At 33.6% G+C, this 72,089-nt stretch overlaps 1 pseudogene; it reads left to right on the plus strand.

Moving 5' to 3' along the window:
• The first annotated feature begins 39,679 nt into the window (after positions 1–39,679).
• On the plus strand, positions 39,680–48,744 carry LOC127557051 (vigilin-like; annotated as a pseudogene).
• The last annotated feature ends 23,345 nt before the right edge of the window (positions 48,745–72,089 follow it).

Consider the following 72,089-nt stretch of genomic DNA (forward strand, 5'->3'; position numbering starts at 1 on the left):
ACAAGAATGTATCACTATAAATGGAAGATGTTGACACTGGAATGAAAGCAGAACTAAGACATACTCTTCTCCATTTAGCACCCTCCCCAAGCACAAGCTGATACATCACAGATTCAGGAAGAACATTTTCAAAGCATTGATAGTACCTTAGTACAGATAAGTATTAAGTATTAAGTCAACTTTTTTTTTTTTACTTCAATTTAATAAGCATTTAGTACCAATGTCAACTCAAAGTGAGTCAAGGAACACATATTAAGTACTTACTTTGTGCCAGGCATATGCTAAGTTCTGGGGCTACAAATAAAAACAAACAAACAAAAAATCTAGGATTTGATTTCAAGGAAATTGTGTTTAAAGGTGGAAGACAACACACGAAACTAAGTTGAAAAGGAAGGGGGAATTTACCTGCAGAAAAGCATCCTAATCAGTCTGGAAATCAGAGGCAAGACTGAGAGAAGAATTAAGGTTAATCAGTCCAGGGCTTTTCATGAAACTGAAGTTATTGGCAGGTGAGGTGGGCTCTCTAATGAGGAAAAAAAAAAGCTAATTCAGTGAGAGAATGTCAAAGAATGAGAAGAAATCACAGGAGCAAATGAATATTACAATGTAAAGAAGATTTCAGGTGTTGAGAGATATTCCAGGGTAAGACTGAAGCTGAGGAATGACCATGATATTTCCAATGAGAGTAAAGAAAGCACGTTTAATTCAACAAAGTTAATTTTGGAAGGCCTGAGGCCAAGGGGAAGAATTTTTAGGGGAAAGAAGGTAAGAAAGATGAGCTATGGAATTGCCTTCATTTAATATGTCAATTGAAAAAAAGTCTAATCCCACCAACCATCTGCTTCTTTTGACCTTGTGCAACTATTTCCAAAATCCAGTGTATTAAGCTGTTGAACAGGTGTGGTCATTCTGTAAGACACATCTACAAAACTAAGGTAAACCATAAACAGGTGTCTCATAGCAAATTGCAGGATGGAAAATCAGCTGTGTTCACTCAGTCTAAAAAAGAAATCCAGTTCAAGATCTTTTTCTCCAAAACCAGAGAATAGCCAAGAAACCTAATAAACCTTAAAGACAAGGATGCATCAATATAAATGGAAGATATTGACATTGGAATGAAAACAGAACTAAGACATACACTTCTCCACTTAGCACCCTCCCCAAGCACAAGCTGATACATCACAGATTCAGGAAGAACATTTTCAAAGCATTGATAGTACCTTAGTACAGATAAGTATTAATCCACAGTCAGAGATAACAACTCCTCAGTGACTTCTCCACTCTGATTATAAGAGTGAAGGTTAGTAAACTAAACTTCTCCCAAAGACTTTTTTTTTTTTTTTCAATAGACAGTTGGGATCTGAACTTTTTCAGATAACTCTCTACTTTTTATCAGCAGCCCTGCTTAAATTCAACTCAATGGAACATGAAATTCCCTGGCTAGGTACTTTTTTGGGGGGAAGGTACTTTATTTCTAGTGTTTCCTGCTCCTTTTAGTTTCCATTAATTACTAAACTCCTTAAGAGCAAGAATTGGGTTTTTAAAATTTTATTTGTATCCCCATTGTTTAGTATAATGCTTGGCACATATTAGGTGCTTAATAAATGTCTATTGAATTAATATGAATTCAACAGTGTAAGGGTCAGGCTCCAGAAACAAGGTGAGAATGGATCCTCTATATGCCTTATTCATATTATAGTGAAAGATTTTGGTTAAGGTAGTTGTTACAAATGCTTCTGCCCAAATAGGCTGACTTCAACTCCATTTGATATGAGAGTTGGTTTTCACTATTTGAGCAAATGGAATTCAGGGGGCCTTAACCCCAGCAGCTGTATAATTACTAACCATCACTACAAAACTAATTGCATTTCTTTCTTGTTTTCACAAATAAGCAAACTGATCATGCCACAAAGAACATTTTATATAGCTTTAGATGCTTTCTTTTTCAGCATCATAAATGAGATACACACAGCAACCTGTGTAGCCTTTCATAATTTGAGTAAAAGTAGATGTGGTGGATAAGCACCCAGGCTCCATTAAGTCCTTAAATCAAGTAATTTATTCCACATCACTATCATTTTTAACCTATTGAAAAGGGACCCATACTTAATACAAATCGTTCTCCCTTTTCCTGTATGTTTTTAATAGAATGCAAACAGCAAATTAGAACTCAGCTTCTCATTCCCCACCCCCAACTATTAATATTGAATTTCCATTTGAGCAACCAATGCATTTGGCTAAACCATCAGGGTGCTCTACTCCAAGAGCAGGTGGAGGCATATATTTCAAGTTTTATGTTATCTTGTCATGCTGAGGTATCTGAAGGTGCTTTGCAATGACATTAAGCTTAAAAAGTTATTCCTCCTGCAGAGTTAATTAGTTAAAATCATCTAAATGGCAATGGCAACAAACACATTTTAAATTCATAAGTAAACCTGAAACTAATATCAATAGGCATCTAAGAGTTCCATGAAATAGGTAATAGCTCAAAGAAGGTCTGCCTGCAGGGATATATCTCAGCACTGAAGACATAGAGGAATTTGCTTTAGGTGACTTTGAATTAAGAATTGTCTTGGAGAAGGAGTCACTAACTCAGAAGGCTAACTCCCTGTTTTGTATAGTGTGGCAAAAGATTATTAGCCTGATGTGGTAACATGACCTTTAACAAGCCCTACTGGAATAAGCCTTACACCCAGTGATCTAACCTCTGAATAACTGGCAGCTACTATGTTTTGAATCAGTCACAGTCCATTAAATAAATGAGTTAGGCTGTCAGTGAGCAAGATGTCAGGTGTTTTACACATTGTACAAAAATGATCAATACACTTTACTGAATAGATCAAAACTATCCAATGTGAACTCCCTCAGCTTCCTCTTTTCCACTTGAAAATCATTTTGCATTTATACCAATTTGTGTTCCTGTTCTTGTTCTTTCTGAGAAATAAATGCTTGCTAAAATTAACTTCTGTACACATGCTTAAGAATACACACTCTCTATTAAACATACCATCATTTCCTTTATTAAGCAATTAATCCATTTTTTCTTTTGAGTCTTCAATTTTATTACCTTCCTTTCCCTTCTTTGTTCTTTTGCATCCTTTTCTTTTGTGTCCTTCTCTCATTCTTTGTTTCTGTTGTCTCTCAATGTCTTCCTCAGTCTTTCTCTCCTCTCCCAATCTTCTGTACTCTCTTTCTCTCCTCCCCTTCTCTCCTCTATCCTTTTGTTTTTTGGGTTTTCTTGGGCACGTCTTCCATTGCTTTCTCCCTCTCCTCTTCTATTTTCCCTCCCATCTTTAAACTGGGGCCTCGACTCAGTGAATATATTACTGAATTTGGAAATGAAGAGGTTTGGATTCATAACCTACTTTAGTCACATTACTTTTATAATCATTGACAAGCCACAAACTCTCATAGATACAGTCTTCTTATTTGTAAAACAAGGGAAAAGATACTTATAAAAACTGTACAAGGTTATTTTGAGAAACATTTTTAAAGCTTAAAGTACTATATGAATATGATTTTTAAAAATCATCAAAAACATATTCATTTCTATCCTAGTCTTTTAAAAAATGTCTTGACAACCATTACACCTTCAAACTCCTATCTAAAACCAGTGCTTTAAAAGTATTGAAGTAATACATATTCATATAGCACTTTAAGTTTTCCAAATAATTTTTCTCACAAAACTCCAATTATAGTGATTTCTGAGGGTTTTTTTTTTTTTTTAAACAAGTCATTCCATATTTCATCTCTGGGCATTTTCTCTCTATCCCCTATTCCTGTAATGCTACTACTTTTCATTTCCAGCTACTGATTTCTCTTTTATCCTTTTAAGTCTCAACAAAAATTCTTTCTTTTACAAGAAGCTGTTCCCAACCCCCTTTTAATTCTAGGGCTTTCCCTCTGTTAATTATTTCCAATTTATTCTGAATATTGGTTATATGTATTTGTTTTCATATGGTCTCAACTCTGAGATTGTAAGTTCTTTGAGGGCAGGGACTGGTTTATACTTCCGTACTTTGAAAGCAGTAGCTGTATTCAGTCATTTTCAGTTGTGTATGACTCTCTTTGACCCCATTTCATGTTTGCTTGGTGAAATTCTCCAGCTCATTTCATAATGGAGGAAATTAAAGCAAAATGGGTTAAATGGCTTGCTCAGGGTCACACAATTGGGAAGTGCCTGAGGCTAGATTTTAGTTCAGAAAGCTTGGTACTTGACACTTAGCTGCCTCAATACTAGCACATACTAAATACTAAATAAAACATTATTGATTGATTGATTAGCAACTTTAAGTTACCATTTTTGAGGTTTTATAATTTAGGAAATAATTGTGTTAAATAATATTAATACAATAAAAAAGATGCTTCCTTTATTGAGAAATTCACTGGTCACATAATGCTTTAAGGTTATATGACTTTCATATTATTGACCTTTATTGACTGTCTTACCAGTTAATTGTTCAAAAAAATTTTTTTTCAGCATCTTGGTTATTGCACTTAACAATGAGTTCCTGATAGCAAAAAGAAAGAAATTCTACCTTTGGGCAATGTCCCTTGGATTTTAAGAAACTCTTACCTTTAAAATTAAAAAAAAAATGATAATATTTTAATTTATGGTCAAAATTTGAAGGGCAATATAGCTAAAAGATGTTAGTGCTGGGGAAAGTAGGAGGGGAAGAATGACATTCTACTGCAACATTTAAGAATGAGCCAAACAAGGAATAAAAGGAAACAAAATAAATAGAAGTCAATGTTATTGCACAGGTGGTATTCTGATGAAAACCAACGAAGGGTATGGAACTATAGATAAATAGACACAACTGGTGCAAATCTATAATAAAATCAGGATTGCAAATTCAATATGAATTGAGAATGGGAGATATCCCTTAATATATTTTACAGTTCTTTATTACCCTTATCATGTGATAATGTACTTTGTATTGCTCTCTCTTTGTTGTTTCTCTTTGTAGACTATAAATTCCCTGCATCAGGGTATACATATTATCTAAAACTTTATATCTCTACAACAGCACATGAATTCTGTCATCATATCTGTCTTTCAGATATTTTAAAACCACTATGTTGCTTTCATCTCAGATAAGCAACTGATACCACTTTGAAGCCAGAAAGTGAAGAATTAAGAGGTACTTTAATGGAGGGTAAAAGAGAAGAATGTAAAAGGTGCCTTGAAGCTTAACATAAAATATCTATCTGGGCAACTGATCCCATCACTTCCTAAAAAATACAAGGAGAAGAAATGGAAGCAATAGATTGTATGTTCTTGGGTTCAAAGATCACTGCAGATGGTGATTATAGTCACAAGACTGAAAGACACTTACTCCTTAGAACTAAAACTATGGCAAATCTGAAGAGCATACTAAAAAGCAGAGACATCACCTTGCTGACCAAGGTCCACAAAGTAAAGCTACGTCTTTAGCAATGTATGGCTATGAGACTTGAACTATAAGGAAAGCTGAAGGCTGCAGAATCAACAATCTCCTGTTGTGCTGAAAAATAGTCCATTGGACAGCAAAGGGATGAAATCAGTTAGTACTTAGAGAAATTAATTCAGACTATTCACTAAAATGTCAAATACTGAAGCTTAAATATTTGACCACATAATGAGAAAATGGTACTCATTGAAAAAGATCCTGATTTGGGGAAAGATTGAAGGCGAAAAGAAAAGGGAATGACAGAGGATGAGATAAATGTTTTCATTTATTTATGTTCACAGGCATGAACTTGGACAAAATATAACAGCTTTGCATACCCTTTATTTATTCAATGAGTTACAATTAGGGAGCAAAAACTATAGAAAAAGCACAAATCTACTTTGCAGGGGAAATGTACACTTTTTATGAAACAGTACCAATCTAATTATAGTGTAGAGTTTAGCAAGTGTTTAAGGCTCACATGAAGATTACTATATGTTGTTAGCAAAGTAATTTATTAGTAAATGAAAAAAATACAATTCTTTGTATGATATTTGAGGTATTATGTCCAATCCAAAATGAACTTTGCCAATTACTATCTATGTGATCTTGGGAAAGAACCTTCACTTCTCAGTTTCCTCATCTGTAAGTGAGAGAGTTGAACTGACTCAATCCTGAGATTCCTTTCGGTTCTCAAACTTTCTTCCTAATGCAAGTCACTGCACCTTTCTGTAGGTGTGGTCATCTAGCCTCCACTTAAGGGATATTCCCTGGATATGATGGGGTAAACCAATTAATGAATTAATTCCCCATTTAATGGGAAATGTGTCAATTTGCAGCATCCTATTTTACTTTTAGACATCTAATTGTTGGTATGTCTTTTCTTACTCTGAGTCAAAACCTTCCTCTCTACAATATCCACCCCTTGTTTTACAGGTAGTAAATTCATTTTCATATTGTAAAAGGTGCGGGAGAAACAACATACTATCTTTATTGAAATCTGTAGAGATTTATATCATAATCTATTGAGAAAAAAAAGAAAACTTGTTATGTACTCAAGAAAGCCTGAATTTAATTGGTATTTATAACTTCTACTTTTAATTTATTGGTTTAACCTCCCTGAGCCTTAATTTCCAGGAAAATAATAGCAATATCAACTTGATTATTCTCAGAATTGTTGAAAGGTTTAGAGTGAGAAAATGATCCAAAACTCTTTAAATGTGATAGTTATATGCAATGAATGCTAGGAATTACTGATATCTTTTCTCTTATCAGAATTTTCTGATTGTTTTGTTAGAAAGCTATCTCAATCTGGTAGAAATTTTAGGTAGGAATTTTAAAGCTTTTGTTTTAGGATAAAGACTGAACCTGAGATTTACCAGTATAAGTAACTTCTTTAAAGAGGAAGTTCCCTTTACTTATGTAAATCAGTACCTTCTCTTACCACTTAAAGACTTGTGGAGTTGCCTATAGCATAGAGGTTAAAGTATGTGTACATGCTCCTTGCCAGCATCAGTCAGAATTATTACTTGGACTGAGTTTAATTGGCTTTGAGACCAGCACATTCCTTCTTTGTAGTATGTTTAATAAAATAATGAGATTGTCAAATTGATCAATATGGAACAACTGCATAGAACTCTTAATTGTGAGACATTCTACTAGATCAGATCATCATATTGAATTTAGCAAAAAGGTGATTATATTTCAGTAATTCAATGAGTTCATGATCCCATTGCTGTAGGTACCATTTATACCTATATAAGCCATCAATAAGATTCTTGTTTATATTCCCTAAAGGTTCCCCATATAAAAATCTGTAAAATAGGCTAGAGGTCTTCTTCTAGTTTTATTTTTTTTATTCTTTTTAAAAAAAAAAAAATCATGAGTTGGAGGGGATGCGGGAAAACTGGGACACTAATGCATTGTTGGTGGAGTTGTGAATGAATCCAACCATTCTGGAGAGCAATCTGGAATTATGCCCAAAAAACTATCAAATTGTGCATACCCTTTGATCCAGCAGTGTTTCTATTGGGCTTATATCCCAAAGAAATACTAAAGAAGGGAAAGGGACCTGTATGTGCCAAAATGTTTGTAGCAGCCCTATTTGTAGTGGCTAGAAACTGGAAAATGAATGGATGCCCATCAATTGGAGAATGGCTGGGTAAATTGTGGCATATGAATGTTATGGAATATTATTGTTCTGTAAGAAATGACCAGCAGGATGAATACAGAGAGGCTTGGCGAGACTTACATGAACTGATGCTAAGTGAAATGAGCAGAACCAGGAGATCATTATACACTTCGACAACGATATTGTATGAGGATGTATTCTGATGGAAGTGGATTTCTTTGACAAAGAGACCTAACTAAGTTTCAATTGATAAATGATGGACAAAAGCAGCTACACCCAAAGAAAGAACACTGGGAAACGAATGTGAACTATCTGCATTTTTGTTTTTCTTCCCGGGTTATTTATACCTTCTGAATCCAATTCTCCCTATGCAACAAGAGAACTGTTCGGCTCTGCAAACATATATTGTATCTAGGATATACTGCAACATATCCAACATATAAAGGACTGCTTGCCATCTAGGGGAGGGGGTGGAGGGAGGGAGGGAAAAAAATCGGAACAGAAACGAGTGTCAATATAAAGTAATTATTAAATAAAAATTTTTAAAAATAAATAAATAAATAAATAAAAAATTCATGAGTACAAGTACATTAGTTAGGCTCTCCATACCTTGCATTTTCTGTATAACTGACCAGCTACCAGGTTCCTTGTTGGATTGCCTATTTGGAGAATGGTATTACTTATATCATATTACATACATGCATGCATATACATATAACTATATATGCATTATATATTCTTGATGTTCATAGACTATTTTATTCAGATTTTCAATCTTCAGTTTTTCCTATCTTCATACTATGTTTGAAAATCAATCTTCAGTGTTTTTAAAGTAATAAATTATATATTTATAAATGTGTATTTTTCATTTTCTAGCCACATTATTTATTGTCTATGGCTTTATCTTTTAAATAAAATCTAAACTTTCTATAGGCAGTTATTAAATGTTAGTTGAATGAAGCCATGCCATAAAGAATGTGGAAGATAGTTATAGAAATGAATGAAATTCATCATGTCCATATGGTGCTATGTTTTCAGGGCCTTTTTAGGCCTCTCATTTGCAATTCACACATATATGATAAGCTGTACTTTCTTTCTGTATTGCTTTATGTTTAATTATGATCCAGGATGACAGAAATATAAAGGAACTTTAGTAACTTGTAGTAAAAAATACAGAATTAAACACTAGAATCTTAGGACTTAGAATTATACTAATTATAATATAATATGTCTCAGTAATAGGGATGGAAATATTATAGTGAGTCTCTCCTCTCAAGAATTTTATATTTTATCAGGAGAGGTAACCTAAATGAATATTGTATATATATTCATATGTTTAATATGTAACTAAACATATGTACATATATAACAAAATTATAGCTATTAACTTATTGATTTATATTTTCTATCTACCTATCATTACAGGCATGGTATAAATTATTTTCCCTCAGACTTATGATTTCATTGATAAAAGAATTTCCTGTTAACAAAACTTTATAATGCCAATAAAGATTGGCAACTATTATGCAATTTATTGTCTTAGGGAATGGCTTTGTGGAAACTGATGAATTAAATGTCCAAGGGATTCAGTGTATATATTTTCTTCATTCAATTTTATTTTATTTTACATTTTAGAATCTCGCCATCTTCTTCCCCTCACCCAATCACTGAGAAGGTAAAGAAAAAAGAAAGGAAGAATGGAAGGAAGGAAGGAAAGAAGAAAAAAAAGAAAGAAAGAAAAGGAAAGAAAAAAAATAAAGAAAGAAGGGAAGGAGAGAAGGAGGGAAGAAAGGAAGGAAGGAATATATATATATATATATATATAAGTTTTGCCCATTGAACTCATTCCCAATGTGAGTAGGTTTTCAGAACTATGAGCCCTCCTTCCCTCTCCTCATTTGTATAACATGATTACTATTTTTATTTTAACTCTGTCAATCTTTCTTTTCAGCTGTCCTATTGATGTGATTTCCCATGTTAAAAAAAAAAAACATGCACACACACAAAAAAACAAAAATAAAAAACATAAACAATTTGTCCATGTTTAAACAGTGTGTCCCTATTGATTTCTTTAAAATTGATTATCTTTGATGTTGACATTCATATGTTAAATTTTCTGATATTTTGGGGTTTGGTTGATAGAAAGTCCTGAAAATCTGCAAGTTCATTGAAGGTCCATTTTTTCTTATTTGAAATTATAGATAATTTTGCTAGATATGATATTTTTGTAAACAGGCCTAGTTTTTTTTTTTTTTTTTGATTGTCAGTATAGATGATTCCAGTACCTGCAGTTTTTTATTGTAGCTGCTAAGTCTTGTACAATTTGAATTTTAGCTCCAGCACATTTGAATTTTTTTCTTGTTTCTTGCAAATTTTTTTCTTTGACCTGGGGGTTTTGAAATTTGACAAGAATATTCCTGTGTGGAAATAAATTTTCCACAAAGAATATCTTTGAGATGATGATCAGTGGATTTTTTTTTTTTTCTATTTCTACTTTCCCCTCATATTCTATCACTCCAATACAATTTTTCTGGATTATTTCCTGCATTATTGTGTAAAGGTTTGCTTTTGCATCACAACTTTCCAATTATTCTTATATTTTCTTTTCTTGATCTGTTCTCCAGACCTGTCATTTTTCTTATAAGATGTTTGACATTCTATTCTATTTTCTCATTCTTTATAATTTATTTTGTTATATCTTGGACTCTCATAGCTTCACTACTTTCTCCTTGCTCAATTCTAAATTAGAAAGAATTATTTTCATCTTTAAGATTCTGTACCTCTTTTACTAGTTAATTAACTCTTTTTTTTCATAATCTTGTTTTTCTTAGATGATTTTTATTTTTATTTTTCTTTAATTTTTTTCTCAATGTCTCTCATTTGACTTTTAAATTTTTTTTTTGAGTTCTTCTATAAATTCTTTCTGGGCAGAGAGCCATTTCACATCATTCTTTGGGATAGAAGCTTTTTTTGTTGTTTACTAAAGTATCCTCCTCTCAAGATGAACCCCAGTTTTCCCTGTACCCATAATATGTTTTAATTGAGGGATTCTTTGTTCTTTGACATTTTTTTTTAAATGAGAGGTATTAGTGTAAGCATCTTGAATCGTGGGGTGGGGGGATGGTGCCTCAGGCTTCTCTTTAGGTCTCCACTCTGACCAGGAACCCCAAACCAAAAGCTGGAAGTACTCCTGGAAGTACCCAGAGCCAGTAGTGTCTCTGCCAGCTGTTTCTGCACTTACTGGGTTCTGGTTCTTTCTTGCCCAGAGACATGTTTCAGCAGCACCTGGGCCTGGCACTCCCAATCTACTGAAGTACACTTAGTCTTTCCAGTCTCAAACCCTAACTCTGCAAACAGTGAAGAAGGTGAAAGTCTCTATGGTTTTTATTGAGACTCCTGTCATATACGACTAGTCCAAGTGATTCCACTTGATGTTTTTTCCCAGCTAATGCAGAGGTGTTTGCACTTCAATCAGATTAATCCCTAGTCCTGGATCTTTCTTCAGATCGTCTGGGGTTATGCAAGAAGCCCCCTGTTCTGCCCCAAGTCTTCTTGAATTTTCATTATTCTAGGCTCATCCTGATAGGAAAATTTGTTCTATTTTGGAGGGAAATTTGGCGAGCTAGAAATTTATGCACCTACTCTGCCATCTTCTCAGAATCTTTTCAGTTTTGTACGTTTTTTAATCTCACTATTGATAGCTTTGAGAACTGAGACTTTTATCAGAGAAATTTGCAGCAAAGATTTTTTTCCAAGTTTCCAGAGTTGTTTTTTGTTGTTTGTTTGTTTTTGTTTTTGTTTTTGTTTTGGAGGGGGTAATTTTATCTACATTGGTTTTGCTTTTGCAAAAGTTTTTTTTTTTTAATTTTAATGTAAATAGATTCTACATTATATCTCCATTCACCTCTTCATTGTTTGATCATGACTCTCCCCCATTGGTAGATTTGACAAATAATTTCTTGCATGCTCCAGTAATATATTGTATGAGATGTTGGTCTCTTCCCAGTTTCTATGAAATTACTTTTTCGCTTTCTCAGAAGTTTTTGAGAAATAGTGAATTTTTACTTCAATATCTGAGATTTCTGGGTTCATCAGACACTAGGTTATTTTAATCATTTGCTACTGTGTATTATATATTTAATTTATTTCATTGATTCATGACATTTTTTTTATCCAGAACTCAAATGTTTTTATGATTAAACTTTGTAATATGGTTTCTGTTTTGGCACTGCCTGATCATAGTGTGTGATCTTCATAATGGATTATCATTTTGTTGCTAATGTTTTATTTCATTTTTGTATTAATATTTATTAAGAAAATGAGTATATAGTTTCCTCTTTGTTTTGAGCTTTCTGAAGTAATAAGAAATTAGTAGGATTTTTACTTGATTTTTTTCCAAACATATTTTCAAATGTATTTATGTTTAATAGAATTGACATGTAAATCTTTCTGATCATTTTTGTTTGGTTATTTGTTTCCTTTTACACTGGGACACAATTTTTTTGTTCAATTTAATTTCCTAACCCAGGATTATTTAACTCTTCTCTTAACTGATCCATATTCTGAACAATTTATTATTTTTTTGTATGTACATGTGCCTGTATCCATTTTTTAAATTGCCACTTTTGTGGTACAATATGAAGAAAATGCCTCCTAACAATTGCTTTTATTTGATCTTCACTGGTTATGAATTCAATATTTTCATATTTGATATTGAAAATATCAAATATTAGGTTTTCTTCTTTTTAAAAGTAAAATTTTCAAAGTAAAAGTTTAAAAGTAAAGTTTTAAAAGTAAAAGTAAACTATTTATTTATGGCAGGATTTAGAGATATAAATTTTATTATATGTATTGCTTTGAATGCATCCAAAACTTTTTGATATATTGTTTCATTTTTGTCATTATCAGAAATGAAATTATTAAGAGTTTTAAAGATTATTTTCTTTTATTATTTTGTAGAATTAGATTATTTAGTTTCCCACTATTTTAATCTATTCTTCAATTTATTCAATCTATCTAATTTATTAATTTAAATCATTAATTTAATATTAATTAATATTAATTTATTGCCTTGTAATTAGAAAATAGTGTATTTAATATTTCTTCCTTCCTTTGCTTGTGAGGATTTTGTGCCTTAATGGGCAGTTTTTATTAAGATCTGAGGAAAATATCTGAGGAAAAAATGCACCTTTTTATTCCTATTTGATATTTTTGTAGGTGTTTCATATTCATTTCTTTAACTAGTTTTGTATAAATTGCATAAATATATATTCACTGAAATATATCTATCAGGGCTAAGTTGAAGTTTGTCTACTAGTATAGTTTTATTTTGATTTTACATGGTTTTCATATCTTCTTCCTCCTGTATCTCATTTAACTTTTTCTTCAATAGAATTTGAATGGTATGCCATTTGGTACATGTATGTTCCGTATTAATATTAATTCATTGTCTAAGGTACAAGGTACCTAAATATTGGTATGGTTCTGCTGTTTCAGTCATGTTTGGCTTTTTGTAATTCCCCACCTCCTACCATCTTTTGGGAGTTTTCTTAGCAAAGATTGTGAAGTAATTAGCATCATCCTTCTCTAAATCATTTTACAGATGGGGAAACTGAGGCAAACAGGATTAAATAATTTGCTCAGAGGCACACAGTTAATAAGTAACAGCGAATAGATCTTAACTATTCCTGAATTTAAGCTCAGTGTTCTATCCTTTGTGCCACATAGTGGCCAGCAAAATATAGTTTCCTTATCTCTTATAATTAGGTCTAATTTTGTTTTTCTTTTGTCTGAGATCATGATTGTTACCCCTAAGTTTTTTGCTTTAGCTAAAGCAAAACTGATTCTGTTATAGCCACTTATTCTAACTCTGTGTGTGTCTTTCTATTTCAAATTTTATTACTAAAACTTGGATTCTAGTTTCAAATCCATTCTGCTGTTCTCTTCCATTTTATAAAAATATTCAGCCCATTCATTTCAACAGTGTTGTTTGCTAAATGTCTATTTCCCTATATCTTATTCTCTTATACTTTGACCTTTACATCTATGCTATTCTATTATACAACACTTTTCTTTTATAGCTCTTCCTCCTTACTTGCTCTCTCACAGTTCATCCCTTTTTTCTCATCCTTCCTTTCTTTAAGATCATTTTAATATAAAACGTTCTTACCCATTCCCATCACTAGTAGCTCTAGTGTTGATAAAATTTTAAGGCTTATGTGTAATATTCTCTCTAAAATGTAATGTTCTCTTGTTGGGGTTTTCTTGGGATCTCAGGAGGTAGCATCCATTGCAGTTCAGTAATCACCACATGAGTAGCCAGGAGTTAAAGTCCACATCCTTTATTGTCTCTTTCAAAGTCTTGTCTCCTTTCCTAGATCCTGGTTAACTTTGTTATAGTCCAGTTCCTTTATTATATACTTCCTGGGTCTGGGCAGCTTTCTGGAGAGTCTTATAGTCTGGCCTTGGTTCTGAGAGCTTGACCTCCCACCTGCCTTCTCTGGCTTCTGAATCTCCCCAACTGACTCCTGGCTGAGGCTCCGAGAGCTTCTAGTGTGCTTGTCCTTTGTGGCCCTGAGAGCTTCTCCTTTTATGTCTGACACTGAGTATACCAATTATATCACTAGGAAACCATTATTTGTTGTAGGATTAAATCAATGCTAAACTAGTTTTAACTATTGTCTCCTCAGTTCCACTTAGTACCTTGTTTCAAGTTCTGGCCCATAACATCTCCTTGTAGGATTAAATCTATCATACTACAGCATGCTAAATTAGATAACTATTGTCTCTATCAATTCTACTGACTTAATACCTTGTAAGAATCCTTTGTTTCAAGGTCAGAGTTCTGGCCCATAACACATGTATGTGTGTGTGTGTGTATATATATATATATATGTGTGTGTGTGTGTGTGTGTATACACATATACATATACATACATACACACATACACATGTATATATATGCACACACATATACATGCATACATACACACACACACACACACACACACACATATATATACATATATATATATAATCTTCCAACATATGGATATAAAGGGAGTAGCTTTGCTTTGTTGGTTATAATTTATCATTCATGTTTATCTTTTTAGTTTTCTGAATATAATTTTTTCTTTTCAGCTCTGGTCTTTTCAACAGGAATGTTTGAAGGTTCTCTATTTTGTTAAATGTTTATTTCTTCCTCTGAGGGTTATACTCAGTTTTGCTGGATAGGTTATTCTTAGTTATCACACTACTTCCATTGACTTTCAGAATATCATATTCCAAACCCTTGGCTCTTTTTTTCTTTCTTTCTATAGATGCTAATTGTCATGCAAACCTGACTTGGATTCGATGAATTTGTACTATTTCTTTTCAAATTCTTTCTTTTTTTTTTTTTTAAGTTAACCTGGGATTTCTAGATTTTATCTATAATATTCTTGGATTATTATCTCTTTCAGGAAGTCTCCAGTGGCTATTTTAAATTTTTTATATTTCCTCCTGAATATAAGATATATGGGAAGGTTTCCTTTCTAATTTCTTTAGATATGATGTCTGGGTTATTATTTTTTTTAAATGATGACATTCAATCTACTTATTCTTAAATTATTTTTTCTAGATCTATTTTCCAATACACTTACTTTTCCTAAAAGATATTGCACTTTTCTTCCCAATACTTTTGACTCTATTGTTTCTTTATGTCTCATGGAGATATTACTTCCAATATCATATTTTCCTCATTTTTCCTTTGTCACTCATATTTTTAACATTATAATGATTTTGTTTCTTCCATCTTTTTCTTTGAGGAGTGTTGTAATTCTATATAAGTTTGTGTAAAAACAGCAATTTTTTTCTGAAGTCTTTTCTGGTATATATTTTCAAGGATTCAAATTATTATCTCCTATGCTTTATCTTGAGCTTCATTCTTATAACAGTAGCTTGTAAGGATCAGTTTCATTTTTATATATTGTTTTTTGCTCATTTTTTAAGCTACTTTTTTTGGGAATTTATTTGCATTATCTCTACTAACTTTTAGAGAATATGTCTAGTCTAGGTCTCTATATTTTATGGCCTTCTGTTGCTTTTACAACTCAGTAGGTAGGAGGATAGTCAGGATGGTGCCTATAAGTTTTTAGAGATTCAAAAGTGCTGTGATCTGAGGAAAACTTTGTTCACTTCCCTGCTGGTGCAAATTTCTGACCTATTTGATTTGAGTATGGTGGAGTTTCCATAGTTTGCTATGGGATTCATTCACAGTTATTGTCTGCTGGGAGGCTCTGCACTTTGAAAGTGATTGAACTGCTAACCACAGCTTAAAGAAAGATAACTTTTAGCATTGAAAAAAAAAAAACAACTAGATACAGTTTAATGTTGTGCTTAATAAATGTTTATTAAATGGATACATCTTTTAAAGAAGTTCATTGAATGTAAAAGTCACATGTTCCCAATTGCTAATGAGAAGGGTCTGTTTTGAAAGGTTTATATTTTAATACTATATTTCCAGGAAAAGAAAAGACATTTAAAATTCTAAACAAAAAGCAACCAAAGGTAATCTGACATGCCTCTTTTTCATGACAATGTATCAATGGAATTAATGATCAAAATAAAATTGATTTGTCATTTATAGAACCTTTGTTTCTTAAAAGGGTAAAACAAATATCTTCTTGGCATATAAACAAGGCAATTAAGATCAGTGCATACATTTTTATGGTTTGGCTTCATAATTGTTTGGCTCAAGTAATAGATACATTTTAAACATTAAACAATTTGACATTTTTAGTCCTTTCAATTTTAGATTATATATTTGATTACTAAGAGACTTTAATTTGCTGATTTGAACAATAGGGTTATCATACTCCAAACCTAACTCTCAATTGCATTTGATAACAGAATTTGATAGATTCATGAAATAAATATAATATTTGTGATAGGAGAAGCCAACTTGTAAACCTTTTTCTTCAAGTAGATTACCAAATGTTCTACAAATAGCTAAAAATATCACTTTCCAAAGCTTTGGGCCAAGACATGACTATGTCTTCAAATGGTATCATATTCCTCTCACATTTGAAAGTATTATAGAATAATAAAATATAATCCATCTTATGAAACTTCTTAATACTGTAATGAATCCATGAAATTTTAATCAAAGTGAATATCCTCTTAACTGAAGCATGTCACACTTTCTCTACACCATCTTAATTTATGCAATTATTCTCCATTTAGTCTTTCCATAGAAAAGCCATATAATACTAGAGACATTCTTCTGATACCTTTTATATTCTAGAGATGGCAATGTAGCAAAATAAATATATTTCTCATTATCTTCACATGGTTGGCCTTCCTCTTTTTCTTGATATATTTCATATATTCTCAATAATAACTCATAAGATTTTTTGCCCCCCATTGTAGTTCATTTAATTATACCTTATATGTGTTTTTTCAATTATTTTGCATGTTTCTTTTCATTTTTATCCTTTTTAGATTGTGATGTCATGACTGTGAGCCATTTGTTATGTCATCTAATCTTAAAAATTTCAAAAATAATTCAGTGGATACTAAACTTTTAGTATTTATTTTTCTTGATAACAAAGAGAAAATCCAGTAACAATGTATGGAAGCTGAAGAAAGTAAAATTTAGGCTTAATGCAAGTATAAACTTTCTTCTTCTTTGCCTATTTTTTTGAATAGTTTATATAGCATTGGAAATAATTGTTCTTAAAATGTTGGCAGAATTCGCATGGGAATCCATCTGGTCCTACTGATTTTTTTTTCCCTTAGGGATTACAATGATGGCTTGTTAAATTTATTTTTCTAAGATGGGGTTACTTAAGTATCCTGCTTTCCCTTTTATTAATCTCAACAATTTATTTTTGCGAATATTCGTCTACTTCACTTAGACTATCTGATTCATTGATACATAATTGTGAAAAATAACTCCTGTTAATTGCATTAATTTCATCTTGGTGTCAAATTCACTATATTTTTCACTTTGGGATACTGGCCATTTATTTTTCTCCCTACATTTTTAATCAAATTAACCAAATGGTTTATATTTTTCATAAAACTAGTGTGTACTTTTATTTCATTATCTTTGGAATTCAAAGTTTTTTTTCACTTTTTAATTGTATTAATATCTTCTTTGAATTTCAGAATTTTCAATTTGGCCATTAATTGAGGATATTTAATTTAATATTATTCTAGTTTTTTTCCTAATTGACCAATTTATTAATTTGTTTTTTCTATTTAAGTATTTAAAAATAAATTTTCCTTTAAGCACCACTTTGGCGGCTTCCTATAAATTTTGGCATGCGGTTTCATTATCATTCTTTTTAGTGAAATTATTAATTGTTTCTATTATTTATTCTTTGAATCCTTCATTCTTTAGGATTAGATTTTTTAATTTCCAATTAACTTTTAGTCCATATTTCTGTATCTCTTTATTGAATGTGATTTTATTGCATCATGTCCTGAAAATGAGGCAGTTGCTATTTTCACTTTTCTGCATATAGTTGTGAGGTTTTTAATGACATATTATATGGCCCCTTTTTTTTTGATGTAGTTACTTCTGTCCTGTTTATATTTTATTAGATTTATCTAGTTCTGAGGCAAAGGGGAATTGACCTCACTCATACAGCTTTACTATCTATTATCTCTTGTAGCTTATTCAAATTCTTTAAAATTTTGAATGCTATGGCATTTAGTGAATATATGTCTACTACTAATATTACTTACATATTTTATCGTAACTTTTAGTAAGATATACTTTCCTTCCTTATCTCTTTTAATTAGATCTTTTCTTTTCTTTCTTTCTTTCTTTTTTTTTTTTTTTTTTGCTTTTTTGCTTTGCCCAAGATCACAATTGATACTTTTTTTTTTTCTACTTCAGTTGAAACATAACAAATTCTGCTCCAACCTTTTGCCTTTACCCTGTGTGTATCTCCCTGCTTAAAATCTGTTTCCTAAGTGGATTTCTTCAACAAAGAGACCTAATACAGTTTCAATTGATCAAGAACTTACAGAAGCAGATACACCCAAAGAAAGAACACTGGGAAATGAATGTAAACTGTTTGCATTTTTATTTTTCTTCCCAGGTTATTTTTTACCTTCTAAATCCAATTCTTCCTGTGCAACAAGAGAATTTCAGTTCTGCACACATATATTGTATCTAGGATATTCGGTGACATATACAACATGTATAGGACTGCTTGCCATCTGGGGGAGGGGGTAAAGGGAGGAAGGGGAAAAGTCTGAACAGAAGTGAGTACAAGGGATAATGTTGTAAAAAAAATTACTCAGGCATGGGTTCTGTCAATAAAAAGTTATAATAATAATAAAAAAATCTGTTTCCTATAGACAACATTGTCAGATTGCAATTTTTAATAAATTTTGTCATTGCCTTCTCTTTTATGGGTGAATTCATCCCATCCACATTTATAACTATGATTATAAACTTTCCCTTCATCCTATTTTTTCTTGTGCTCTCTGTGTCTCTGTCTGTCTGTCTGTCTCTCTGCTTTCTCTCTTTTTTTCTTTCTTTGCCTCTCTGTCTCTCTCTCTCTATGTCTCTGTCTGTCTGTCTCTCTTTCATTGATCATTTTCCCAGTTTATTTTGGAGTTGTTAAAATTAAGATCTATTCCTCAGAAAAAGAGGCCACTATCCCACATTTCTTACATCAGGAACATAGGGCCTTTTTACTTGTCTATTAGGATGGTTATAAGGGACCTTGCCATTGGCCAGCTATGATTACAGTTAGATTGCTGTATTGAGACCATGGCCTCACTACTAACTTGTGCCAGGGTTAGGCCTTTATAACAGCCTTGCTGGGTCAGAGTCTGCTGCTGGCTTATCTACATGTGATCTGCACTGGACTGTACTCCCCACTCTGCCCTTTTTTTCCCAGTGAGACAGACAATTCCTGCAGAACTTCTAAGTTCTCTTAGCCTGGAAAATTATATCCCCCTATGCTTTTGTTGGTTTGACCATTTCAGAATTAATTTTGAGGCATTATTTTATAGCTGGAAATAAATGGGAGGAGCATCATGATGAATTTCTGATTTATTCTGCCATTTTGGATAAACTTTCTACCTATTAGAATTCAAAAGGGTGACGTGAGGAAAAATGAGTTCTTCTTAATTTAGGTCTTCAAAGAAAAGTTAAATGAAAAGTCAAAATAAACATTTTGCAGAGGAGATACATCTTCATGGTGAATTAACAAGATGACCACTGGGGATCTTCTCATTCTGAAATTCTGCAAGTTTGTAAATAAACTGATAAAAATGTTTTCTTGGTAAACACTATATAGCATTTTACAGATATTATATAATGCTTGTGGAGGTAGGTTATATTTCTAGGAAACATTATGCCTTTAAAAAAGGAAATTTTTTATTAAAAAACTTTGTAATATTAAAAATAATTGAGAAGACCCCAACCTGAGAGGTCCTGCTCCAGTACAAGCAAACAGTGAAGCTCTACCTCCAACACAAGTCAGAAATGAGGCTGACAGAAAAATACAATGACAAAAATGTTGGAGGAGAGGATGGAAAACTTAGATATTAATGCATTGTTGGTAGAGTTGTGAACTGATCCAGTCAAACAGTAAATAAATTTGAACCTATTCTCCAAAAGCTATATAACTCTGCATGTTCTTTGATTCAGAAATATAATTATTAGGTATCCTGAAGAAATCAAACAAAAGATAAATGAACCAAACTATACAAAAAATATTTGTTGCAGCTCTTTTTTGATGGCTTAGAATTGAAAATTGAGGGGATGTCAGTCAGTTGGGGAATGGTTGGACATAATATGTCATATGTGTTAAATGACTGATGAAATATTATTATCATATAAAGCAATTATGAACAGAATGATTTAAAAAACATGGAAAGATTTACATGAAATAAGACAGTGGAAAGTGAGCAGAACTGGGAGAATTTTGTACTCAATAAGAATTTCTAATGATAATCTGTAAAAGACTTAGCTATTGTGATCAAGGCAATGATTCAAGATAGTCTCAAAGGACTCATAGTAAAAATGACTTTCATCTCCAGAGAAAGAATTGATAGTGTCTGAAAGAGATAGGTGTAAATCATTTTTACTTTTTTCTTCTCGCTCCCTCCCTTCCTCCTTTCTTCTTTCCCACTCTCTTTTTCTTTCTTCCTTCTTTATTCCTTCCTTTCTGCCTCCCTCCTTGCCGCTGTCCTTTTCTCCTTCCCTCCCTTTCTCCATCCTTTTCTTCCCTCCCTTTTCCTTTCTTTCCTCCCTCCCTCTCTCCCTTTCTTTCTTTCTTTCTTCCTTCCTTCTTTATTTTTTTCGGTTTTTCCACAAAATTATCAACTTGGAAAGATAGATTCACATGATTACATATGAATCACTCATATCAAATTGCTTTCTGTCTCAGGGAGAGATTGGGGAAGAACAGAAAGATAGAATTTAGAACTTGAAACTTCAAAAAATGTTAAGAATTTGTTTTTACATGTAATTAAGAAAGAATCTTACTAAAACATAAAAATAATTGAGAACAGAGTTATGATTCATAATATTTCAAACATTACCCTCATATTGATGTATTACCATCATAATTTAATTGCTTGGTACATCTTACTTGTACAATTATAGTAGCTTACTAACTGCCCTTCCTAACCTGCATTGTCTTTTTATGCATCCTATCAAACTCATATCATCTTCCTAATGTTCTGTTTGATTACATCACTACGTTACTCAAAACCTTCAATGGCTCCTCATTGCTTAACAAGTAAAATAAAGATTCATTTACCTTGAATTCAAGGCATTCTCTAAACTGACTTCAACATAGCTTTCTACCTTTTAGTTATTAGTAAAACAACTGTCATTTATTATTCATGAACATATATATCATGATGTTCATCTTTGTGCTATATATTCATTTTTATTCACAAATCAAGTCAGAGACAGAATTCATATTTAGGCCTTTTCTGATCAAGTCCAGTGCTCTCACCACTAAAACATCCTCCCTGTACCATGACATTTCTGTGCTGCATCTTTAGTCTCAGCTTCATTAATTTTCTAAGATCTCAAACTCCATCATTATAGAGAATTGGATTAATAAATGTAATTTAAGGATAGAATAGGGGGGATGTCACAGAATTTGTTTTCTGTTTGTACCATTAGAGTTTAGCCAATCCTATGATCCTGGCAACAATACAGATTAGAAGATCACTATCTTTCAAAAGATGAAGTATTTGTCTACATTTGGAGACAAAGGTTGGAGCATACAGCTAGTAATCTGTTTTCAGAAGTCTTGGATAGTCACCAGGTAATCTAGCTAAGAATAAGACTAAGTATTTTATTTGTAAGAAGTTTTTTTTAAGAGAGAGAAAACATGGCCAAACTTTATTTCTATTTTTTTGATCTTCAAGGAAAAATGTACCAGGAATGCTGGATGTGTTCAACTGGCTCTTACTAAATCACGTTGTTGTTGTGTTTTTTTTTTTTTTTTTTTTCTTTTTCCCCCAAGTGTGAATACATTTCATCCATTTTTGCCGAGGCAACTTTATTTAGCAAGCTGTTTACCTTTCTGCAAAGCTTCATTACCCATAAAAACAAAGAATGAAGTTGATTAATGTGCTCTAAGTGTGATGTTCAAATTGTAATTTTCATATACGTAAATGGATGCTTCTGCAGTATTTTGTTTGATAATTTACAGAGTTAGCACCGTCCAAACCACTAATCAGTTTCTTTTTGTGATGACAGCTGCAGTAGATTCTCTTAGCATGCTAATTTTCATTAGTGCCTTCACTTACTGAAGACTGCTTGCCTTACTCAGGAGTGATCTCATCACAGAAAACTGAAGTTCAGGAGAGAAAAAAAAATCCTGGCTTCAGGGGCTATTCATTTGCTTTTCTAACAGATTGCACAGGATAACTGAAAAAGAAAAGCCAAGCAAAAAAATTTAAGTGGGCATATTTCAAAGATAAAGTAGTATGAAAAATATATATGTAGAGGGAATTTACCTTTAGGTTTTTTGTTTGTTTTATTTGATTTGTTTTGGTACTTTTCTCCTCTTAGGTTATTACACAGTCAAGTTTTGTGAGACTGCTGTAAGTCCAGGAAGTAACTCAGATTTTGCAAAAATCAAGGCTTATTCATTTCTGAGGATAGTAACGGTAAGGAATTAACAGCACCACAATATAATTTTTTAAAGCACCTCATGTAATAGCAAAAAAACCCAAACAATAAAAGTCATGTAGTACTGTCTCCTGAAACCCAAAGCAAAAATGACAAGTGGATTAATGTCTTAACCTATGATATATGTAGAATCAAGCTTAAATCAAGAGACCCAATATCATGCTATGTCATGTATTATAGAATTGCTTCCGTTTCTCATAGTGACACTCCCTCTGCCTGGATGGCAGCATTAGTTTCTGTTAATTTGGGATTTTCATGCTCGACTGCCAGTATTAATGTTTTATGCCACTGGAAATGTTAAGTCACCAATCAAAAGGGCTAAATATATTAATGTTCTGCCTCTGTGCATAGGTATGAGGAGATGAGATGAATCATGTGGTAGGAAAGAAAGCTATCTTTTGTAGAAAAAGGAGAAAATGTTTTTGTAAGTTGCAGATGCGAAAAGACTTCTTGAAGTATTCCTCTTTTTTCATGATTACAAAATGCCTCATATCACCAATACTGAGATAATATTGTCTTGAAAATTCAATTCTGATCTTAAGAGTTATATGGAAACAATACCATTACAAAAAAGGAAACAAGAATCAAAGATATTTGTCAGCATTATTTACTTTCCCCACATCTACCAGCACCAAAAATAGACATATATATATATATATATCTCCTGTTTTAAGTCTCTGTAGGGCACTTAGGAAGTTCATATTCTCTAGGGTGGAAAACAAAATGAATTTTTATGGTAAAACAGCATGATTATCAATAATATTTCATATTTATCTTGTTGAATATTTTCCTAATTCAAGAAAATTTCTCAACAAGTAGTCTGAATGTAGAGATAGTACTTCCTTTGATTCTCCTTATTTTGAAACCTTAATGGATATTTTATTTCTTCAACATTGGCATTCCACAGAAATATTGAACTATTCCTTTCTTTCTCATTCTCTTGACTATGTCTTTTCATAAACTCTCTGTATTTATGGAGTGTATTATAAGTCTTTTTTTTCTTTTAAGAAAAGTATGTTACATTCAGTTATCTAATTTTCTATTTACTTGCATTTATCTTATATATAAATGATACTTTACATGTTGTGTTTTCACATTCAGTGATTTGTATTCTCAGTCCTGAGTTGGTAGATGACTAAGGCTGAGTACTGACTATCTACAATCCATAATAAATCAGGGCACCATGGGATCTTTAAAGCACAAATGTAAAGCAATGAAAGGGATATTATTGGTTAAAAATATTTATATTTCCTCCATCTTCCAAAATGTATATCAGTGGGAAAATAATTCTCACCTAAATATTAGCACATACAAAGTAATGTCTATAATGTGATTTTAGTAACATTATATAGAATTCCTGTAATTATGGTCTCAAAATGACAATCTAGGATCTTGTCAGAAAAGTCATACATACATAAATACATTTTCTATAAAGTGCCTTACTTACTATAAAGATGCTTTCTGCGTGTTTATTTGTTAAATTTATTTACCAAGGCATACTGTGTGAAATAACATTACCATTAGAATAGCTTTTCCTCTTATTTCTTTTCCAGAAATAAGAAATAACATGTTAGTCCCAAAAAAGGGATCATAAGTATTAGTTAGGAGAACAAATCTCACCATGTTTACATATATTCATTAACATCTTGATAGAAAAGAATTTGTTTTATAGGAGACTTCTTTACTGACTCAAATATTCAAAATTGTCCTAGAATAATTTCATTGTTATTTATTGGTAAGTCATATTTAATAAATACTGTCTTCATAGAACAGAAGATGGATAGAAAAAGGCCTAATATAATACTCATTTCATATATTTGATGTCTTAAATTTCATCATTTGAAAGGTTCTGTCTGGGGAGTAAAGTTGAATGTTATAGCTTATTTTCTTGACTTTTATTTTTTGAAATCTTTAATTCAAAACTTATTTTAGAGGTATTTATTAACCACATAGGAAACATATTAACATATTAAACACATAGGAAAGAAAAATGAATCCAATTCTACCTTTGTGTTTACCACTGATACACTCCCTAGAAATTTGAGTGTGTCAATTGTGTTTTATTGCATCAGTTCCTTGAATATAACACATCCTCTATACCTATTCTATTAGTTCTGAATCCTGAATAGTATTGTGTAGGTTATTCTTTCCTGGACAGTTATTAAGATTCACCAAACTGAGTAAATCTTACTAATGATCTCTGGCTGGTGGTAATGGACTTAGTGCTTATGAGGATGTAAGTCAATGAATTAATTTTTTCCCTAGACTCAGAATTAAACACTTTAAACAAGATCTCATGAACTATTATTGATCACCTAAATCAGAACCAAGAATTTTACTCTGTTGATAGGATAAGTCTTGGTATGAGTAAACAAATTACTAATAAATAAAATAGACTTAATGGAGTCATCTTTTCAATAGTACAAAGTTGTCTCTATGTGTGCTAGACTGGTATTAAAATATAATACAATTACTTTGTTTGGAACCTCATAAGTCAACACTAGTGTTTCTAAAGCATTAAAGAAGGAGGGAGATGGTACATTATATAAATTAATAAATTTGGAGTCAAGAAGATCTGAGTTCAAATTATGCCTCAGTCAGTTTGACCCCACTAAGTCATTTAAACATCTTCGATGTCTGTGAACTTAAGTAGATTGGAATAGGTGAATTTAATTCACTGAAAAATTGCATATGCTACTAAGGGTAAGAAATCCTTAGAAGAATGGAATAGTTTTCATAGTACTTTGAAACGGATGGTGGAGGATCTTTACACAATCAGTTAAAATAAGACTTGGAGTTGACTGTGGCTCAGATCATAAGGATCTTATTTAAAAAATCAGGTAAGTTGATAAGTTTGGTCTGAATAATATTCCTTATGCATATGAAGTAGAAAAAATGAAGATATTTTAAAGGTATTAGATCTGGTAGATAGAATATCTGAAGAACTATGGACAGAGGTTTATAATACTGTGTAGAGGGTAGTAACAAAAACATACCAAAGAAAAAGGGCAAAAAAATCAAAATGGTTGCCTGATGGAACTTTACAAATAGTTGAAGAAAGAAGACATTTAAGAAGTAAAGGGAAAAAAAAGAGAGATATATCCAATTGAATTCAGAATTCCAGAGAAAATCAAAGAGAGGTAAGGGTTTCTTAATTGAACAATGCAAAGAAATAGAAAAACAAAGCAATAGAAAGACAAGAGATCTCTCTAAGAAAAATAGAGATTGCAAGGGAATGTTTCATGCAAAAGTGAGCATGATAAAAGAATGGATGAAAGACTTAGCAGAAGCATAAAAGGTTAAGAACAGGTAACAAAAATACATACACACACAAACTATATAAGAAAAATAACATTATCAATAGCTACTAGATACAGTAGTTACTGATTTAGAGCCAGAGATACTGAAGAATGAAGTCAAGTATTTTTTAGGAAGCATTGCTTACAATAAAGTTAATGGAGGTGATGTAATTCTAGATGAGGTATTCAAAATCTAGAAGATGATGTTATTAAAATGCTGCACTCAATATTCCAGGGAATTTGGAAAACTCAACAATGCTACTGAATTGGAAAATATCAGTTTATATCACAATCGTAAAAAATAGTGTCAAGGAATGTTCAAATTACTGAACAATCATACTAAGTTCACACGACATCAAGGTTATGCATAAAATTCTGCAAGCTTGACTTTAGTAATATGAGAACCAACAATTACTAGAAGACCAGGCTGGAAAAAAAAATTTTAAATCAATTTTTTTTGGTTATGCATGGATATTAACTTTTTTAATACATATTTTTTTTATAAATCATATTGGGAGAGAAAAATCAGAACAAAAGGGAAAAATCACAAGAGAGAGAGAGAGAGAAAGAAAGAAATTAACATAACATTTGTTATTTGCATTGAATTTCCCTAGTTCTCTTTCTAGAGGCAGATAGCATCTTCTATACAAAAGTGTTGCTGAGATACACACACACACACACACACACACACACACACACACATATATGTGTGTGTGTGAGAGAGAGAGAGAGAGAGAGAGAGCAGCACTTTTTTATATATATGCATATTTGTGATTGCAAAGAATTAGAAACTGAGGGAGTATCCATCAATTGGTTAATGGCAATGATAAATGAATGTAATGAAATACTATTGTTCTATAAGAAATGATGAGGTGGCAGTTAGATTCTGCAGCAAATAGAGCACCAGCCCTGTAGTCAGTAGAATCCGAGTTCAAATACTTAAGACTTCCTAGCTGTGTGACCCTAGCCAAGTCCCTTAACCCCCATTCCCTTGCTCCCCTCCAAAATAAAGCAAAAAAGATGAGCAAGTAAATTTCAGAAGAACCTGGAAAAACTTACATGAATTGATGCTAAGTGAAGTGAGCAGATGCAGGAGAACATTGTACACAGTAACAACAATATTGTATAATGATCAACTCTGATAACTCTAGGTCTTCTCAGCAATACAGTGAGCCAAGACAATTGCCAAAGACTCATGATGGAAAAATGCCATTCACATTAAGAGAAAGACCATGGATTTGGAAAGTGTATTATTTCCACTTTGTTGTTGTAATTGTTGTTGTTGTTTCCCTTTTGTTCTGTCCTTTCTGGAGACAGCTGGCAATTTGTTCTCTAGTTACTCTGTCTTTTCAAATTCCAGCTTGCTCTTCTGGTAAGTGTTGGTTCCACTTATTGCTGAAGCCAAGTTTGCAGAATCTGAAGCATAATCTTCATGGCATGGCATGTTGCACATGTATAATCTATAGCAGATTGTTTGCCATCTTGGGGGAGGTATAGGAGGAAAAAGATGGAAGGAGAAAGGAAAAAAGAAATAATTTGAAACTCAAAATCTTATATAATTGAATATTGAAAAATAAAAAATAAAATAAACATTTTAGCCTCAATTTCCTCATTTGTAAAATATGGGTATTAAGTATGATGAACCCTAAGACCTCTTATAACTCTATGACCCATAAAATTTTTAAAATACTAAGAGCTTTTTAACATTTATCTCATTGATTTCTTAGCAGTTCACCAGAGTTCAGGTTTGACTACTTATTATTAATAGCAAGATTATTTTGCCATTTGTTCTTAGTTTTTATCAACCACATATAACGAGGTGAGGTTATTGAAAATCTTATGATGCTGGCATAATTCTCCATAAATCTTATTAAATAGCATTGTAAAACTATGATAAATATAATTAATGTATATTTGATTAATTTCAACCAAGAAGGAAATCCTGGGATTAGTTATATTTTTTTAATATATGTGATTTATTATAGCCAGAAATTTTTGTTTTTATTTCTTTTGATTACAAAAGAGGGAGAGCTGCATGACCTATATGTAATGGAGACAGTCTAGGCTGCCCTTTTAACTTTTAAGTCACACTTAGAAATAATACTCTGTTAGACCTTTGTAACAGTAAATAAGAGGAAAAGAGACATGAGAAAGGACATAAAGCTCAGGTGAGAAAAAGGAGAGAAAATGTGTAATCAAACTGATACTGAACTTTAGGCAACAGAAAATAGATTAGGAGAGAACACTGAATTGATGGCCATGAAGAAAATAAGCAAACAAAAGAACAGCAGGGAAATCCAACTGGCAGGAAGAAGCAGAAAAGATTGAGGATATTCTTATAAAAGGATAAAAATGAACCACAGTAGGTCAACATAATTTATGAAATATTCAACAGACTTCACAAAATTATTCCAGTCATGACCAATTGTTCTTATGGAACATGGTCTCCTTAAATTAGCTGCAGTAGGACATTCAACAAGATATACTCATACTCTAACAACACTGAAGAAAACAGAATGCAGCTACCCTGCAAGAAATCTCGTCATCTCATTTATTAAGATGATTTATTATTCACTGAGCAACAACTCAGTGCTTCATAGAATTGAAAAAAAATTCAACTTTTTTTTCCATCTGTTTTGATGTTGTAAAATATAAGCAAACATTAAGGGAGAAAAAGAAAACTGGTATTTGAGAGGATTATTCCTGTATTTTTCACAAAAATAATGACAAACTTAAGCCCTTTAAAAGATAAATCATTTAAAACCAAGTACACTATATAACAAAAAAGAACAGAATGAGGAAAAAAATCATATATTCTCAGAATAACTGTCATAATATTTCAGTTCTTAATTTCAATTTGCAGTCAAATGTCACAATCACTGTTGCCAACACAGACCCAAGAAAATTAACTTCTATGTTAGTTAGTCAGTCAGTCATTAAGCATAACAACTATTACAAAATCACTTTGTACCAGGCATTGTGCTTAACAGCTAGGGTTACAAAGAAGAATAAAAAACTTTCCTTGATCTCTGGGAATTCACATTCTAAGGGAGCAGGAGACCAAGGTAACATGTAAACTATATACAAACACAATTTTCAAGATAAATAGTAGATAAATAACAGAGGGAAGGCACCAGAATTAATCAGGGTTAGAAAAGGTTTCTTGTAGCATATAGAATTTTAGATGGAACTTGAAGGAAACCAGGAAAGGCAGGGGATGAAGATGAGAATGGAAGTCACTAAAAATATCCTGAACCAAGAGATGGGGTATTATATTTGAGGAACTAGAAGGGATACCTGTGTCATGGATCAAAAAAGATTTAATGGTGGGCAAAGAGGGAGGTTATGAAGGGATTTGACACCACATGATGAATTTTATATTTTATCATTGAGATGACAGGGAACCACACGAATTTATAAAGCAGTGGAATGACATGGTTTGTCATGTGTTTCATCACTTTGGCAGCTAAATGGATAGAAGGGGGGAGAGACCTGAGGTAAGCAGATTCACCAGCAAGCTTCCCTAGTTGTTTCCTTAGCATATCTTAAATTATACTACAAAAGAGTCATCATAACTATAAGTAACAAATTAAAAAAAAAAAGAAAAGAAAAATAAACAGTGGACTATGTAAGGCATATCAGACCATGAAATAATTGATTATAGTGATATTTTATTAAGTAAATCCAAAGGCTAACTTCTTTTTTCTACCCCTCTTCTTCCTTTTTCTCTTCCTAATTCCTATTAATTAGTATTATCATTAGTAACAAAATTATTATTAATAATAATAACAATAATACGTTCCTAAAATTATATTCTACTTAGTATGAGCAAAGGGTCTTAATAAATTGCCCAAGAAAACACCAGTCTAAAATATTTAATATATTTTTATTAAAAACATATAATCTGGGTAGATAGAACACCAGCCCTGAATTCAGGAGAACCTGAATTCAAATTTGATCAGATACTTAACACTGCCTAGCTGTATGACCCTGGGCAAGTCATTTAAACCCAATTGCCTCAGCAAAAGAAAAAAAACAAACAAAAACTCAACAACAAGAAAATTATATATGATCCAAAGCACAACTGGCCATCATCTACTCCAGGTTTTTCAGGTACTTCTTCCAGTGATATTCAATATAAAACCTTACTAAGCATTCTTGTCAATATTTTGTCGATGAATATTCCATAGATGATCTAATTGGTGAACTCATGGCATCTGGGAATTACCAATGTACTATACAACCTCCTGTCCCCCATCTCATTCAAGAGTTGGTATATATGAAATAAGAGTCAGGGAAATCTGATTTCAAAGCTTACCTTAGACACTAAATTACTGGTTGACAATAGAGAAGTCAATTAACTTCTATCTGTCCCAGCCTCCTCATCTATAAGATAGTGATGATAATTACACCCATCTTCCATTTGAAAATATATGCATACCACTCTTTATAAACCTCAAAACATTATATTAATGTTACTATTATTATCAGTATATGACTAGCATACCATTTCTATTATAAAATTTTCCTTTAATAATCTCTCATATTGGGACAGCTAAGTAGCACAGTGGGTAGAGCACCAGCTCTGAAAATCAGGAGCACCTGGGTTCAAATCTGATCTCAGAATTTAACACTAACTAGCTGTGGGACCCTGGGCAAGTCTAACCCCAATTGCCTCAGCAAAAAAAAAAAATAATAATAATAATAATAATAATAATAATCTCTCATATTGCAATTCTGATTGTGAGTGATAATTGAAATGACTTTGCACGCTGTGAAAAAGTTCCTGATTATATGGATTCAGAAGATTTTGAATTTGAATTCAAATTCCTCCTCTGTTATCTAGTACCTGTGTGATTTTTGTATTCACAGCACTTGATAACTGTCAGATCCTCACTGCAGTATACTTTGTTCTTCCCTATTGACAAAAAACAGAATTGTGGTGGGTGAAATATAATCTGCAGTCAAGAATCCCCTAGATCTAAGGAGGCCATTAAAGAATCTGTTTCTGTGGATCTTTTTATATTTTAGGTAAATATCAGGGATCACATTAACAGTGAGAAACCTTTTGTTATCCATGGTCATGGCCCTTAGAAGTGGGAGGGTTGGGGTGGGATGATATCAAAACAAAGCAAAACAAAAACAAAACTTCTTTTTACTCTGGTAGGGTATGCACTCTTGATTAGGCAGCATCTAATTACCACACAGCTCAAATTCCCATCTGTTCTACAGAATAAGGAAAAGATTTGTATTCTCTGTTTCACAAAGTTGCTCCATCTAGGCAATGCACTCAGGCCTGTTTGTGGGTTATCAACAACTCATGAATGTTGGTCAGGAAAAGAATTTGATTTCTAGTAAAATTCTAAAGTGGATCATCAAAGAGCTTGGTTTGTCAAAGTCTGGAAAATAAATTAATCACCAAGAACCACCATGTCATCACTGAGAATGGGTTACACTAAAAATAGCTCAAAATAAAGAACTAAGGTTCTTCCCCTCCCCTTCCCCTCAACACCTCCCCGCCCCCCTCGACTTTTCTCTGTCTTCTTTTCTAAAGCCTCTCCTCTGCTTATTAAGGTAGCACACCAGGGGAAATAGATGCATAATTTGCCTGGTTTGGGGCAAAACATTTGATAAAAAAATCTAGGGTTATTGTGGTGGAAAAGACAAGTGTTGGGAACAAATGATATGATAATTAGGTGGATTTAGAGCTGGTTACATGAATGTAACAATAGAATAATCATTAATAGTCTAAATCAATTTGGATGGAGATCTGTAGTAGAGTGCTCCAACAATCTTTTCTTAGGTCTATATTGCTTCACAATTTCATCAATGAATTAGCTAAATAACTTGGTGGCATATTTTTCAAAATTTTAGATAAACCAAAGCTGAGAGAGAGCTAATATATTGTGTCAGACTGAAAGGTTTTAATAGATCAAAACTTTTTATGAAATCTAGAATTTAAAAAAAATTGATTAGGTATAAATGTGAATGGGGAGAGGGAACTATAGGGAAGTGAAAGTCAGTAACTCATTATAATAAAATTAAGACTTTTTGGAGGACAGTATGCTCATAGCTAAGGAAGTTTATGGTAACGTAGGCTACATTAAGAATAACAAAATATAGTGGTGGGTCAAAATAATTAGGTACAAAATATATTACAGCACATGATCACAATAACTAGCATATGATAAGCCCAAAGATTCAAATTTTTGGAACAAAAAGTCATTATTTGACAAAAACCATGGGAAAACTGGAAAAAAAATATGGCAGTCACTCATAATAGACCAACATCTCACACTGTATATCAAGCTAAAGTCAAAATGGATACATGTTTTATACATAAAGAGTAATAACAAGCAAATTGAGAACATGAAATAATTTATAGGTCAGATAAATTGATAAGAAAAGAACTTAGGATCAAATAAGATATGGAGAACAATATAAAATATAAAAAGATAAGTTTTATCACATGAAATTTAAAAGTTTTCCCACAAAGCTAATGCAACTAAAATTATAAGGAAAATAGAAAACTGGGAGGAATTGCAAAAAGTTTCTCTGATAAAGGCCTCATTTCTCAAATATATTGAGTTTTGAGTTAAATTTATAAAAATACAAATCATTCCCGAATTGATAAATGCTCAAAGGATATGAAAAGGCAGTTTTCAGACAAGGAATCCAAAGCTAATTATAGTCACATTAAAAATGTTTTAAAACATTATTGATTAGAGAAATACAAATTAAAACAACTCTGTTGTATCCTATCAGATTTAAAGCAAAAAAAGGAAAGTATTGGAGGAGATGTAAAAAAAAAAGCACTATTGGTAGAGTTGTAAACTGACCCAACAATTCTGGAGAGTAATTTGGAACTGTACCAAAATGGCTATTTATGTATATTCTTTGATCTAACCATACCATTACTAATTCTATATTCCCCCAAAAAATCCAAAAAAGGGGAAGGGGGAAACAATCTATTTGTAAATAAATAAATAGATAATTATAGTAGCTGTTTTTATACTGGCTAAAAATTGGAAATTGAATAAATGCCCATCAATTGGGGAATGGCTAAATAAACTGTGGCATATGTTTATAGTAAGAAATTTCAGAAAAAATTTCAGAAAAAAACTGGAAAGACTTACCTAAACTGATGCTTAGTGAAGTAAGCAGAACCACAAGAGCATTGTATACAGTAATAACAATATTGTTAGATGAAGAATTGTGAATGACTTAGCTATTCTCAGAAATACAATGATCCAAAACAATCCCAAAGAACTAATATTGTAACATATCATCTGCCTCCAGGAAAAAAAAAAAAGCAAAAAACAAAACAAAACAAAAAACAGGATAGTGTTTGAATAAAGACTGAAGCATGCTAAAGAAAAATGACAGAACATTCAGGAATAAAGAGGTGAAAGTTTTGATGTTTTCTGCCATAATTGAACCTCATTTGAAATACTGTGTTGAGTTTTGTGTGACAAATTTTAGAAAGAACATCATTAAGCTGGACGGATATGCAGAGGGAAATCAGGATGATGAGGAGTCTAAAGTTCTTTTGAGATGATGACTGATTTGAAGGATTTAGCATATTCTTGTCAAGGAGAGATTCATGAGAGGTATGTATGATACCATATTCAAATACTTGCAGGTTTGTAAAAAAAATATGATGGTCTGAAGAAGAAAGAAATAGGAGCAATGGTTGTATTATTAATGTAGTTTAAAAGCAAATTCAGGATAAGTGAAAGAGGAAAAAAATTTCAAGAATTTGTTATACAAAGTAAAATGTGCTTCCTCAGCAGGTAGAAGTTTTTCCATTCATTGGAAGTTCTCTAGCAGATGCTGGATGACCATTTTTTGAATGTGTTGCAGAAAAGATTTGTTTTCAGTGATAGATTATAGTAGATGCATACTTGAGTTCTTTTCCAACTCTGGAATTCTAGGATTGGGACCTCACTTACTTGATTTTCTAAATCCCTGTTGAGCTCTTACATAGCCTGAGACCAATTCTTATTTTTCATGGAGGTTTTGGATGTGGGAGCTTCAACTTCATTATCTTCTCAATCTATGTTTTGATCTTCATTGTCACCATAACTTTCAATGATCAGAAATATTTTTTGTCTGTTCATTTTTCTAGCCTATTACTCTGCTTTTAACTCTTTGTCGAAGTAGGGCTCTGTTTCCAGGGTGGAGGGTGCTATATCAAGCTATTTTCCTGACATCCTTCTAGAGACCTGACCACAAGTCCTCTTTTCAGCTTTGGAACTGTTCGGATTATCTCTGTCCCATTGTAGCTGTGAGACTTAGTGTGATAAATCAAAAGAACCCAGCTTGAGTAGCTGAGGGCAGAATGAAGCTGGGATTGCACACTATGCTCCCATCTGGTACCACAGACCTTTTCTGCTGACCTTCCAAGTCTCTATAGTGTTTGTGGATGGAGAGGTTTGGAAGCCACTAATACTGCTGCTGTTTTGCTAAAGCTGGAGTCTGATTTGTTTTTGGCTAAAAAATGTTCTGCTCTATTTTTTTGGGTGTTCCGGTGCCCTAAAATTTGTTTAGAGTCATTATTTAAAGGAATTTGGAGTGATTTGGGGAAGAGGTTAGGCAAGTTCCTTTCTTTAACCCACCATCTTCAGTTATTGAATGAATGTTTTGAGTAAAGAGATAATAACATCAGATATAGGAATATTCGTTTGGTAAAATTTATGTATAGGGAAATGGCACAACTAAATAAAAATATTTGAAAAAATGAAAATGACTAATTCTAGAGCAGATGTGGGAAAACATATAAACTATTGTACTGTTATTGGAGTTATAAACTAGTTCCACCATTGTGGAAAACAATTTGGAACTGTGCTTAAAACACTATTAAATTGTGCATACTGTTTCACTCAGCAATAAAGATACTAACCTTATACCCCAAAAAGATCATAGAAAGATGAAAAGGATCCATGTCTATAAATTATTTTTGTAGTAGCTTTTTTCTGGTGGTAAAACATTGGAAAACTGGGGATATTCATCAAGACAAATGATTGAACAAACCATACTGTAGTGGAATGGTGGAATACTATTGTCTTTTGTTTTGTTTTGTTTTTAAATGATGGAGATTGTTTCAAAAAATCTTGGTAAATGAGTTGGAGAATTTTGAATAAATTATGATATATTAACTTTAGATGCAATTGAACCCAACACTTTCATTTTACAGCTGAGAAAACTGAGTCCAAGAGAGAATTTTATTTGCCCAGCATCATACAGCTAGCAAGTGTCTAAAGAAAAAAAAAAAAAATGAACACAAATTTTCCTAACACCAGGGATAATATTCTAACTATTATTCCATACTGGGGACAATTGCAAGATTTCAGGGGGGGCAAATCTTCAAAATGGGATTATGTCTCCTTAATACATTTTCCTCATAGTCACAGAAAACTATATTTAATACTTCATGTCATCGTAGGGTCTTGATAAATTCCTCTTTATAGGCAAGCTTTCCACGGCTAGGGCTTTTTGTCTTTTTTTCTTTAGGATTTCTAAAGCAATGTATTCTCACAACAGTCTATAAATGATAATAACACTACTACTTACAGTACTGGCTAAATGATGGTTCCATTACCCTTTGCAATGTGGATCTTTCACACAAGGGCGGAGCAACTCTCCATGGTGAAATATATGATCTTCAAGTAGGCCTTCTCTGAGGATCGGGCTGTCTCCTGGGAGATTTTAACATTGCTATTTCTACAAATAGGAAATCCTCACTACTCAGACAAATGCAAAAAGAGCCTTGAAAAAGGCACTAGGGACTTGGTGCTTATAGATATATAAAAAAAGATATAAACTACAAAGCAAAAGGATATAAATTCAATTTGATGAGGTCCCAAATGTACATGGACAGTGTAATTATAACATATCATAGTAATATAAAACCAAGAAATACATGGTTAATGAAATGCCCTTTCACAATCAGTGGCTTAAGATATCTTGAAGAAACCTGGGCAAGTTATTTAGTATTTCTGTCTCTTATATTTCTCCATAGGAATGACTCAATGCTACCTGTTATCTGTTTGCAAGGGATTTCATGAATACTCATCATGTAAGCATTTGTGAGATCCTTAAAACAGATTCATTTAGTGATTACTTTACATCCTAGTAGTAAATAAGAATTCCATTAACCATTTAAGTATGCTGGGCTCCATGCAGTTCTTGGAGAATAATGTAAATATCAGGACTGATAGGTGGTGCATAGAATACTCAATCTGGAGTTAGAAAGACTCAATTTTGTGAGTCCAATGGGCTCACATTGGACCCCTGGCAAATCACTTTACCCTGTTTACCTCAGTTTCCTTATCTGTAAAATGAGTTGGAGAAAGAAATGCCAAACTACTCCAGTTTCTTTGCTAGAAAGAAAAATGGTGTCACAAAAAACTTGGACATGACTGCAACAATAATGCATATACCAGGGAATCTGTATCTGTGATCATTTTTTGGTTAGATTCTTGGATTAACTTCATTTAATGAAGAGTAAAGCAGTATAATAAATTTTTATCCAAACTCAAAATCATAAGATCTCAGATCAAACATATCAGAACATATCATTTTCTAAGTAATTTAAGTTCTCTGAATTTCAGTTTCCTTAATAATTTGAGTATATTAATGCTCATTTCAAATGTTCTTAACTAGAATTCTGTGAACTCATTTTTAATACTTTAATTACATTTTAATATCAATCTTCTTCATAATGCTATACATTTTATTTTCTGCATTTAAGAATATTGTTATAAGAAATCCATAGACTTCACAAAAATACCAGAGGAGTCCATAGCACAGAAAAGTTAAGACCCACCTCTTCACAAAACTATTGCCATGAAAATAAAGTTAGATATTTCTGAAGTATGAAATACACAAGTGATTTCATTAGCATGTCAAAATATTAACTGATTGTGATTCTTACTGTATAAATATTTGGTAAGCATCATTTGCAGATTTATCAAATTCTTTCAACATTGTTTTCTGTTAGAGAAAAAAAAGCACTTATTTATTTTCCTATTTGGAGAACTAATATGTAACCCTTCAGATTATTGAGGAAAACATTTTTAAAGGGTAATATCTAATTTGAAGTAGATATCAATAAATATTATTATTATTATTCTCAAATCTAACCAAAATATTATACTCAAGTTGAAAAAATAATAAAAGAGGAAATGTTTAGATCTGCTATTTATAAATCAGTGAACAGTTCTGTGTTTAAGCTTGCTAGATCCTAATTTATCAAATATTTCCTTGTAAGTTAATGAATTACTTTTCAAATTAAATAAACCTAGAGTGAACCCAGATTACCTCTGCCGTGGCAGAGGTCTAGCTTCATATCAGCCTCAAATAGCGCTTATACAAAGCTGGCATTCCTCCTATTCTCTTGCCTCCTTTTGTTGTAAAAGCATATAAACTATTATCTAGCTAATGTTCCCCATATCTCCAGGTTCTGTCCTTGCCTAATAAATATTTTCTAATTTTGCACTTGAATTAGCCTCCTTTCCCTCTGTTCAGGTGTACAGCATACCTCTATTAAATGCAATTATTCACCATCAATTAAGAAAAATTACCTCATACCATTAATGATATGATATAATATGATATGATTAAGTCCCTATAATGTGGCAGGTACTGTGCCAAGGACTGGGGACATATAGAAAAAGAAAAAAAAAAAAAGCAGTCCCTGCCCTGAAATTGTATAAGCTCTATTTGAGGCTGATATGAAATCAGTCCTACTGTTGTTGCCATGGCAGAGGTATTCTGGGTTCACTCTTGGACACTGCAAGGGATCACTGTTATGTCAAACTCAAGCAACATTCATTCATATAATTACCTGACTGAATGATTTTGATTCCCAAATTATTTCAGCCTTTCCAGAATAATAAGGGAGCTCAAGTAAATCAAAGTGATTAGGAAACTATTTATTTCATTCTACAATGGATAACTTTTTTCTCCACCAAAATTAAGGAAATTTCATATATTAATGAAATTTGGTCATGAATAAATATTATAACTAAGATACTACGGCACCTGAGAGAATAAAAATAATAAACTTACAGTTTACAAAATACTTTAAAAATAATATTATCTTATTTATCTTCACAACAACACTGGGAGGAAGAAACTATTTTTTCTCTTATTTGCAGATGAAGAAATTGTTGAATAACTTGCCCAAGTCTTCCTGACTCAAGAGCCAACACTATATCTACTCTGACATTCAACCAGTAAAAGAAATCTGCATCCTATTTTTCTTCTCAAAATAAAATAAGGCACAGGAAAACAGGTTAGTTTAGCTTGTTGAACTAGATGGAAGTTTTTCAATTCTATTAAGACATTTTTTTTTCTTTTGTAAAGGAAAAAAGGCATCACCACTAATTTTAATCACCAGAAAAGCTGAAACCTTTCAAATGCAAATAAGTATCATTATAAAGAGAAATCAAACTGAGCTTCGATGCTGTTAATAAAAAAAAAAAAAAAGTGTAACTAGGTCTTCCTATAATTTGCAAAAGGTTTGCTAGGATGAACTGGTTGCCCTACTTCCTGTCTCTTTTTACTTGTTTTTTTTTTCAATACAAAATCAACAATTAATGAACCAATAGACCACTGTGTTTCAGGGTCTTATCATTCTTTAGGGACATTTTCTCCTGAAACTTCTTGCTTTTATTGCCTTGTTTTGTTTGTCTCGTATTAAGCATCGTATAGTGGAAAGAGCTTTTAACTTGGAGACCAAAATCCTAGCTGTACCCAAGTCTCATCCATACTACTTATTAGTATGTAACCTTGTTTAGGTCATTATAACTTTGTTGGTCTGTTTCCTTATCTGCAAAAGGAGGAAATCTGACTAATGCTCCCTAAGATACTTTCTAGTTTTAAAAAAATCTGTACTGTATCTGCTCTACTTTTATCTATAGAACCTCTGAATATTTTTGGTGGACTGAAAACAAAGAAAAAGTGTTTCCCCAGTATATATATATGGGAACCAGTGAATATGACATAAGACAGAGTAAGAAAAGCACTAATTTGATTAACCCATTTAATTGTTTCATGTCACTTTAAAGACTATTAAAATACAGTTTGGAAATTATTTGGAATTACTTATGAAAAATATGCAAATAAATACAAAGATTGTCCTTCTCTGTCATTATCTATCAGAAGAAAAAGACATCAGATCAATTATAGCTCTGCATCTGCCATCCTATGACCCCAGGGAGGAATGAAGCCTGCCCTCTAAATTTCAATAAGCCCTGGCCAATACAAAATTGCTTTCTTTGCCCGAATTCTGCAAAATATCTTTGACCCAAGAGTCATCTGATGGGAAGTTCTCCATAATGTGCTGCCATTCCTAATAATTTTATTGGATTTACTTCAAGATTGGATGATCTTTCATGTCTCATCTCAAGTACTGTGTTCAGTTCTCAGAGCTGTAGTTTAAGAATATTGATAAGCTGTAGAATCTACTTAAAAGGACAAACAAAATGGCAAAGGGCTTTGAATCCATAACATATTAGGATCAGAGGGAGGAACTGAATATGAAAAAGAAAAAAAAAAGATTTGAAGGGACTGAGTTAACTCTCTTTGGGCCATCATATGATGAAAAATTAAATGTTTCATTTGATCTCAGAAGACAGAACCTGAAGCAATGGATGAAAGAAACAAAGTACACAAACTTAGACGATGTCAGGAGCCTAACAACTGTAACTATCACAAAATGGACTACACTCTATCGGAAAATGGTACGCTCTCTTCCTCTGGAGAAATCAGATCTTAAAGCTGAGACTAGATAACCTGTTTTAGGGATGATTAGAGGAAGGAATCCTTTCACATATGGATTGGACTACATGAAAATAGTCTATATTTGAGCAATAGAGAATACAATCAGACATGACATGTTACAATATATAAGGATAGGAAATGTAAGACCCTTTTTGAACCTGGAAAAGAAGTCTGAGCTTCTATGGCTATCAAATAATGGGAATAACATTGTGAACCAAACCAAATGTTTTATATGACATGAGTATCAACTGAATGACTCTAAATTATAAATGTGAAATTTAAAACAGTACAAATCTGTCTTCTCCTCAAGGAAGTCCCATCATATGAAGAATTTGTGGCACTTTCATCCACTTGCCTACCTGGCCTAAAACTGGCCTAACACAAGGTTGTAAGATGTAAAATGGGACTGTTTTTAAAAATAAGCCCTACTTCTGCAAGAAACTAGGCAAAAAAAGGATTTAAAAATTTCTCAGTCTAGTAAAGACTATGTCCTCACAGTCCATTACAAGCAACATATTTTATCTATTCATTATCTCCAGTGAAAATGATAAAAAATTAATTGAAACTTCATAGCATAAAATATATACATTTCACTGTATATCTTTCACATTGCATCATGAAATATCTTAGTATTAAAATTTTCCTAGTAAAATGGTGAGTACTTATATGAGAATTTGTCACATACACTATTTAACAGCTATCTGATTTCAATGTCTGTATTACTACTAAAAGGAGAGTGGATAGTACATAGAACTGTGGCCCAGACAACCTAAAACCTTATCTTTTATTTCTTGAAGCAGAATGATGATTTTGAGCTACACTGTACAGCACTTCATTAATTCTTACTGCTTATATTTCTTCATTTACAAAACAAAGTCAATCATACTGTCCTCTTATCAAACATCTTTTTATGAAATTTTAGCTTATTGTCAAAGATTGAGCGAAGAGGATGTTAAAATAGCATCCTGGTGTTAAAAGTTATTTCTACACAAGATGAGAATGCTGTAACATGTGAGGGGATTTTAAGGTGCAGGGCTCAATCCAGTGTTTCAACATGGTGCTAAGCACAGGTCTATCCAGCAATTCAATATCAGAATTCAAGAAGCACAGTTTGCCAGGAATAATAAGAGTCTGATTCCAGAACTAAAGATTTGGCACAATGGTCTTGCAAAATTTACTGAAGGAAGAAGTCTACAGGTCTCTGTGTGGTATCAGCTTAGGCAAAGATGGGACAATGTAATCCCTCAACGAAGATACCTCTTCCTATAAAGGTGCTATCCATGCTGTACTCTTCAAGTTGTGGTCCATGGACTATTGAGGAATCAACATTACTTGCTCCTTATAGTTTTATTTTTTCATGCTATCCATTTTCTTGCTTAACATAATTTTTCTGAAAATTTACATAGTGGTAATAATGAAAGTTAGCATTTATATAGTACTGTACAAATGTTAACTTATTTCCTCTTCACAAAAATCCTGGGAAGTATTTGCCATTCCTATCCTCATTTTTTTCTGATGATGATGATAATGATGACAAAATTAATATAGATAGGTTAAGACACTTATCCAAACCATATAGCCAAGTGCATATGGGCATATTTGTACTTCTATTTTTTTTGACTCCAAGTCTAACATTCTATTCACAGTGTCACCAGACTGATAGTGGAGAGAAAACTGATTTGTAATCATAAGTCTGACCCTGCTTATGTAAATAATAATTCACCTAACATAAGGCACCCCTAAACTCAAATGCTAAATTGGTCAAATGAGGACAATAACATTGATATTAACCACTGGTCAGAGTTAAGAAGACAATGTTTTATAAATTGTAATTTTGTTTTTATGTACACATAAATCTATCTCCATATAAATAATTTAGTTATAAGAAATATAAAGTACAATGTTAATATTTGCTACATACTTAAGTTTTGTAGAATACATTTGAATAATAATGTGTCAGTGAATGACACTGTGAGAATTGGATGAGAGTTTAGTTTCCATAGAGTTAAATGAAACTAAATTGGAGAAATGAAAATGAAACCCAGGGATTAGGTTAACATGAAACATAGCAAACAAAATGTATAGAGAGTCTACATATAGGGAACTATGCCAAGGGGAGACATAATCAGGAGTGGAGACACACTCTGTAACCTCTATAATACTCTATCAGTGGGGAATCAGGAGGAACTTGCACTTCAGGATAGGAAAGAAATATATGTATATATATTTTACAATAGATAGAGAAGACTCAACAGGAAAATTTTAAGCATAGGAACACTTCAGTATACACACACACACACACACACACACACACACACACACATCCAGAGGGCCAAGTCACAGAGGTCTAGGGAAGTGGGGATGGGGTCAGGACTCTGAATCTATGATATATGTGCTCACCATTGTTGCTAACACTCCGTCTAGATGGCAATAGGACTTTCTGGCTACTAAATATTTAGATGTGACTTACCTGAATTGTGTATAGATGGGATCTCAACAATGATCTCTATTGCAGTTTTGACCTAGGAGAGCTTTACAGAACACCTAGCATGTATATAAAAGTTGTTCCTTTTAATTTGAATGATGAAAGCGATCCTCAAATTTATTTTTAAAAAAGCCTTCCCTTCACTTCTTGGGAAGTATGATTTTTTGGAACAGCTTGGGAACCTTTTATCATCTGGGGAAACAAGATCCTGTCGATTAAATTCTTCCTCAAGTGTTTCATGCTCCCCTGGAAGAAAGAGACTACAAGGACATGAACCAATTTGGGGAAGGAGAGCAAGTAAAGAACTGTCTGGAGAACATACAGAGGAGTGGTGCTCACCTAGAGCTATCCCTCACCAAAGACTAAGACCCCTAAGTCATGGTCTTTGGAAAGTTGGAAGCAATCATAAAGGCTCAGAAGAACATTGTTGTGAGGATGCTGACACAGCTTCAGCAATGGTGGCCATTCCCACATCATTGCTTTGTCATTGACAAGAAAAATAGAGAAGCTATAGGAATTAGAGCACAAAACTTCAACCCAGGTCCAGATTCCTCTCCCAGAGAATCCCAGCAACCAGATCAAGAAAACGAGCACTAAAAAGAATATTGAGAAAGCATGGCATGAAAACCTGCTGGATTTGAACAGGACAAGTAAGAGTTGGAAAGGTTCAACATAGAGAAAGTATTGCATCCTTTCATTTCTGGGTCATAAAACAATCTGGTAAACCAGATCATTCAGGAGATGGACAGGAATCCCACCTTGAACTCCACTGAGAGTATCTTCATCAGACTGAAGGAACAGCTGGCTACAGGTTGTGGTCTGCATCGCTGATGATATACAAGAAGAAAAAGAAAGCCATCACCATTACAGTAAGGGTGAAGAAGTTTCAGCACAAGCAATATCATGAAGCTGATGTGCAATGGGGAGATTCTGAAGAGAACTGGAATGTTGGTCAAGATCAAATTCATAGAACACAGCTCAGAGACTGATCTTGCCAACAAGCCTGAGAAGTGAGGGCAAGGACTCCAAAGCCTATGCTGAGTTTAAGAGTTTCCTTGTCCCCTCTGTCTTTGTGCGATCTTGGATTCACTATTTCATCATAGGCAAGAAAAGCAAAACCTGGTCAAAATTATTCAGTAGATGCCAAAGTTTTACATGGAATTTACTAAAGGAAAAGATAAAATTATAAGGACATAAGGACATAAGAAACATGTGAATGTGGCTGAAGAACAAAAAGAGGTCATGGTCAATGATGTGATTAACCAAATGGCTTATTTTGAGATCAATATTGACCACAAGTTCCACACACATCTGATTGGAAAGAATGGTACCCACATGAATAGAATCAAAGATCAGTACAAGATAACAATCCCTCCTGACAATGAAAAAAGAAAGCAACTTGATCCAAATTGAGGAGAACCTTGAGGACATTCAACAAGCCAAGAAAAACCTGCTGGAACTTTAATCTTACATGAAAAATCTTCATAGGACTTACCACTGAGAAGAAATTTCATGGAACAATAATTGGGCAGAAAGATAAACAAAGCCATGAAATTTGTGATAAATTCCTAGAAGTTATCCTCAATTTTTCAGACTCAGCCCCAAAAAGTGATATTGTTCAACTCAGAGGCTCCAAGCATGTGGTAGAAAATATACAAAATATATTCAGAGATGGAAACATATTTATTATTTTACTTAACTTTTCTTGAGGGCTTTTTTTCAGGGGAAAACTAAACTTTATTTCATAACATGACTTTTATAGAATTTGTTTGCATAAATTTACATCATCTCAATTTGGGAGGGGAGAGAAGAAGGGAAAGAATTTGAAATTCAAAGTTTTAAAAATAAGTGTGAAAAGAGGTTTCACATATAACTGTTAAAAACAAAATATTACAAATATATAGATGTGTGTATGTATATATACTTGCAGAAGATGGTGGCAAATCTGGTTGAAAATAGCTATTCTATTTCTGTTCTGGTCTTCAAACAGTTCCACAAGAACATCATTGGGAAAAAAGATGTAGACATCAAAAAAGTTTTATGAAGAAATTTGATCTGCCAACAGAAAATAATTTAAACACCATTGTCATCACAGGCAAACAAGGCTTGCTTTATGAAGTTGCTTGAATCCCAGTTCTTTCCATTTAGAACCATCTGGCTAGTATTAGAGAAGTGGAATTGTCCTTTCTACCCAAGCATCATAGGTTTCTCATTGGTATCAAAAGCTACTTCACCCATATCATCATCAACAAGTATGTATATGCATAGGTGAGAGGTAATTGCTAACTTCTGGAAATTCTGTTCCAGTCATTTACCTTTACTCTGTATATGTCTCCCTGTGTCAGATGTGATTCTTATAAACAAAATATTGTAGGATTCAGTTTTTAATCCACTCTAGTTACTTCTATTTTATGGGAGAGTTCATGCCATTCACATTAACAGTTGTGATTATCAGCTCTGTATTTTCCTCCCTCTTATTTTCCCCCTGTATATGCTTTTGTTCTCTCTTTCCATTCTGTCAGTTTTTTTTTAACCCATCCCACCTCTTATTTTCTATTACCCCTCCCTCTTCTCTTACTAGTGTTTTTAAACCAACCCCTTCCACTAGTTTATCTCCTATCAGTCCTCCCCCTTCTCTTAGTAATGTTTTTAACCCACCTCTACTCACTACCTTATCTTCTATCTACCTTTCTCCCTTCTCTTACATTTTTTCTGTAGTATTCTTTCCTTTCTTTCTCTCCTTTCCCTCACTTTTCTTTTCCTCTTCTCCCTCCTACTTCTTTTTAGGATTAAATAAGTTTCTATACCCAACTGAAGGAATGAGTTATTCTCTTTTAGAGACAAAACTGATGAGATCAATCTTCAGAAATTATTATTCCCCTTCTTTCCCCCCTCAACTGCAATAGGTTTTTTTGAGCCTCTTAGTGTATACTCATTGTCCCATTATATCTTCCCTTTCATCTTTTTCCAGCACAGCCCTTTTCCCACCCCTTTAATGTATTTTTCTTTGATATCACATTAGAGTTCATTCACAACCATACCCTCAGTCCATGAGATATGATCTGCCTCAGTGTCAGATATCATTCTTAAGAGTTTTAGATATTTTTCCCATCTAGGGATGTAAACAATTTAACCTTTAACTATATATTTTTGCTCTGTTTACCTTTCTAGGGTTCTCTTGAGTCCTGTGTTTGTAGATTTTTTTTGTTTTGTTTTGTTCTTTTTTTCAATAGAAATGATTGAAAATCTTTCACTTCATTTAAACTCCATCACCTCCTCTGAAAGGTGATGCTGAATCTCACTGGATAGTTAATTCTTGGTTGTAACCCAACATCCATTGCATTCAAGAATATTGTATTCCAGGGCCTCTGATCCTTTATTTTAAAAACTGCCAGATCCTGGGTAATCCTGACTCTATTTCCTTGATATTTGAATTGTTTTTGTCAGGCAGTTTACAGTATATTTTTCTTGAGATCATAGTTTTGAAGTTTTGCAACAATGTTCCTTAAGGTTTTCTTTGTGGGACCTCTTTCCAGAAGTGCTTGATAAATTCTTTCAATGAATATTTCTCCCTCTGGTTCTATAATATTGGGGCAGTTTTCCTTAATGACCTCTTCTAGAATGCCATCCAGGCTTTTTTTTTCTTTTTTTTTTGGTCATGGTCTTCAGGTAGGCCAATGATTTTTAAACTGTCTCTTCTGGATCTCTTTTCCAGGTTGTCTGTTTTTTGCCTATGATCTATTTTTCATGTAGACTGTTTTTCCAGTGAAATATTTCACATTTTCTTGTATTTTTTCATTCTTTTTAGTTTGTTTAACTGATTCTTGCTGTCTCACAAAGTCATTACCTTCCATTTGACCTGTTTTAGTTTTTAATGTGTGATTTTCTTCAATTAGCTTTTGTATCTTTTGTATTATTTGGTTTATTATACTGTTTAAGTAATTGTTTTCTTCAGACATCTTTTTTTCCTTCCTTTTCCAAACTATTAACTCATGCATTTATCTTATTTCTTTTCTCACTTTTTCTTCAACCTCTCTTATTTGCCTTTTGAAGTCTTTTGTGAGCATTCCCAAGAAACCTCTTTGGGTTTAGGAATAATTGATCTCACTCTTTGAGATTACTTTTGTGGACATTCTGTCCTTTTCTGAGTTTGTGTTTTGCTCTGCCCTAACACCATAGTAGCCTTCTATGGTCAAGGTTCTTTTCTGTTTCTTGCTCATTTTATTTTGGTATTTACTGTTTTGTTTTTTTTACATTTAAGGTGGAGCTCTGCTCCTGGGGCAAAGGTGGTACTGTCTCAAGCTTACTATGTAGCTCTGAGCCTTGGCTTTGTGCACCTACTCTGTTGAGGAAACAATATGGTTTTCCAGAGTTTGCCTTCTGAGCAGCAACTGGAAGATGCCCACTGAATTGCTTCCATACTGAGCCAGGACTGATAGTCACATTTGCTGATTTGCTATGGTTAAGACCCTCTCACTAGCTTTATGAAAGTCTATCTGACCTAGGCTGAACCCCAATGATACTGATCTTTCTTGAAGTATTTTCAGTCTGTCTTGAGCTGCAGAGTGGTTTCATTCTGCGAGACTTTATTCAAAGGCTTGGTTTCATATGGTTTTTTGAGAGAAACTGAAAGATCTCAAACAGCCTCCTAACTTTACTATACCATCTTGACTCTATCCCTGGAACTCAGAGCAAAAGTAATTTTCAACATTCATTCCTGCAAAAACTTGTGTTCCAAATTTTTTCCCTTTGTTCTCCCCACCTCTTCCCCATATAGCAAGTAATTCAATACATATTAAGCAAGTGCAATTCTTCTATAAATATCTCTACAATTATCATGCTGCATAAGAAAAATCAGCTCAAAATGGGAAAAAAATGAGAAAGAAAACAAAATGCAAACAAACAATAACAACCACAAAAGTGAAAATACTCTGTTATGATCATACTCAATGCCCATAGTCCTCTCTCTGTGTTCAGATGGCTCTCTCCATTACAAGACCATTAGGACTGGCATGAATCACCTCAATCTTGAAAAGAGCCTTGCCCTTCAGAATTGACCATCATATAATCTTACTGTTGCTGAATCATCACTATTTCATCATGTAAAAAGACCAGGTCTTACCTAAAGTTATTGTGTAGAGTTAGCAAAAAATGCATTCAGGAGATCAGCTAGGATTTGGAAGATAACAGAGTTTCCATCCCCCAGAAGTACAACTGTTTCATTATGGGCTTTAACTGTCCAGATGATGGACCACTCATACTGTCCAGTATTTTTGGGTCCAGATTTGGTTTCTTGACAAGGAGGAAAATATGTTTCCCATTGCTAAGCCAGTAATTCAAGGAAATGTGGAAGAAATTGGGAAGGGAAGGGAAATCAACAGCACTCAGCAGGGGTAGGATCAGCAACAATATCAGTAGCAACAGCACTAGCAATAATAGTAATAGTAGTAGTAGTAGTAGTAGTAGTAGTAAGTTGATCCTAGTTCTCTAAGAAATCCTCATAATTTCCAATGGAAAAGAAAAGTGTGAGATTGGCAAGAAAGCTTTTGAGGCACTGATTTCTATCACTTTCAATGTCAAAGTATCCTTTCATGTCCATCACTATATAATTGACAAAAAAAAGTTGGATCTGTAAATGATGGATGAATTTGAGATGAATATCTAACTCCTATAACATGAGCTGCAGTCTGACATCATTGCCAAATAATGGACTTGCTGTCTACTGAGACCAAGGAAAGACTGGATTCCTAGAGTGAGGAGCTACAAGTAAAACAGAAGGATTGTTCTTTGAGAAGCTGTAAACTGAATGTCACTATAGATCCTAAATATTATGCTACAATTATTGGGAGGAAAGAGAGGCAGTGGTCACCCAGATCTTTATGGAACATGAAGTGAATTTCCAGTTTTCCAATAATGATGATGAAAATCAGGCATAGGACCAAATTACTATCACAAAGTAGGAAAAGAATACAGAAGCTTCTCATATGCAATTATGAAAATAGTTGGAGATCTGGAACAGATATTCTCAGAGAATAGATTCTCACTTGACTATCAAGTCCTCACCCACATTATTGTAGCCTGAGGCAAAACCATCTGCAGAATCATGGATGAATTCAAAGTAGACATTTATTTCTTGCAGAAGAGAGCCCCCACCTTAACTCTGTGACTGTCAAAGGACTTTCTCAGAATGTGGAAGAAGCCACTGATCATGTCCTTAGCCTAGAGAAATAATACTTGGGCTGATGTGGTAGGTACTAAGGTTGCAGGTTTACAAGAAGCCCTTTATCTATGAAGAGGCTAAAGCACAATCCAAAGGCTTTCTGGTGAAGAATGCCTAATGGGCATCAGGCAGCAGTGAAGAGGTTCCTGACATGAGAAGCTCTGAAGATTTCCCAAGCTTTGGGGCTCAGGTAGACCCTAAGACTCTGCCTTGGAGCCTCAAATGATAATGATCAAAATGGAGAAAGCTCTCCAGATGACAATCTGTATGTACAATCACAAATACTATGTCTTAATCTGACCCAGTAATTGGATCCAATATAAATTATGTATCTTTTTCTTACCTCCCCACCCCCACCATCACCCATACAAAGAGGATTCCCAGCTTGGAGTGCTGGGTCCTGTTATCTGCTGACTTCAATTGTTCATGACTTTATCAGGTGTCCAGTTTATGCTCAAGGTCTGTTCTGTAATGTCTCCACTCTAGAATAGGCTTTCCACTGTTTTCATATTTAAAACATAAGTGAAATACTTCAAAATAGAAGCAACTGAGATTTAAAAAAAAGCAAGAAAACCTTGAATAATTTAATTTTCTTTACTACCTATATGAATAAAAAGGAGAGGCAAATGTATTATGATAAATAATATATAGTACTTTAAATATTTCAAAGCCTTTTACAAATATCATTTTATCCACAGAACATCTTCCTGATGTAGATGCTGTTATTCCCATTTTACAGATAAAAAACTGAGGGAAGTAAAAGTCACTCAACCAGGGTCACACAGGTAAAAAGGTGTCTGAGACTGGGTTTAAACTCAAAACTTCTTGACTCAAAGTCCAATAGTACCTTCCTAAGCTATGAGTGCATGATGAGCTTACTTTCTGGATGTCACTTCTAAGAATTCAGATTTCAATTGGCTGCCTAAGTTAAGGGACATCAAAACATGTTTTTCTTTTTTTTCTTTATTTGTTCACACCCTCTGAGAAGTAATAACCAGAGCAGCAGCTGCAGTAGTAGTAATAGCAGTAACAGTAGGCAAACAGGAGCAGTGTCTCAAGCAATAGCAGTAGTAATCAACAGTCAATAATAATCAATAGTAGCAATCAGCAGCAGTCAGCATTAGCATTAGCAGCAATAACAATAGTAATAGACATAGTATCAGCAGCAACAGGAGGAGCAGTAGACAACAGTAATCAGCACCTATTTAGCAATAGTCAACAGCAATAATAATAATAGTAACAGTAGTAGTATCAGCAGCAGTAGCAGTAATAGTAATAGTGAGAGTAATATTAAAGCAGCAGGAGAACTAGCAGCAACAGTAGTGGTAGTCAGGAGCATTTAGCAATAGATAACACGCAGTAATCAACAGAGGTAAATAGCAGGACTTATCAGGAGCAGTCAATAGTATTCAGCAGCAGTAATCAGCAGCAACAATAATAAAAGTAACAATAGCATTGATAGTAATATCAGAAGCAAGAGCAACAATAGTAATACTAGTAGTATCAGTAGCAGTATCAGTAATCAGCAGTCAGCAGCAGCACTAATATATATATACGTATATGTATATATACATACATATATATGTATATATATATTTATTAATATATTAGTAGCAACAGTAATAGTAGTAATAGTATTAGCAGCAGCAGTAGTAATATAATAGCTATAATAGTAGTATCAACTGCAACAGCAATATCAGAAGTAATAGTATCAGCAATACTAGTAGTAATAATAATAATAGTGTGGCAGCAGCAGCCTTAGTAATAGTAATAGTAAAAGTAGTAGTATACAACATAGTACATATAATAATAATAGTAAAGTAGTAGTAGTAGCAGCAGAAGCAACAGTAATAGTAACAGCAGCAGTATTAATAATAATAATATTAGCAGCAGCAGAGAATTAATGTCTTCAGCAGATATATTAGTAGAAATAATGAAATCATATAAAACATTTTTTCAAATGAATAAATGTATAACTCAATTTTCAATGAGTTCATCAGTTCTTTTTAATGGAAGTGGATAGTATTTTTTTTTCTTCATTTGTTGTTTGGAATTGTTTTGCATAATTGTATTGATCAAAGCATCAAAGTTTTTTACACTTACCATTGTTGCAAAATTGCTCTAACTATGCATAATGATCTAGTTCTCACTTCAATTTGTATTAGTCTCTCTCTCTCTCTCTCTCTCTCTCTCTCTCTCTCTCTCTCTCTCTCTTTCTCTCTCTCTCTCCATATATATAATATATATTTTTTGTATTTTTTCCTGTAACTACCTCCTTATCATTTAATATTGCAAAATAGTGCTCCATCAAAATTATATGCCACAACTTGTCCATCCATTCCCCACATTAATGAGTTTTCTCTCAATTGTTGCCAAAACAAAATGGTGGTTATGAATATTTCTGTATATATAGCTGCTTTCCTTTTTACTTTAATCCTTTTTAGGAAATAAATTTAGTGGTAGTTTTACTGAATCAAAGGATCTTTGATTCTTTATAGATCTTTGAAAATAGTTTTATATTTTTATCCAGAAACATTGAATTAATTTACAACTCAACCAGTGGTTTATTAGTGTACTGTCACTCACTTTAGCATTTGTCATTTCTAATAGATGTGAGGTGTTACCTCAAAGCTATTTTAATTTGCCTTTTTCCAAACAATGATAATTTAAAGCATTTTTCATATGACTATAGAAAAGTTTGATTTCTTTTTCTGTAAACTCCTTGGTATATTCCTTCATAAGTTATCAGTTGGTAAATAGCTCTTATTTTTATAAATGTGACTCGTTTATATTATATATATTATATACATATATAATATATATTATTTCATATATTATTATATGTTATATTAAATATATGTATATACACATATATATACATATATAATATAAATGAGTCACATTTATAAAAATAAGATATATATATATATATATACACACATATATATATACATCCATGTGTATATACATATACACACATATATATTTATTTGAGAAACAAAGATGATTACCAAAGAAAATCATACTATTTATTTTTATATTGCTTCATTATTAGTGATAACTTTCTATCAAAATGTAGTGAATATCTTTGAATTGGGTTTATTTTTGCTTTCACTTTGATATCATGATTCAATACCTTTTTTGTTTGTCTTTTTTTCTTCAACTGAAGCAGAATAGATCCTGCTCTAGTGCTGTGTATTAGATTATAGTTTCTAGTGTGTTCTGCTATCTATTTTCCTCTTATGGGTGAGCTCATCACATTCATTTTCACTGTTATGTCTACCTGTGCATTTTCCTTCATTCTGTTTTCTCTTGTTTCTTCTTCTCTCTTTTTATCCTTCCCTCCTTCAAGTTTATTTTGCTTTTGACCACTATATCCACTAATCCACTCATCCTTTATTCATTCCACCTATCCCCATATATCTTATCCTTTTCCCTTCCCTTCCCTTCCTATTTGTCTACTGGCTATTATAGATTCCTATACTCAATTTTGTGTGTGTGTGTGTGTGTGTGTGTGTGTGTGTGCGCGCGCGCATGCTGATGTGTTCAAGCATATTTCTTCTTTGAAACAATTTTGATGACAGTGAAGTTCAAGCATTGCCTAACACCCAATTTCCCTTTCAATATTAAGACTCTTTTTTGTGACCCTCTTTTGTGTAAAATAATTTCTCCCATTCTATCTCACCACTTCTCCCTGTCTCATTCTTTAATCTCTTTTAGCTCACCCTAACATAAATAAACTCATATTCATGACTTCTGTCTATATACTCATTCTAATTGCCCTAAGAATAATAAAATGTTTAGGAGTAATTTGAATGATCTTCCAATAGTAAATAGTCTAATTTTATTAAATCTTTTATGATAATTCTTTCATTTTAATTTATTATGCTTCTATTCAGTCTTATATCCAACTTTAGTCTTTTTTTATCAGAAATGCTTAAAAGTCTTCTTTTTCATTAAACATTCAATTTCCCCCTTAAATATTACACTTAGGTTTACTGGATAAGTTATTCTTTATTAACCTAATTAACCTAATTCTCCTCTTTTTAAGACAGAAGCTGCTAAACCTTGTTGGATCCTGACTGTGATTTCATGGTTTTTTGAAATGATTTTTCTGACTGTTTGCAATATTTTTTCCTAGACCTGGGAGCTTTGGACTTGGATATAATATTCCTGAGAGTTTTTAATTTCAAGATTTCTTTTAGAAGGTGACTGGCAGATTCTTTAAATTTTCATTTTACCATCTGAATCTAAATTATCAGGGCACAATTACATACATATCTACATGCATATTATATATTTACCTATTCATAATACATATACATAGATGTATATATTATAAACCTATAATATTTTAAGTAGTTCAATAATTCTTAATTTATCTCTCCTTGACTTCCTAGATCAAGGTTGTTTTTCCAATGTCATATTTTCTCCTATTTTTCCATTCTTTTGACTTTGTTTTATTGTTTCTTGATGTCTCATGGAGTCGTTAACTTCCATTTACTCCATTGTAATTTTTAAAGAATACATGCATTCAGTTAAATTTTGTATTTCCTTGTTCATTTGACCAATTCTGCTTTATAAGAATTTTTTTCATGTAGTGAACTTTTGTACTTCTTTTTTCTTTTACTTTATACTGCTTTTATGGAATTCCTTTCTTCAGTGAAATTTTGTGCCTCTTTGACCTCTAAATCAATTAAGTTTTAAGGTGTTGTTTTCTTCAGTACTTTTTAATGTTTCTTTTACTAAGCTTTTAATTCTATTTTCACATTATTGCATTACTCTGATTTCTTGCCCACTTTTCCCACTTGTAATACTATTTTCTTCTTTAATTGTTCCACAAATTCTTTTTGATCTTAAGTTCAATTAATGTTTTTCTTTGAGGATTTGTTTCTGGCTGTTTCACATTATTGTCTTCTTCTGAGTTTATACCTTAATCTTTCTTGCCACCTTATTACCTTTTTAAATAATTAAGTTTAGTTTTGGTTTTATTGTTTGCTGCTTTTTTAATCTTATTTATGGACTTTCAACTTTAAGTAAAAATTAAGCTTTCTTTACCTGTGGAGTGGCCAGGTACTGTGACAAGTTTCAGGCTTTTATTTTCCTAATTTTCTTTTCAGAAATATTTGGTGGATTTATAAATTATTTGTGCTTCCACAGTTGTGTGAAATGGGTAGAGGTATTGCTTTGGGCATTACCCAGGAAGGGATGCTCCTCCCTTGCAGCCACTAGCATTTTTCTTATTTCTAAAACTGTTACCAGGTCACCTACTTTCTCGTAACCTCATTATCTAGCATTCTTCTTCATCTTGGAACTACAACCTGGTTTTCTGTTCTCTTTTGACCAAAGATAAGCTCTACTTTTCATTCTGGAACAGGGGCCCAAAACTGTTTATGGGAAATAGAGTTACCAGTCAGTGCCAATTTAACCCAATGCCAGTAAAGAGACATACAGATAGATAGATATGTTTGTGTGTGTATATGATGTGTGTGTGTATGTGTGTGTGTATACATACATGTATACATGTGAATGTAAATAAACTAGCTCTTCAACTCCTTAATATCTCTGATTTTAGAGCTCCCAATGTGGTTGCTGTCATTGTTATAGCTACTTACACTACTGCTCTTGGTGTTCCCATCACATGTACTCCTGACCAATACTTACCAGGTATCACATTCTCCTACTTGCTTTCTATATTATCTTAGACTGGAAAAAAATTCTGTTTGACTTTTTATTGTTTCCATTGCTCCTCAACTTGACTTAATGAGTCATTTCTAACATTCTTTGGATAGAGATGTTAGAAAGTTCTGCTAGGTTGCTACTTGTAATCTGCCATCTTGGTCCCACACTGACTTTGATGTTTTTTTTTTTTGTTTGTTTGTTTTTTTTTTAATTAAGTGAAGAAGAACACTGTGGCTATTCTAAAATTTCTGAAATGATCTCATTGATTACAATAGTGTTAGGATAATAAAATCATATAGATAGAGTTGAAGGGGATCTCAGGGTCTCTCTAGTACAAATTCTTTATTTTATGTATGAGAAAATTAAGCCCCAAGGATATTAAGTAATTTTCCCAAAGTCATATAAGTAGTTAGAGTTTAAACATGGGTTTTCTGAATCTAGATCTGCTACCCAGGATTAAGAAAGAAATTTTCAAACAATGACAAACTTAACTCTTCCTAATTTGCTTCCTGAAATCAACTACCTTGCTGATGAGTGTTGTTTAGCTATCAGATCTGCCCTCCTCACTATCTACTTTTTTTTAAATTCTTGTAGGTAAAATAGCAAGAAGAGGAGACATACTTCACTTCTATTGTCCACTTGGAAGCAGCAGTTGAAACCATCTATATTGGCCAATAGGAGACAATCAGTCCCAACAGCTGTGAGAAAAAGAAAGTAAAGAATAACACATGTTGTTCAACCAAAATGACATTAGAGAAGAAATGTCAGCAATTTTCTGATTGGAATTCATCCAGGTTTTTGATAATGCCACTGAAATTATTTAATTAATTTTACTTCCATGAAAAAAAATACACAATTATAAACTCCATTTTATATCTAATCCTGAATAGCACTTTATTATTTTATCTTTTTTTTCCCCTTCAGAACTAACTCATTATTAGAAGATTGTTTATCAAGTTACCAACATACAAATAACTAGATAAAGTCAGAATTAACAATGTGGACTACATGAATATACAATCAATGTTCTTTTGCAATATGGTTGAATTTTCTGAAAAAAAAAAAAACATATTCAAGTATACATGCATACATTGTATATTATACATATCATACTATTTATTATGTTGTTATATTATTATTATATATTTATATTATATCATATTATATTGAAATATGTCATATATAATTATGTTATACATATTAATAAATCCACAAATAATTAAGTACCCACTATGTGACTATATTCTGTGATTTGTTGGAGACAAAAATATAAAGAAACAAGTATTATTCTTTTTTTTTTTAATAGCTTTTTATTTACAAGTTAAATGTGTGGGTAATTTTACAATATTGACAATTGCCAAACCTTTTGTTCCAATTTTTCCCCTCCTCTCCTCCACCCCTCCTCTAGCTGGCAGGATGACCAGTAGATGTTAAATATATTAAAGTATAAATTAGATACACAATAAGTATACATGATCAAACCGTTATTTTGCTGTACAAAAAAAATCGGACTCTGAAATATTGTACAATTAGCCTGTGAAGGAAATCCAAAATGCATGCAGGCAAAAATATAGGGATTTGGAATTCAATGTAATGGTTCTTAGTCATCTCCCAGAGTTCTTTCCATGGGCGTAGCTGGTTCAGTTCATTACTGCTCCATTGGGATCAATTTGATTCATCTCATTACTGAAGATGGCCAGGTCCATTGTATAGTATTGTTGAAACAAGTATTATTCTTAAAGACCTTATATTCTATTGTAGGAATAAACCTGAAACTTGCATATATAGTGTGTTCCACTAGTCTTGTACATTTTTAAGCTACTAAAATTTGAAACACACACAAGTGTATATATACATATGTGTATTTGTACACACATGTATATATCATGCTTACATATATATGTATAAAGTAAAAGAGTGATAGACATAGCTATAATTATAAATACATGAAGTCCCTATCATCAAGAAGACTAATGAGAAATATATCCTTTATCAGCTTGAAAAACAGAACTGGAAGACAATAGGATAAAGAAGCCAAGGTTCCAGATTCTCTTTTTTTCCCTCCTCATACATTATGAGCAGATTTAAATACAAGTAATCAAAAAGAAGTTGCCCTTTTTTCTCTAAAATATAGTTTACAGGCCCAATTTCCTAATGCCCATGGGGCAAGACAATAATAATATGTTCTTCCTTTCTCCATCCTCTAGTCTCCTCCAGCAACACTGATAACATTTTATTCATCATACTCCCATCCTCTCCCCATTTTAACATCTATAAAGACATGACTCTCTTATATCCAAAATGCACATCAAAACTCAGGTTCAATTGTTGTTAAAATAACCTCCTCCCAATAATGAATATAATTTTCCTTTTCCATACCATATATTCTTAAATAGGAAAATTCCAAATATGCGATCAGAAAACTCAAATTCTGAATCAACAGTGTTTCTAGGTAAAAATCAAAATATTGTTAATTAAATATAATTAAAGAATTATTCAGCAATCAATATTCTTTTGCATGACATACATTATGTCTGACTGATGGCATGTATAGATGGAAAAAGAATGATTACCTTTTGTAAAGTTTTATACATGCTACATTAGCCTGATAGGAAAGGCTAGCATTTGCACAGTTTAAGAAAATTCATCTAAAGTAACTGGGCGATTATATGAAAACTTGTCCATAAAACAAAGTCAATCTTATTACCAGCACTGTGCTCAGAAATTACCAACTTTCATTTTAATGACCTCCAGATGTATTGCACCATCCTTGTTCCTCATTTTAGTAAAATAGAACTGGAATAACTATGCACCAGGGAGTTAATGAGAAAAGAATACTATTTTTCAAGAATACAATTTTATTTCAGACATAAACAATCAAGGATGAGTTGTGAGTTTAAAGTGAGAAATTTAACATTCACCTGATGTTTATTCTTTGGATGGAGGGACCATCCAAATGAATATAATTGGACTTGGCTTTTTCTCTGCCAAGAGTTGGGATTTTAGCATGCATAATATACAAACAGTTTAGAAAACATACACAATGGTACTCGGTTTTGTTTTAAACTGTGATTTGGAAACGGAAAGTAACAACAGATGGAGCAAAATAAAATTGAATTTCTACTATATTGAAAACAAGCTTAAATACTGTGCTAGGCTCCCCTGTGGTCTTCTGGTTTGTCTGAAAGATTAAATGTGACAAGTTTTTCAGGGGATTCTTAGGTTACCTCTATTTGCAGTCACCAAATTCAATGTTTTTAGTCAAATCTCTGTTTTTAAACCTTTAATGGCTATTTTTCTGTACAATCCATTAGAAGGACTACTTGATCAATAGTTATTTACCAGTGACAAAAATACTCTGAGTTCATTATTTTTTTCAATCCCTACTAATATCTTCTTGTATGAGGATTCCAATATGACTCACTTACACCTTCTTGTAAATTTTTATCTGCTCATACCAAGCATCACTCCCTGATTTACACCTTTACTTCACCTCAGTAAAGTGAATAAAATGATGGCAAATGAAAACTAGCAAATGTTGAAAAAACCTTTTAGATGAAATGGATTATCTTGCCAGCATCCTTGTAATTAAAGGAACAAACTTTATTTTCTTTAGCAAGAGCACAATCAAAAAGTGTACCATTGCTTAAATTATCAATTGCAGCATTTATTCCATTTAAAAAAATATTTTAGAGACATTTTTGGTATATGTTTTTGCTTTGTTAAACCAATTTGTTTCCAAGAAAACATAGGTCATTTATATATGAAGTAGTTATTTATTTTACAATGACATATACTGTCTATAAATGCTTTAAAGACCAACATGACTGATGCTAGTCATTTACCTAGTACATAATTATTAATTAAGACTGCAGTTGCTACTTCCGATGCTTATTATTATTTGTATCCTCCCAATTCCTCTAAGTCCATTAGTTTGTAAAGCATTGTTTGCCTTTCTAAAGAATGGTGCCGAATGCAGGGGTAGGTAGGACTTTAAAGGATTTCTTCTTGTTGTTTAATAAACAATTTCTTTAGCTCACCAATACAAAAACCATTAACACATCCTGTATCATCAAATGACCAATCCAGTGGAACTAAGCAGTAATGAACATGCCTGTAATTTCTGTGAAATTCTGGACTAAGTGATGGCAAACTAACAGATAAAATCAATTGCAAAAATTTTAAAAAATATATCAAAGAGAATGGAGTGTTTCTGTTTTAATAATAATCAAACCTTTATAAGAGCTATCATAATCCAAATTCTGTTTCTCTCTTAAGAAGAAACAGTATTCTATATACTCAATAGAAATTATAAAATGATTTTCAAATATTAAAAAAGTAAGAAAATAGGATTGTCTGGTACATCTTGACCTGGAACTATCTCTGATTGTGAAAAATGACAAGGAAAATGATTTAAGAAGTGCAGGTCAGCTAAGACAATAGGATCAATCATTTTGACAAAATTGACCTTTATTCTTAGTTAAGTGACTGTGCTGTTTTTTTTTTTTTTTTTTTTTTTTTTTAGCTAAATTGGTTGTTTGAATGGATCCAATAGACCTGTCATTTTTTTTTTTTTTTCATAGAATCACTGACTTTCTAAAGTAGGGCATAACTTTAGAGATCTTCTACTCTTACTCATGTTTGAACAGGAATGACTACCATGAACTGATCAATAAAAAAGCTTTCCCAGGCTGTATTTGAAGATCTTCACTGATGGACTTATTAACTTCCTACCCAGCTCCAAAGTGATATTTCCAAAATACAGATTATTCCCCTACTCCAGAAATTTCAGCGGTTCCCTAGTGTCTCTAAGATAAAATTATATCTCTCTTTAGTCTTTTAAGCCATTCATAATGTGACTCCAACCAATTGCAGGTTTACTGAACATTAATTGTCTTTATGCCTCTCATATTCTAGTTAAATTAGTCTCCTTCCCATTCTTCATAAACAAATATTATTTATCCATTATCTTAGTAACTTGAACAAGTTGTCTTCTGTGCCTAGAACATACTATTCTCACTTCAGTATTTAAGAATCCCCTCCTTTCAAGGTTCAAATCATATGGTACCCTCTTACACAATGTTTTATTTATTTTCCAGTTATTAATAACTTCCCTTGAAGAAATTACTATTTATATATATTTAGATTATATTTGTTTATTTATCTTCATATAATCTTTCCCCCAATACTTTTTTTCTTTTTATCTCTAGTTTCTTAAACAGTGCATGGCATACAGAAGAATCTTAATATGTTCTTTGACTAATTTTCTAATCATGCAGAATCAATAGTTTTTAATACATGTTTGTTGAAAGAATTGTGACTTTCAGTAATCATTTATTCCATATTAAATCACTCTTCTAGTTGTCATCTCTTCCTTTATCCCTGTCAATTTCTACTTATCTGCTGGGTAAGAGGAATTATTATATCTAACTCTGTGTCTATATATAGTTTTCCTCTCTTTAAACTAATTCAGATGAGCATGAGTTTCAAGCATTTCCCACTCTGTTCTATGTACATACCTTTCTTTGCCTTTTTTATGTAAATCAATTTCCCTAATCTCTCTCACTTGCCCTTTCTCCTGCATCTCCCTCTTTCTCATTCTTCCTTTCTTCTTTTTGAGATGACTCCATGATAATAGTCATATTCATGCTCTATTTTTAAGTAGAAAATATTCTTAGGTACTACATGTATTAATCACTCATATAAGAATGAAAATGTTTAATATTATTAAGAGTTTTATGATTGCTCACCCATATTTATCTTTTTATGTTACTTTTGAATTTTAGGATTGAATGTCAAATTTTCTATTCATTTTTAGTTTTTTCACCAGCTATGCTTGAAATTCCTTTATCTTACTGTTCTATTTTACCCCATATAAGATTATACTCAATTCTGCTGGGTGGGTTATTTTTTATTGTAATCCCATTTAAGTTCCATTCCAGAATATCATATTCTATGCCCTCTGCTCTTTTGTATTGGCAGTTGCTAAATCTAAGATTACCATAACTATCACTCTAGAGTATTTCAATGGCTTTTTTCTGGCTGGTTAAATTATTTTCTCCTTGAATTGGAAATGCAATAATTTGGTTAATACATTTCTGGGAGTTTTCATTTTGGGTCTCTTTCTGGAGGTGATCAGTGGATACTTTTGAATTTTACTTTGTCCTATGGTTCTAAGATACATAAGAGTTTTCCTTTATAATTTCTTGAAATATGATGCATCCAGTACACATTTTCAGACTTTTTCAATATGTTATTCAATAATGCTGATTTTTCCTCTTTTCCTTTTTATATACAAAATAGTATTTGTTATATGAGATCATAGAATTACTTTCTGGTAGGGTGAAGGTGTAGGAATACTGAGGTAAACTATGGTCATGTACAAAAGGGATAAAATAAAAATTTATTTTAAAAAATGAAAAAAAAAGAAGTATGATGCATAGGCTCTTTTAATTTTTCTTTTTAAATTTTTTCTAATATTACTTTTTAAATTTTTTAAAATACATGCGTGGATAGACCCTGACATTCACCTATTCAAAATCCTGTGTTCAAAATTTCCCTCCCTCCATTCCCCTCTTCCCCTTCTTTCAGATAAACAATCCAACATAGGTTAAATATGTGCAATTCCTCTAAACATATTTCCATATTTGTAATGGGCTGAGGCTTGAGTTGATGCACTGAGGTCCCAAGCACATGAGGCTAAATAGTAATTGGACCATACTCTATTAATATATAAGCTTGGAGAAAGAATGGCCCCGCCCACTTTTTGTGCAAGTCTTGATGTGTTGTATAGGAAATGAGGATTTTGGTGGGTGAAGGCAGGGGAGTGGAAAAGGAAGGGGAAGGAGAGACTGCTTGCATTTGCCATTGCAATGGCCCTTTCAGCTCAGATCCCCCTCTGTTAGCTGGCTTCCTGTCGCAGCTGCACATATTGCTATCGCAATCTTTCTTGCCCATATTGTTATCACAATCCTTATTCACCTCTTCACTTCAATAAAGATTGAAGATTTTTCCCTTAACCTGAATTCCTGACTCCGGCTGATTTTAAATACATGGTCATTACATTTGGCGCCCAAGCACGGGAACCAAGGACCCTACTTTCACTGAAGAAGTCCCCAGTGACTCACTTAGGTGAGTATAAGACAAACAGGGAACTTATTTTCTTAAAGACTAAACTAGTAACTTTTTGGCTGAAATGGGACAGATCCTAGGTAAAGATTCTCCATCCCCCACCCCAACCCCCCCACCCCCAGCCCCACCGAGGAGTGGTGCTATAGAAAGCCTGCTTAAGCTGATAGAAGATCAAGGGCTACTTATAACTTGGGAACAGGCAGCTAGACTTCTGAGTACATTAAAATGCACCTCCTCTTGGTTCTTAGAGGAAGAGCAAATCTCTGTAGATAACTGGGCATTGATTGGTCAACAGCTCTCTGTATATTACAATGAAAATGGTCCTCATTCAATTTCCATCAAGGTATTCTATTTATACAATATGATACAGCTGGCCTTAAGATACCATACAAGTTATAGGAGAAAAGGGAAAAAAAACTCTAGGAATAGCCAAATGGGGAAGCCTGAGATAAAGGAGGAAGACAAAGAACAGATCAATGGCCATATCCCCACAGGGCATGGAGACTTAAGTGAGACTCAAGGGTGGGGTGAATCTGAGGCAGCTTCAGCCCCACCTAAGGAGCAGGTAATTGACTCTCCTCCATCAGCTCCACCCTCTGGGATGGATTTGGGCAGTGACAGCACCAGCACCTCCCCCCCAGCATCCAGCATCTCCCCCCCTGCATCCAGCTGCTCCTTTGAGTAGATTGCAAAAGGGACTAATTAAGGCCAAAGAGGAAGGGAGAAATGTATTGGAATTTCAACACCACATTTTTCCCGTTATTCAACAGTTTAATCCTTCAGGTCAAGAAAGTAGAAGATACTCTCCTTTTGATATAGAAATCCTCAAAGACCTGAAAAAAGCTTGCACTCTTTATGGGGCTACATCAGCTTATGTTAAGATGTTATTACAGAATTTGGCTTTTGAAATCTTGACCCCTAATGACTGGAAATCTATAGCAAGGATATGCCTAGAACCTGGACAAAACTATTTGTGGCTTTCAGAATATAGTGAGCTCTGTAGGATACAAACCCAACAAAATAATCAAAGTGGAGTTCATAAACAATCACCTGTGACCTACTAACAGGTGTAGGTCCTTATGCAGATGTCGCAGTACAGATTAATTATTTTATAGCAGCATATGAACAAATTAGCAGCATATGAGCAAATTGCTGCTAATGCTATCAAAGCATGGGGTCGACAAGGGTGGGGCCTTCACAAAAATAACATAAGGGTCAAATGAACCCTTTGCTGACTTTGTGGTACGTTTGCAGACAGCTATCACAAGAACAAATGGAGAAAATCCAATAACAGACATTTTGATAAGGCAACTTGCTAAGGAAAATGCTAATGAGGTTTGCAGAAGAATTATACTAGGACTGTGCAAGGATGCTCCTTTAGAGGAGATCATAAGACGCTGTGCCACAGTGGGCACAGATGCCTTTTATACCCAGACTATGGTGCAGACTTCCCAAAATCCAAACATGGGAAGACAGAGTCCCTCTTGGCAAGGGACTTCCAGAGAGACTCGTAGATGCTTTCAGTGTGGAAAAGTAGGGCATCTGAAAGCTCAATGTTGGTATGGAGATAGAATGGGAAAACAAGGTGGGAGAACAAGACCCCAAACCCCATGTCCAAAATGCAACAGAGGCTTCCATTGGGCCTCAGAATGTAGACTGATTCAGGGAAACGGGATGAGGGGCCCAGCCCCAGGGCCCAAGGCAAAAAATCACTTGGGACATGATGGCAGCCAATGGTGCACCCAGAGAGTGCTTACAAGTCCAGTACCCAGACATGACCAATCAGCCAGAAAGCCATGTGATGGGAGAAGGGGATTACACAGTCAACCAGCCAGGAAGCAACCTGATGGCAGAAGGGAATTACAATTGGGGAAAATAGAGCTGTATGCAGCTGGGACAACTGAGATATCCCCTGGAGAGGTGAAATTTGTTCCTCTCCAGCCTATGGATCCCCTACCTCCAGGCACAGTAGGCTTGACCATTTCACCTCTTTTTTGTATGTACAAAACAGTGTCCATCCACACACTGATGTGGGAAACTGGGGAATGTGTAGATAATATCCCAGTCACTAATACAAGTAGACAATGTGTGACTTATCACCCAGGAGAAGTAGTAGCATCAGGTTTACTCATACAGAATCCTAATAAGCAGCCTGATGATAGTCACCCAGATTCTGACTCCAGACCACAAAATCCAGAAATATATTGGACAGCAGCTGTAACAGCTACCGACCTATGCTCACGATCTATATAAATGGCCTACCATTGGAAGGATTGGTAGACATAGGTGCAGATCGTACAGTTATTAGAGGTGCCAATTGGCCCAGTCACTGGCCAAAGATTAAAGCAGACACCTATATTTCTGGAGTAGGAGGATCAATAGCAGCTGAAGTTAGTGCTGCCCCTATGAGATGGACTTTTGAAGGCAAAACAGGAATTTTTACTCCTTTTATAGTTGAAAAAATCCCCATCAATCTGTGGGGAAGAGACGTTTTACAACAATTAGGGTTAAAAATGAGTACTTCGGTTTTTTAAGCAGGGCTGCTGTTGAAGGCCTGCCAACACTTTCACCTGTTCCTATCCAATGGAAAACTGATACACCAGTGTGGATAGGACAGTGGCCCTTAGATAGAGATAAAATTCAGGCCTTATTAGATATAGTACAGGAGCAGCTTGAACAAGGGCATTTACAACCTTCTCTAAGTCCTTGGAATTCCCCAGTGTTTGTTGTAAAAAAGAAATCGGGAAAATGGAGGATGCTCACTGATTTAAGAAAAGTGAATGAACAGATGGAAACTATGGGAACTCTTCAGCCTGGACTTCCATCTCCTACACAACTGCCTAGAGAGTGGCCTCTTTGGGTCATCGATATTAAGGATTGTTTCTATTCTATCCCTCTGGATAAGGAGGATATGAAAAGATTTGCCTTTTCAGTGCTCAGAGTTAACTTAGCTGAGCCTTATAAAAGATACGAAAGGACAGTTTTGCCACAGGGAATGAAAAACAGCCCCACTATGTGTCAAATGTATGTTGCTGCTGCTCTTGCTCCAATAAGAAAAGCATTTCCAAAAGTTATGCTATTACATTATATGGATGATATATTGGGATGTGCACCTGAGGAACAAATGCTAGAAGCATGTCTACAAAAGACCATAGAAACACTAAGATACTACAAATTATACATAGCTGAAGAGAAAATTCAAAGACATGTTCCTTTAAATATTTAGGATATGAAGTATACCCTAAGGTGCTTACAGTACAAAAACTGTCCTTAAGAACAGAGAAGCTAAACACCTTAAATGATTTTCAGAAATTGATAGGAGATATCCAGTGGATGCGACCAGTGTTAGGCTTGACTACCTATCAGTTACAACCATTATATGATATTTTAAGGGGAGACAGTGCTTTAAATTCACCACATCAGCTTACAAAAGAAGCTCAAGAGGCTTTGAGAAAAGTTGAACTGGCTTTATCCAATGTGGTTGAAAGAGTTACTCAAAAACCCTTGGAAATATCGGTTTTTGCCACACAAGAGGCACCCACAGCAGTCCTTCATCAAGGAGACAGTGTGATAGAGTGGGTGAACCTCCCGGCACAACCAGAACAAAGCCTTACTCCTTACCCAGTGCTTGTGGCTAGAATTTTGTTAAAGGCCATTAAGCGAACAGTACAATTATCTGGGGCAAGACCTGATAAGATATACACCTTTTACACCAATACACAAATTAATGTGTGTTGTGAGACCATCCCAAAGTGGCAAATTTTATTAGCCATGACTCCAAATTTTATACATGGGTCTCCATTAAAGATAACCAGACTTTTACATAATTGGCGATAGATTCTTGAAGAAAAAGTTTCTAAAGCTCCTCTTAAAGGACCAACTATCTTTACAGATGTGTCCAAACACAATATTTGTGCTGTATATTCTCGTGACTTAACTATAAAGAGAGTAGTCAGAACTCCTTTTCAGTCCACTCAGCAGAACGAATTATATGCAATCATGTTAGCTCTCACTTATTACTCAGGAGACATAAATATAATATCTGATTCAGCCTATTCAGTAGGTGTGGTACAAAGAATTGCCACAGCCCAAATAAAATTTGCAGCTTCTAAAAAATATCAACTCATTAAGGAACTTCAGGAGCAAGTGAGAAAGCATCCAGGTAAGATTTATATCTTGCATGTCCACTCACATAGTGGACTTCCAGGTCCTATTTTTGATGGGAATTCAAAGGCAGATAGCCTTTTAACTATGTTAGCCAGTATACCTTTATTTCAGGAGGCCCAGGAATCCCATGCTAAATACCATCAGGCTGCTCGAGCTTTGTATTTACAATTTGGGATTACAAAAGAGGAAGCTAGGAGCATAGTAAAAAGCTGTACAGCTTGCCTTCCTTTCCATGCTCCTACACTGCCTCCAGGGAAGAACCCTCGTGGTTTGAGACCCAATGAAATCTGGCAAATGGATGTGACCCATTATAAATCTTTCGGTCATCTGTCTTTTATCCATGTTGTGGTAGACACCTTTTCAGGATTCACTTTTGCCATACCAGCAGCAAAAGAGACAGCCCGAGTGGTCACTGAATTCCTCATGCAAGCATTTGCCATTATGGGTGTGCCACAAGCAATAAAAACAGACAATGGTCCTGCATACACCTCCAAATATTTTGCACACTTTTGTGCACAGTATAAGATTTTACATACCACTGGCATACCCTTTAATCCTCAAGGACAGGCAATAATAGAGAGGAGAAACAGAGACATTGAGACGCTGCTCCAAAAACAAAATAAAGGGGGAGCCACAGGTAACCCAAGAGAACTACTAAATCTAGCACTTTATACTATTAACTTCTTGATTTTTGACAAAGATGCACTGGCTCCGGCAGACAGGTTTTATAACCCACCGGAAGGGCAGTGTCCAGTGCGAGCAGCTCCACTATCTTTAGATAATCACCAGGTGATGTGGAGAGACCCAGAAAGTGGTGAAAGGAAGGGACCAGATAGGCTAACTGCTTGGGGGAGAAGGTTTGCATGTATCTATACAGGTGGAGAAGGAATCAGATGGGTGCCAACAAGCCGTATTCGCCTTGTCCATTGCAGAGAGACAGAGCAGACCCTTGAAACGAAGGAGAAGACCCAAGAAACATTGGGTGGTTCTGTTGCTGATTGAGCTCACCATTGAAAGAGTGTGGCAGTTATGGCGTTCAACTCATGGACATAGAAAATCATTGGACTTCAAAACCCTTAGAAATCATTCGATTCTCTGAGACATTAGATTGTTGTAGGACTTTAAATTCCTCAGGAATCATTGGATTCTTTGAGATATAAGACTTGAAAGCCCTCAGGAATCATTGGACTTTCTGAGAAATGATAAGACTGTTACAGGACTTCAAAATCTGCTGGAATCATTGCATTCCCTAAGACATAAAAAGACTTTTGCTGGACTTCAAAAACTTGGGGGGACCATTGGATTCCCTGATATGTGAAGCAATGGACAATAGATTGGTTTTGGACTATCTCTTGGCTGCTGAAGAAGGTGTATGTGTAACTGCTGTTTACATACTCTTCTTCTAAGACTTCTGGCAATCTTTTACAACGCAATGTTGATTTATATTGTTTGTGATACTGTTACTTGGGTGTATAATTCATGTTTGTTACATCACATCAACCCTGCACTGACTGTGGGGAGAGTCATCACTAATAGCCTCTGCATTGTTGCTATGTGCTTGTGTAGTACTTCCCATTCTGATAGGTTTGTGCATAATAAGACCCTTCAGCCCAGAAATCTGCTAGCAACCCCCACTTCCCTTTGGTGCTTTTCATCTCCCTTCCTGAGATGTCAGGGAGGGCATGATTATCTCCTTTTTAGTGCTTTCACCTCCCTTCCTGAGAAGTCAGGGGGGTCATGAGCATCTCCTTTTTGGTGCTTTCACCTTCTTTCCTGAGAAGTCAGAGAGGTTGTGATCACCTCCCCTTGGGGGCTCTGACCTCCCTGAGGAGTCAGGGATGGCATGATCACCTGTGTTCTAAAACAAAAGAAAGCGGGAGATATAATGGGCTGAGGCTTGAGTTGATGCACTGTGGTCCCAAGCACATGAGGCTAAATAGTAATTGGACCATATTCTATTAATATATAAGCTTGGAGAAAGAATGGCCCCTGCCCACTCTTTGTGCAAGTCCTGATGTGTTGTATAGGAAATGACAATTTTGGTGGGTGGAGGCAGGGGAGTGGAAAAGGAAGGGGAAGGAGAGACTGCTTGCATTTGCCATTGCGACAGCCCTTTCAGCTCAGATCCCCCTCTGTTAGCTGGCTTCCTGTCGCAGCTGCCCATATTGCTATCGCAATCTTTCTTGCCCATATTGTTATCACAATCCTTATTCATCTCTTCACTTCAATAAAGATTGAAGATTTTTCCCTTAACCTGAATTCCTGACTCTGGCTGATTTTAAATACGTGGTCATTACACATATTCATCATGCTGTCCAAGAAAGATCAGATTAAAATGGGGGAAAGGAGAAGAAAAAAGAAATAACAACAAGGTGAAAATACTATGCTATGATCCACATTGAGTCTCTGTAGTTCTTTTTCTGGATGTGAATCACTTTTTCCATCATAAGTCAATTGGAATGGCCTTGAATACCTTCATTGTTGAAAAGAGTCAAATTCATCACAATTGATCATCAGATAATCTTATTATTTCTGCATATGATGTTTTCTTGGTTCTAGACACTTTTCTTAGTATCAGTTCATATAAGGCTTTCCATACCTTTCTGAAATCAACCTGCCCATCATTTGTTATAAAACAATAGTATCTCATTACATTCATATATCATGACTTGTTCACATGTTCCCCAACTGAGAGCATTTATTAAATTTACAGTTCCTTGCCAATTCAAAAAGGGCACTACATTTTTTAAAATGATGAAATTAAGGAGTGAGAGAGGAATGTACTGGGAAAAAAGGAAAGGAAGAAGTGAAATGGTGCAAATTATCTACTATTTAAAAAAGAGAATAAAAAGCTTTTACAATGGGAGAAAAGGGGGAGGAGAGGAGGAGAAAGTAAACCTTACTTTCATCAAAATTGGCTCAAAGAGGAAATAACATATACTCAATACAGGTATAGAAATCTATCTTACCGTACAGGAAAATAAGAGTAATATGTGAAGAGGGGGAGAGTGACAAAAAAGAAGGCAGAATGGGAGAAGGAGTGGTCAAAATGCTTTTGAGAAGAGACAGAGTGAAAGGAGAGGGGAAATTACAATTGTTAGGGTAATTGTAAAAATAATTTTGAAGCAAGTTTCTCTGAGAGGTCTCATTTCTCAAACGTAGAGGGAACTGAGTCAAATTTATTTAAAAAAAGAACTATGCCCTAATTGATGAGTGATCAAAACTATGATCTGTGCCCAGTGGGCTATAAATTCATGCATATCCTTTTACTTAACAAAACCAGTAGTTGGTATGAATGAGATTTTTTTTAAAGGAAAATGATCTATACATACAAAAACATTCACAGTAGCTCTCTTTTCAGGACAAAAACAATTGGAAATTGAGATGATGCCTACCAATCAGGGAATGGCTTAATAAACTGTGATATGTGTTTATGATAGAATATTATCGTTCTATGGAAAATGATAATCAGGATGCTCTCAGTAAGAAAAAAATTGGGAAAATCCTCCATGAACTCAAGCAAAGGGAAATTGAACTATATATAAAGTAATAGTAATGTTCCAGGATGACCAGCTGTGAATGACTTTTAACTTAATTTTTCTTGAGGGTTTTTATTTTCTTTAATGAGGGATTTTAAAGTTCTTTTACAACTTGACTTGTATGGAAATACTTTGCATATCTTCATAAATCGTTTCTTTCTTTCTTTCTTTTTTTTATTATAGCTTTTTATTTACAAGTTATATGCATGGATAATTTTACAGCATTGACAATTGCCAAAACTTTTGTTCCAATTTTTCCTCTCCTTCCCCCATCCCCTCCCCAAGATGGCAGGTTGACCAATACATGTTAAATGTTAAAGTATAAATTAAATACAATATAAGTATACATTTCCTAACAGTTATTTTGCTGTACAAAACGAATTGGATTTTGAAATAGTATGCTCTTAGCCTGTGAAGGAAATCAAAAATGCAGGTGAACAAAAATATAGGGATTGGGAATTCTATGTAATGGTTCTTAGTCATCTCTCAGAGTTCTTTTGCTGGTTATAGCTGGTTCAATTCATTACTGCTCTATTGGAACTGATTTGATTCATCTCATTGCTGGAGATGGCCACCCCATCAGAATTGATCATCATATAGTATTGTTGTTGAAGTATATAATGATCTCCTGGTCCTGCTCATTTCATTCAGCATCAGTTCATGCAAGTCTCTCCAGGCCCTTCTGAAATTATCCCGCTGGTCATTTTTTGCCAAACAATAATATTCCATAATATTCATATACCATAATTTATTCAGCCATTCTCCAATTGTGGGCATCTACTCAGTTTCCAGTTTCTGGCCATTACAAAGAGACCTGCCACAAACATTCTTGCATATACAGGTCCCTTTCTCTTCTTTAAAATCTCTTTGGAATTTAAACCCAGTAGAAATACTGCTGGATCAAAGGATATGAACAGATTGATAACTTTTTGAGCATCGTTCCAAATTGCTCTTCAGAATGGCTGGATGTATTCACAATTCCACCAACAATGTATTAGTGTCCCTGTTTTCCCACATCCCCTCCAACATTCAGCATTATCCTTCCCTGTCATTCTAGCCAACCTGACAGGTGTGTAGTGGTATCTCAGAGTTGTCTTAGTTTGTATTCATGAATGGTTTCTTAATTGTGGATGGGGATAAAGGAGAGAACTAGAACTGAAACATTTTAGAAATGAATGTAATTTTTTTGTAACTGGGGAAATTATTAAATAAATAAAACAATTTTTTAAAAGGCAGCTACAATAAATATTTTTCCACATATGGGTCCTATTGGTCCTTTTTTTTCCTGATCTTTCTGCAATCTAGACCTATTAGAGACACTGCTAGTTTAAAGTATTCACAGTCCTTTGGGTATAGTTAGGCTATTTTATTGATCTTGGCTTTCTATTTCTAGTTCAATACTTTTTTAAATTTGCTCTCCTCAAGTAATTATCCAGGTTGTTTTTCCTTTGAATTATTTCAGGGTTTTCCCCTATTTATTTCTCTTTGCCTTTTATTTCATTTCTTGATATTTCATAGAGTCATAAACTCCTATCTAACCAATTCTACTTTTTAAGGAGTTTTTTTTTTTTTAATTTGTTTTTACATGAGCTTTTTTGCTTTGACCATTCTGTCAATTCTGATTTTAAGACTTTAAAAAAAGTATTTTTGTGATTGTTTTTATAAAGATATTGATTTTCTTTTCACAATTTTCTTGTGTTTCTCTCATCCCCCATTTAAAAATTTTTGAAACCTTTTAATTTTTTTAATCTTTCTTTACTTCTCCAGAAATTCTGGTTGGCACTGTGTCCAATTGGCATTTTTCTTTGAAATTGTGCTTGGATATATTTTCAGTTATTTTAAAGCCATTTTCTTCTGATTTTATGTCTTGAGCTTCTCTGTCAACAATATACCTTTTTAATGGTAAGGATCTATTTATCTTATTTGTTCATTCTCAAAACTATTTCTTGATTTTGAACTTTATGGTAGAAATTGACTTTTGTCTCCCCTGGGACAGATGACTTCTCTGAGTTTCAGTCTTTTATATTGTTCTTCTGATTTCATGACTATGATTGGGTGAGTAAGTGAGGGGCTCATATGATTTTGATGTACCAAAGATGTTATGATCTGTGAGTGACCTAGTCTCTGACATCATATTTTGTGTTCCTACTGGTCTTTATCTAGATAAACATTTTACTTCCTCAAAGCTATCAACTATTCTTTTTCAACCTGAAATTGGGTTATGGAGAAAGATCTACTAAATGATGCCCAGTTCTTCATGTATTATTAGCACAAGATTCTCATGAAATCTTTTTGCTGACACTGCCTTCAGTCCCCTTACTATCCCTGTGCATTGTTGCAAAGACTGTTTGCTGACTCTAAGTTCCACATCCTTTTGCCTCAGCTACCTTGAATGCCCATTTCCATGATTCTTTCTCTTAGAGCAAGCTCCTCATCTGCAAACTTTCCTTTCTGTTCTTATAAGCTGGCAGGACTTCAAAAAAATTACTCATTGTGACTTTTTGTTTATTATTCTGCTCAAAAATCAGTTTGACTTGCTTTTAACATTTATTTACAAGCTTGATTGGGAGAGTTCCACAAAAACAGTCACTTTATTTGCCATCTGTGCTTCAACCCACTAAATTAACCTTTTAATACAACCTCTATTTAGTGACTTTTAAAATGTTTCCAATTACTTTGGACTACTTGTAACACTGAAGCAAACATTTAATTTTTCCTAAATCTTGTGCATGATGCCTGATTAAAGATTTTCCAAATAAACCATAGTCATAAGTTTTCTTTTCCCAAGATGCTTTATTTCTTCCATTTTGTAAAAAAAAAAAATGAATTTTCTGAAGATCATAAATTGCTTAAATGTTTCCCTGAAGGTTTTTATCACAATCTGCTTCACGTCAGTATAGTAATTGGTCCTCCTTGGTTTTAATCCTCTTGCAAAAGCACCTTAATGAAGAAGAAATCATTATTTCCACCCAAATCTCATTCTCTGTCCCATTTGTCAAATGATTGCATCTTAAATAATTCTCAAAAGAAAGCAAACCTAAATAATTGTGTA

Source organism: Antechinus flavipes, chromosome 3 (genome assembly GCF_016432865.1).
Source record: "Antechinus flavipes isolate AdamAnt ecotype Samford, QLD, Australia chromosome 3, AdamAnt_v2, whole genome shotgun sequence".
In the NCBI taxonomy this organism is placed as follows: domain Eukaryota; kingdom Metazoa; phylum Chordata; class Mammalia; order Dasyuromorphia; family Dasyuridae; genus Antechinus; species Antechinus flavipes.